This window comes from Telopea speciosissima, chromosome 11, assembly GCF_018873765.1.
Source record: "Telopea speciosissima isolate NSW1024214 ecotype Mountain lineage chromosome 11, Tspe_v1, whole genome shotgun sequence".
In the NCBI taxonomy this organism is placed as follows: domain Eukaryota; kingdom Viridiplantae; phylum Streptophyta; class Magnoliopsida; order Proteales; family Proteaceae; genus Telopea; species Telopea speciosissima.
The window spans coordinates 14,012,250-14,084,338 of NC_057926.1; the positions used below are offsets into that span (position 1 = coordinate 14,012,250).

Sequence of the window (72,089 nt, forward strand, 5' to 3'; positions counted from 1 at the left end):
TATATATATATATATATATATAACCAAATTTAGTTGTCAAATTGTTCAGATTCCTCCCTTGGAGGTAATTGTATCCTTCCCAACTCAGAATATCCACAACCACCATTACCAAACTTCCCAAACCAGATGATAAAAAAAAAAATAAAAAAAAATAAAAAAATGGAAAGAAAGTAAGAAAATAATGAAAAGCTAAAAGAAAAGAGTTCCAACAACATCCGATCTAAGGCAAGTAAAGAAAAGTTCAAATCAAAGACAACTTTAATCCTGAAGGAGAAGCGGGCTAGTCCTCCATGCCGTCACGGTCATCAGTCCTCTCACTGCCACCATAATAGAGGAAGGTGTTGATGTCGTTCAATTCCTTCTCCATTCTCTCGAGACGCTAATCCTGAGAAGTGAACTGCTTCTTAACATCTTCAAACCCCTCCATCATCCTCAGGTTCATCCTCCTGATGGCCAAAAGAACATCACATCCACCTCCCTCTCTAGCACTAGAAGCCACTGCAAAATGTAGCCTGGATCCCATGAACTCTATAGTCTCATCCTGATCATCAATCTCTTGGGGACCCCACCCTCCCCATATCTGACCGGCTCCCTGGAGCTGTAATAACCACAATACATCCCCATCCTCTGTATGACATTAAACCCAAAAGGCCCTTCGGAGCTTGTTTCCATGGGTTCGTGATCTAGATCTATCCCAAAGTATAGAAAAATCTGGGTGAGCAGTTTACCATATGGCAAGGTGTTCTTGTAGTGAGGATTGCCCACTGCATGGGCCATGTGTTGAATAATCACATAAGGGAGGCATGTCTGCTGACTAGTATAGAGAGAGTACGCCAATGCTATTGCCATTAAAGGAGGTTGGGTGCTGTGTCCTTTAGAGGGCGCCAAGTTGGTCTTGGCAATAAAAGTAAGAACTTGTTGAGAGGGGGAAACTTTCAAAGATCTTCATTTTCATCGGACTTGTTATTAGTGGGTGTCCTGTACAACTTCTGACTGTCTGCAGGGGACAGACATCTATTAGGATCACTGTCTGGGGCATAAAAGACCCTATCCCTTTCTGCAGAAATATCCAAGAGTATCCCTAACTCCACTTCATTGAAGGCAATAGTGATCCCCTTCACAAATGAGGTCACCTAATACCTTCTCCACCCTCTTTGACTAGCACCAAATTGGAATAAAACTCCCTAACCAATGTGGGATAGTAGAAGTCTGGATGAGTCAACATGCTGCTCCACTTCAGCTTGCCAAATCTAATGCCCACCTTGAAGGCAATCAATTCCTCCTCTACCATATCCCTCTCCACCAAAATCTTTCTGTTATGAAGATGCTCTCAGTAAATTCCCTCGGTCTCCGTTGATATAAACCTCCCCACATTGAAGGTGAGAGGGGGAGCTGGCACGACGGCTAAATCATTTCGCCTACGTGGAGCCATAGATAATTCCTACACACAAGAGACCACCAAAAAGGCAACAATAATTGAGCCAAACTAGAATAAATAAAATATGATTAACAAGTACAAATACAAATGCAAAGCCTACGTTGTATGGGAAATTATTGGATGAGAAGGATTACACAATGATTAGATAAGACATGATTATCATTTGGAAGTATGATTAACTTGGGAAAAAGAGATAAGATGTATATATATATATAAAATCCATACAAAATCCCTAGGGCATAGACATGATGGGATGAAATCGATAGGGACAATTTATACTCTTGACTACCCTATACCCCAATCAAATATCAAACAAGTAATTTGATTAAATGAAAAACCCCAACAAGAGACAAAGATTGATTATGATAGAGTAAAAGGGAAGGGGATGAATTTCAAAACTCATACTAACAAACCACACGAACAAGTAAACATGCTTGAGCATGTGTCAATGGAATTAATTTTTATGAAATTTTAGGGCATATAATGGATTTAGTCCTACCTTTGAGGTTTTTTCCAAAGTAGTGAGGATTTGAGAATTTTATCCCAACCAATACCCAAAAACAATTGAAATAGTTCAACTAGACATGGTAAACTTGGCAAATAGTTTCTAGAGTTCCTTGAAAGGAATTTTAAAATCAATCAAAACATTATGCACACAGTAATTAAAAAAAAAAAAAAAGTAGCATCAAACGGTTAGGGCTTGATTCAACTAGAAACCCTAGCCTCAATCGATTTTGGCATGATTCTAGTGTCTACATGGCTAAGAGAATGCGATTTAAGGTAACATATAAACTCAAACTTGAAATAGATATCCGTAATCGAGGGGAAGGAGGAAGAAGATGGAGAGGGCACAACCAAAAACCCTAGGAGAAAATGGGAGAGGAAATTAGAGTTGGAAGGGAGAAGCTGGGAGAGAGCCTTACCTTGAGACAACGGAGACGAGCTTTGGTGCCTTGAGTCTCAAAATCACCGAGGGGCAAGGAATGCTCGAACGAAGGTCTCTTGGAGAGCTTTTGTTCTATGGTTCCGTTCTTCCCTCTTGGAGCCAAATGAGTTTGAAAAACTCATAGCTCTATTTTTATAAAATTTTACGAACAGACGTACAAACGGATCCACCATCTTGATTCCGTCTGTGAATCCACCCAACACAAAATTGTAAATTTTTGGTCCTAGAACTGCACGAAACATCGAACGGATCCACCATCGTGAGTCCGTCCGTAGTTCCACTCATTTCGATAATTTTACCAAACCCAGCTTTCTGAGAACGGATTCATGTTACATAATTCGTCCGTTAATCCGTCCTGCCTATTTTACGATGGAGCCACGAACAGACTCACAGCAATGATTTTGTCCATGAGTCCGTCCGTTTTTCTTTAATAATTTGAGCCCAGATTTCTGAGACCTTTTAGCCACACCTATATGTGAGGATTATGTGATTATACCCTAGTTTTACACCCATGTTGTTTGGCCCATTCATGGTTATTGTTTAATTTAATTGGATGTTATGAGGTCAAAATGTTAGGGCCTATCCCAGCCGGGCTAGCCAGTAAGAAATGGCAAGCATTAGTATATGTTGTGGCTCCCATCTTATATGAGAGAAGAAGAGTTATCCTTGAGAATGAAAATCCTTAAGCCCCATGGTTGTTTGAACCTAAAGTAGTTAGCAGGACCAAACCTATATGGAGTGGAAACCTTAATAAGAGTACCAAATGCAAATTTGTCTCCAGACAAAACAAGAAGGGTAACGACTTAATGTCGAACTCGTATTTTAGATAACTTAGTTTAAACGACTAATGGAGACCCTATGCAAGTGAAAGTCATTCATGACATCTCACAGGCTAGTACAACCCTAATTGGAATTTTCTTGGTCCATCCAAATTTTAAATTAGATCTATAGATGTAGTTCCAAACAGCGTTTGGAATTTCCAATGACCTAGTATGTCATACTTAAGGATTTCCTACCTATGTGAGTTAACCTCAGTGCTGGATACATCTTAAGGATGCAGATATAATTATTGAGGTTATTTTGTACCTATGTATATTTGATGTCTTAAATGTTTAACTATGATGGCTTTCATGTAATTACTAATGTGACCTTGCCCCGACCTTGATCAAGTTATTGGGGGGTTAATGATCAATGAATTCGACAGTGATCGGATAGATCACGGGTAGGTTAATTATTAGGACCTGCTTAAAGGAAATGGGTTAGACTGAAACTGATAAGAGATTGTTTAGTTCTCAAAAGAGGACTAATATGGACTTACTTCTGTTGGAAGGGTAGATTGTGGACTTATGAGGTTGTAAAGGCTGAAACTAAAGGGTGCAACAAGATCTTCTCCAACAACAGATATGAATGGGGTAATGGGTCATCAAATGTGTTCCCTCTGTACTGGGAGTAAATAATAGGAGATTTCATCAATATTCCAAATCATTCTAACTTTGGGTTAGGTAATGAGATAACCCGAAGTGAAAGCATTCAGAATATGAACCCTGTGTTAAGGACTAGATGAAGTTAGACCCTATAACTCAATGATGACCAAAGTGTAACACTGACCTGATCTAGAAGATCAAGGGTACCTATTATTCTTTATAACTTAACCTAGTGTTTGAGGCCCTACGTTTCCTGGGATATTTTAATCATCGACTCTTAACCCGATTTGGGCCCTGGGTTACTGTGAACCGCACCCTTGTGGTAATGCAACTCTATAAGGAAGAGGAATTGTAAGTCCTGACTTGCTGTGCCATGTAGGCACTGCCCCACCATAGCCGGACCCCTGACTTAGCCCGTGTAGTGGGTGACTAGAGGTGTTGTTATTTAACAGTCCTCACCCATAGAGACCTTTAGACGCGTCAAATTTTGAGGATGAAATTTTTATAAGATTAGAAGAATGTTACACCCGCACCCGAAATATATCCTAATACCTCGAGTCAAATTAGACTTTAAGCAACGGGTAGTGCCATGATGGCAATGGTCAATAGCTGCGACCTTGAACTTTAAATTTTCATTATACGTATCCACTCGAAGCCCTGAAAGTACGGGTCAAAGCCCCTCAACTTTCCTTGAGGTTTCGGCCCTGATAGCAGGAACGGAGTCACGAACGGACTCACTAGATTGGTTCCGTTCATGGATCCGTTCGTACTATTTCTTACTCTTTTGAAGTATTTTCGTGTGGGACCCACGTCCCCGTGTCCCGGACACCATAACTAGACCTTTAGACAAGATGGACTGCCACCCTTACTTTCTTTAAGATAGTTGGGCCATGAAGGTGGGCCCAAAAGACTTAACTTAAATAAATAATGGATTCTTCTACTTAGCTTGAACCAAACAAGCCCTAGAACTAATGTGCCCTTTATAGGACCTTAGGTTGACCCAAATGTGTCCTAACTAAATGGACTAATTAGGGTTTGTGACCCTAGCTAAATAGGCCCTAAGGCCCATTTAGACCTAAAAGACCATCCTTAGTCTTAGGGACACTTAGGCAAACAAGCCCTAAGGCCTCTTTTGGTCCTTAAAAGATAGGGCTTAGCCCCATATTCTCTCATCTCTCCCCCTCCAAGCCAAAACTGTGGAGGAGAAGAGGAAAGAAAGAAGAAGAAGAAGTAAGGAAGAGGAATGGGAAGGGAAAGGAAGAAGATGGAAGGCATGCCAAAGGGGTTTGGCTGTCCTACCTTCCCTCTTCTTGCTGTCCGGACAAGGATTGAAGAAAAGAAGAAAAAGGGAAGAAGGAAGAAGGAGAAGGTGGATCTTCAAGGCTGGCTAGGGCTGGGATTGGGGCTCTACTCACCAAGGTATGCTCTAACTCTTGGTACCTCCCTCTTCTCCATTTACATTCCCGGTTTGAGTAGGTTTCTTGATTTAGAGCTAACCTAGGGTTCCATTTGGGACTCAAGGAGAGGCTTAGCCCTTAAATGAGGCTCTATTAATGAAGACCAAGCTCTAATGTAGGCTCCTATCAGCCACCTTACAGCTTTGTTGCTGATTGCCTGGTTTTAAACCACCAAACCCTATATTAGACCACAATAGGGCTAGATCCTTATGTGATCTTGGATCCATGAGGTAGGTCTACATTCTAGTAACTCTAGGAAGGCCCAAGACACCCCTCCATGACCCTGAGTGCCATGTGAACTCTAGGTTCCAAGATGGAAGGGAAAACCTTAAGGAATCTCGGAAGGAGCTCCGACGGACGCACGAATGGAGTCACCATCATGGTTTCGTCCAGTGTATTCTGGTAGCTGGTTCAAATGGATGCAGTTGCCTTCATCCGTGGTCCCGTTCTCTCTCTCGGGAATGTCTCATGGACCGAACGGATACAGGGATGGATTCATGAAGAGGTTCCATTCGCTCTCGGGTAGGTCTCAGGGTTTGAACGGATACAGGAATGGATCCATATGGAAGTTTCGTTCGTAGATCCGTTCCTCGTGTTTTGACCTTTTGGCCTGAACAGAATCAGGGACAGACTCACCCTGTTGCTTCCGTCCGTGAATCTGTCCGTGCTCTCTTGGTTGAAACTCAATTTTAACTTTGGGGGCATAACATAGGACCCCTCTATACATCTTTTGACATTTGCTCTTGCATTCTTAGGATACCCAACTCGATGGATAGAAGGTGCACTAGTGAGATTCATGTCAACCATTCCGGGTGATACCCGAGTTAGGTGAGTGGGTTTTGGGTGATTTGTTTGGGCTTGAATATCTATTAAATAATCATTTTCATGCTATTATATCAATTATAAGCATCTTGTGCACTGCATTACTTATCTTGATTGTGTACTGATTGAGCTGCATTTATATATGCATTTCTTATTTAATTTAGCAGCTCTTGTCCAATAATTATGGTTTATTGCACTAAAATATTTGAATTATTGGTTGTTACAGGAATATTGGAGTTTGCAGATATTTGATGCTAAAGGGGACAGCTTGGGAATACATTATAGAAGAGGGGCTTGATTATAATTTAGAAAGATGGAAGATTTAAAAATCCTTTTTATCTCTCCTAATTATCACTTCATGATTATTCTAACTCCATTATCTCTTTCTTTTTCTTAGTTTAAAACCCATCCCATTATCTATCCATCTCTATCCATCTCTCCATCTCTCATCCCCATCTCATACGTAAACCTCTCTCTTTCTCTCTCTTTTAGTTTCCTATTCCAAACCCTATTCTATCTCTTTCTTTATCTTTTTCTAATTTTAAAAAGCCATTCTCATCTCACACATTACCTCTCTCTCTTTTACTCTCCTATTCCAACCCGATTCCCCTTGATCCTTTTTTTTTTTCTAATTTTGAAAACCTACTTACCTCTTCACATTAAGATAAACGGATGCATTTAAAAGAGGGGGCAGAATACATAAGGGATATCCATCCACCCACCGAGAGAAAGAGAGGAAAGGATATATCATATTTGTGCGGTCAAGAGAGTGGAGAGGGTCTTAGGGTTTCTATTTGGAGATGTCGAGATCACCATCGCTGCCATTGCCGCCATGAAGATCGACTGTAGCTGTGCTCCCTCGATCGCCATGTGTAGCTAAATTCCCAACCTATTCTCAGGGAGATGAAACTCTGTGAAGTTAATTTATTTTATTTTCTTTGCACACTGACTATTTGATGTTAAGACTACTGTAATTCTTTGATCTGGTTTAATGATGACATCTAGTTAGGATCTTTTGTCTCTGTGATTCAATTGATTCGTTCAAATAGTGGTTTTCTTTTCCCATGTGGTTGTACCGAAGATAGGTTATAACTGAACGAACTAAGCATGCCAAGCCTTGTAGCGAAGGATGATAGTACTTGTCAAGATACTCTATATGTAGGAGAAACCCTATACTTTGTGGTGTCACTGGGCTTGTAGCCGCAGTGAACCGTAATGTGCGAGATAGTGAATTAAATCAATCTAACAGAGTGAATTCGACCTGAGGATAGCTCTTCTCATCTTATCATTCACATCATTCTTTGTTTATCATTGTTCTAGGTTCAGTTTAATTTCTGTTACCTTTAATTAGCTTAATTCATTCTTTGCAATATTTCTTCCACCACCCCGTAGATCAACCCCTTACTTGCTACTTGCTAGATAAATTTAGGGTTTATTTTTTACCGGTTAAGGACATGATCATGTACCGCTATGAATGTGATATGGTTATGTTTTCATTATTATATCGGGTCACGATACCGGATGTACCGGTACAGGAACCCCAGAATTAATTATGAAACTTGTTAACTGTCATCCTGATCTGTATGCGCCATGCTGTTCTGGTACCCAGGTACTAGATGGAATGGGACGTTGATGCACCCGGAATACCTCTCGGGATGATAGGACTTACATGTAGTATATCTGCGGCTAGGATTCTTGTTCCTTTATGCTACGACCCTTACCAACAGGGGTTTATGTGTCACGCCCCTATCCCGATGTAAGATATTTTACCACATAAGGGTATGACTGGGATAATCACACATCATCCCAACACCTACCAAGATCGCAGATACAATGTCCCGAGCCATAGTCCACCCTGTCATCATATTATGATGACAGAAAGGAACGTACCGAAAGGAATAAATAGTTCCAATGACAGAGTTAGCGGAAGCAAAATTAAATTCAAATATGTGAAATTATAGAGCATCGATTCTCTAATGATAACACATAATACAATATCAATGTTTGTATCCATTCAATCTCCCCTAATAATTAAACATACAGTTTATACATGGTTGTGGAATGAGTACAGAAATTAAGTAAATAAATAATTGCCCCAAGGGCACAAGTCCTTGGGTGTACATCTACATCCAAGCCACGGTCATCAACTCCACTTGATTCACATCCAACGGTGCTCGTCAAGAGGCTATCTGCATATAAACTAAAAAATGGTTGTACAACGGGGTTAGCTACACTAGCTAGTGAGGGAGTAAAGGGGAATGCGCACACATCACACAATCAATATCAAACAGAATGATGCATGCTAATGTTAGATTCATTTTCCACCTAACACATAATTCTATCGGTCAAGTATATGCTACTATGATAACTCGGGAGATACTGAGGGTCACTTATCCTATTGCCCCAGTGAAACCTCAATTATCACAAGGGGACTTACGCCGGTAGAAGCCATTATGACCACCCAGTGGCAAACCTCGATAGCCATCACTACCCCTATCCTGGCCTCTCCCACCTCCACATACCACAGGTGCTCGGATTATCCAACACATAAACCCCTGTTGGCAAGGGTCGTAGCATAAGGGAACAAGCATCCTAGCCGTAGATATACTATATGCAGGTCCTATCGTCCCGAGAGGTATTTCGGGTGCATCAACGTCCCATTCCATCTAGTACTTGGGTACCAGTACGGCACGGCACATACAGATCAGGATGACATATAGCATTTTTTATAATTAAATAAATTGGGGTTCCGGTATTGGCACACCCGGCACCGTAGCCCAATACATTGGTGAGCATACTATCACATTCTCAACAGTTCACAATTAAATAAAATACAATGCGCACCATGCTTATAAATATATTATAGCATGCTTAATATTATCAATTATATAATATTCAAACCCAACAAAGTCACCCAAAACCCACTCACCTAACTTGGGTGTCACTCAACGTGATTGACATGAATCTCCCTCAGCATCGGGCATCATCCGACGTGGTTCACATGAATCTCACCGGTGCACCAGCCTAGACATACAAAAGAAATCATTAAAATAGGTATAGAAGGGTCCCATACTAGGCCCGTAAAGTTAAAACCAAGTTTCAACCAAGACAGCACGAGCGGACTCACGGGCGGTCTCAACAGAGGTGAATCCGCCCCTGACTCCGTTCAGGCCAAATGGTAAAATCAGATCGAGAGGGCCCACGAGTGAAACTTCTTAGTTGAATCCGATCGTTGATCCGTTCGACACCTGAGGCAATCATAAAAGGGAGTGGATCCATGGGCGGATGTGCTTCTTGGGTCCGCCCCTGCATCCGTTTGATTACTGAGACAGACCCGAGAGTAACAAGCCCCGGGCGGAGGCAAACAGAGTGAATCTGTGCCTTTGTCTGCTCAGGCCAATTCGTAGGGTTTACACTGGGCGGACTGACGGTTGGTACCATGATAGATGGATCTGGTCATTTTGTCCACCGACAGTCTCTTCCGAGATTTCAAAGAGGTTTAGCTCCAGCTTGAAGCTTGGAGCTCCTTAGCACCTCAGGGTCATAAAGGGGCTATTTAAGCCCTGTTAGGGTCACTAGAACCTAGGCTCACCTCATGGATCCAAGATCCTACAAGGTTTGGTCTCAATTGGGGTCCAAGGATTAGGTTACAAGCTCAAACCAGTGATTCAACAGCCATGCCTGCAAGAGCAGCACCAAGGGGTCCAAACCAGATCTAGCTCAGCTCCATTAGAGCTCCATCTAGAGACCGAGCTTCACCTTGAGTCCCAAATAGAACTCCAGGTCAGTCCAAGCTCAAGGAATCTACCAAAATCAAATGGAAATGGGGAAGAGCTAGGTTTGGGGAGCTTACCTTGGTGAGGTTCTCCAATGGAGAGGTGGAATCCAAGGCTAGGTGAGTCCCCTTGGCCTCTTCCCTTCCTTTCCATCTCTTCTCCTTCACCTTCTTCTTCCTTCTTTGTCTGGTCAGTAAGAGAAGGAGATGTGGGGCAGCCAGCTATTTTGGCATAGCTCCCATCTTCTTCCCTTCCCCTCTCATTACTCTTCCACTTCTACTTCTTCCCTTTCCTTCCTCCTCCTCCTTCTTCTTCTCTTGTCTCTTCTCCTCCACGATTTGTTTGGGAGGGGGAGAGATAAGGGAATGAAGGGATTCTCTTAACTTTAAGGGGTAGAAGGGACTTTAGGGTGTGTTTGGTTAGGGGTCTTAGAATGTAGTTGGGTCCTTAGGCTTAAAATGGGTTTTGGGTTAGGCATTAGGCCATGTTTGGTCCAAGTCATGGCCCTTAGGTCCATATAGTTAGTTAGGGTCTATTTGGGTTGGGTCCAAGCCTCACTTAGACCTATTGGCCCTTAGGTCTAGTTTGGTTTTAGTTAGGTTATAAAAACCTATTATCTCCCTAAGTTAGGCTTTATGGGCCCCACTTAACCAATAAATGGTAGGGGTAGGGGTCCACAGGGTCCAAGAGTTAAATTAAGGTGTCCGGGACACGGGCATGTGGGCCCCACAGGAAAACTAACCAAAAAGATTGATGACAGCACAGGCGGATCCTCGAGCGGATTCAGTAAGAGTGAGTCCGTTCGTGACTCCGGTGCTACTATCAAAGCCCAAACTTCAAGGAAAGTGGTGGGGCTCTGGCCCACACTTCCAGGTCTTCGAGGGGGTTCTTATTATAATATTTTTAGTTCAAGGTCATCAGTGTTGACAATGGTCATAAGGCATTACCCATTGGGTAAGGTCTGGATTACCCCGGGGTATAAGAGGATAATTGGGGTGTGGGTGTAACATCACCCCAACCTTATTAAAAATTTTGTCCTCAAAATTTGAGGCGACTCGGGTTGCAAGGGTGAAGGCTTGCTGAATAACAATACCTCCAAATTCTCACTACTGGAACTAAGTCAAGGTCGGGTCAAGGTAAGGTAGTGTGTCTAGTTGGCACACAGGTCAGGTTCCACACTCCACTTCTTTACATGGTCGCATTACCATAGGGGTGTGGTTTGCAATACCTAGGCTCAATTTTAACTTTTAGAGCCGGTGGTCATAACATACCAGTAGGTCAAAGAGGTGTTACCTAGTCTGGAAAAGCTAGGAAACTTTCTGTTCCAGGTGGTTTAGTCTAGTGTGTGAGGCACTATTTTGGTCTTCACAACTCTGGTCACACTTGGGTTACAGGACTCAACCTGTCCAGTCCCCATTATAGGGTTCACGCTCTGAATGCTTTCACTTTTGGTTATCTCAGTAGCTCACCCAACTTTTGAATGACTTGGAATATTGATGGAATCTCCTATTGTTCACTCCCAACACAGATGGAACGCATTTGATGACCCATTACTCCATTCATATTTGTCGTTGGAGAAAGTCTTGTTACATCCTTCAGTTTTAGCTTTCAAGATCTTTAAACCAATCTCACAGTGACTCTACAGGAAAAAGTCCTTTATGATTCTCTTTCAAGAGCCAAACAATCTCCAATGGTAGGTCTAAGTCAACTACTACTATTTAATTTACCCAGTCATTATTAGGTTCATTTATTATTAACCCGTGATCAACATGACTAAGAGTCTAGGCTCAACTAAGTGATCATAGTAAGGCCAAGGTAAGGTTATACTTGTAGTACCAGAGAATCACTCTAGTCACACAAGTCAAAGGTCTTAAGGGACATACCTATATATACATACATATATACATATACCACACAAATCCATAGGCAAAATTTAAGAATTGCATTCATATCCCTAGGGATATATCTGTCATCTAGGTCAGTCCATAAGAACAAGAGTTCTAGGGTACGGTTTGCTAAGTCTTTTTGGAGGATCAACCCACGATGTAGGACTCCCTCTATGAGTCTAAACATGGTTTGGAGGAACCAAGTAAAGTACAAATAGAGTCTTCACTAACTCAAGGTGCCATGAATGACCTCCAAATACATATGGCCTCTGTGGCTCATTTCGAATGAACCAGTCCAAGCCAGCCCATTACTTTCCTTACTTAATATCTACCCACAGGGTTAGGCTTCCTATTCGTAACGTTTTGGGTCCACCAAATCACGGGGTCTAAGGGTCTTCATCCCCAAGAGTAACTCTCCTCCCTTTTAGGTAAGAGGGGAGTCACAACGCACACTGTTGCCTGTCATTCCTTATTGGCTAGTCTGGCTGATGTAGGTCCAAGGATGCAGACATTATGGTTTGTATCTAAGGCAAGCAATTAACCATGCATGGGCCAAGCAAAATGGGTGTCCACCCTAGGATATAGACATGAAATCATCACACAAGGGGTTGGTCGAAAGGTCTCCAAAGTCCAGGGGCTAAATTCTAAACGAACAGCGAGTGGTCTCACGAGTGGTATCAGTACTCTGGTTCCATTCGTGTTTCCCTCACAAGACAGCAAGAGCATACTAACGGGCGGATGCGGAATGTGAATCCGTTCATTCGTCCATTCTCAGAAGATCGAAAGACTAAGAAAAGATGAATTGATCGAATCGACGGGCGGACTCATGGCGGTGGATCCATTCATTGATCCGGCCAGTTATAAAATCATAAATTTTTAAATTTTGTGCGGGGTGGAATGGCGAGCAGAGTCACGATAACTGATTCCGTTAGTTCGTCTGTTTGAGGAATTTCCACAAAAATAGAACCGTGAGTTCCAAAACTCACTTTGGCTCCATAGAAGACATAACTGAAGGGAGCGGGAGATAGGCTCTACAACTTCCTTGAGGAGTTCTCTTGCAACTTTAAGCCTCAAAGATCACTTCCTACTTGATTAAGGTAAAATTTCTCTTCTCCATTTTCCTTTCAAGTCTCTATTCTTCTCATTGAGAGATTTTGCTTGTGTCTCTTCATCTTCTCCTCCATTTCTCCTTGGATTTGTAATAATCCATTCCAAGTATGATTCTTGTCTTGACTTTGTTTGCATTCTCATGGCCATATACACCAAGTTCATGCCAAAATCGGTCTAGGCTAAGGCATTTGGGTTGGGAATCATGCTCTAATGATCAATGCCACTATAGGGACGGCTTCTTACTTGTTCCTTATATCACTCAAGCATTTTAGAGATTGCTTAGCTTGCTTAGTTAGTTATCTTAGATTGGTCCTAGGCCTTGATTGGATAAACTCTTCGATTCCTTCATACTTCAGAAACCTTTCAAGTTCATGTTTAATCCATTTACATGTATCTAGACTTTGTCAAATCATTTCATTGATCTACCATCAAGTACATTTCTTAGACATTTGTATAACAGTAGATGAAATCCTTGGAGTCTATCTTCTTTTCTCAATAGTTCATCCTCTTAATGTATTCCCAATGCATCTATATTCTTGAGATTACTTGCACCAGTTTTGGGATATTCCATTCCATAACTTGCTTGTTTGACATGTAATAGGGTGTAAGAAAATCCACATATGCTCATTGCTTACATCAATCCCTTCCTTCACATCCACACACAAGGGATTACACGTGGGGCATTTTTGCATAATCTTTTTGTCTCTTCTCTTTTCTCTAAATAATACATCCCTAATGATTTCCACGTTCCCATTATATATTATCATTGCCTATATATACCTTTTTGATCATGTGAAATCTTCTCTTTCATTTCTTATTCACATCACTTAGGCATTTTACTTCTTTAAACTTATTTGCCAATCACATACATCATTATTCCAATTTGACTTACCTTCTGGCTATTCTACTTGTTGTTGCCTCATATGTGTAGGGGACCTCATGGCTCCAAAATAAAAAAGAGACATTGCCATTGTGCCTACCATTCCTACCACCCACCGTGTGCCTCAGTTTACCACTGAAGGAGCCGAGGGACATTCCCAGGGATACCTCTTTAACAAGAGGATCCTCGTGGAAAGGGACGTAACAGTGGAGGAAATGTTGGCATACCAGGTGGAGCCTAGATTTGAAAGGTTGGAGTGGACCAACATGCTAATTCTACCCGAGTTTTACTACCCTGCTCTGATTAGGGAGTTCTACTCAAACTTGCTGCTGTCCAAGGGGGACGATGGTGACCTTAGACTGACTACTCTAGTAAAGGGAGTCGCCATCAGCTTTACCATTGAAGAGTTGGGGATCACCCTTGATGTTTCAGTAGAAGGGAAAAAGGTTTACTATTCTTTGGGCAGCCACCCAGACTCAAGCCTGTACCCGGAAGAGAGGAAGGAGTTGTTCCAAGTTCTAATAAACAATAGATACAAGAAGAATAAAGACCTCTCCAAATTTCCTCCTTCTCAGCGGGTCCTTATCTTCATTGCCAAGACAAATCTGGTTCCCTCTAAAGCATGCAGCACACATCCTTCTTTGATGTCTGCAATATTAGCTCACTCCCTATACACTGGCCAACCTGTTTGCCTTCCTTATGTAATCATGAAGCACATGGCTCGCACTGTAATGGATCCCACTCAGAATCACGCATTGCCCTATGGTCGATTTCTCACCCGGGTTTTCCTATGCTTCGAGGTTGATCTGGACCAGGAACTTAAGAAGTCAAGCACTAAGGGGCCTATCGGGTTTGATGTGCTGTGAGAGATGAACCCATACCCTACTTATGACAGTGCAGGGGAACAGATTCAACATGGTAAGGGAAAAGGGATCAAAGATGGTGAGGAAAATGACAGTAATGCCAATTCTGAGTTCAGGGGTCCCAAACCATTCGCAGCAGGTACCTCAAGGGTCATAGGAAAAAGGTGATGACTTATCAATGGCCATCAAGCGGTTGGACGTGCGGGTGGCAGATGGCTTCAATAGGATCAGAAAACAACTCACTGCCCAAGCTTGGCATATGGCAACTATAGAGCGAGGAATAGACGACATCAATTTCTTCCTCGATTGCGGTGGTGGCGGCAGTGCCGACGACTAGTTCCGCTCTTCCTCCGAAGATTTTCAGAAATTATCTTATCAGTTCTCTTAGTCTCTTGCGGTCTTGTGTGATTGAAATTAGGTGTTTTGAGTCTGACAGATGAAATCTGATATTTGAACTGAAGAGGGCACAGGTATGCCTAAGAAGGAATTCGATGCTTTTAAGGTTGGATTCGCAAAATCTGGGTTAAACAAGATAGAATCACAGATGTCAAATGGTGAAGAACATTGGTTACCTCCAGGAAAGATTAAAATCTTTGGGATAGTTAAATTTAGCGTTATACATACATATATATATATATATATATAATTAATTCTCACTTTTAGATCATTGTGGATTATTATGGTTGGTTAAGTTAAATTCATTACTGATCATAAATTATATCATATATATAACCATCTAGTATCTATTTAAGACTCAACCAAGCAATTATACAATTGTAGCTTATCAGCCTATGTTTTCGAGTTCTAAATTCCAAGTTATCTATTATCATCTAGATTCATATTTCATCACAATCAGTCTTCTCCCTATGTCTACACACAACCATTTATGTTCTTGAGATTTTTAATTTAGAACCTAATTTATGGAGAGTAAATCAAGAGGTTACGTCTAGACTGTGGTCGGTGTAAAACATCATTGCTCTGATACCACTCTGTCACGCCCCTATCCCAATGTAAGATATTTTACCACATAGGGGTATGACTGGGACAATCACACATCATCCCAACACCTACCAGCATCGCAGATATAGTGTCCTGAGCCACAGTCCACTCTGTCATCACATTATGACGACAGAAAGGAACGTACCAAAAGGAATAAATCGTTCCAATCACAGAGTTAGCGGAAGCGAAATTAAATTCAAATATGTAAAATTATAGAGCATCGATTCTCTATTGATAACACATAATACAATATCAATGTTCATAACCATTCAATCTTCCCTAATAATTAAACATACAGTTTATACATGGTTGTGGAATGAGTACAGAAATTAAGTAAATAAATAATTGCCCCAAGGGCACAAGTCCTTGGGTATACATCTACATCCAAGCCACGGTCATCAACTCCACTTGATTCACATCCAACGGTGCTCATCAAGAGGCTATCAGCATATAAACTAAAAAGTGGTTGTACAACAGGGTTAGCTATACTAGCTAGTGAGGGAGCAAAGGGGAATGCAGACACATTACACAGTCAATATCAAATAGAATGATGCATGCTAATGTTAGATTCATTTTTCACCTAGCACACAATTCTATTGGTCAAGTATATGCTACTGTGATAATTCGGGAGACACTGAGGGTCACTTATCCTATCGCCTTAGTGAAACCTCAATTGTCACAAGGGGACCTGTGCCGATAGAAGCCATCATGACCACCCAGTGACAACCTTGATAGCCATCACTATCCCTATCCTGGCCTCTTCCACCTCCACAGACCACAGGTGCTCAGACTATCCAACACATAAACCCCTGTTGGCAAGGGTCGTAGCATAAGGGAATAAGCATCTTAGCTGCAGATATACTATATACAGGTCCTATCGTCCCGAGAGGTATTCTGGGTGTATCAACGTCCCATTTAATCTAGTACCCGGGTACTAGCATAGCACAGCACATACAGATCAAGATGACATATAGCATTTTTTATAATTAAAAAAATTGGGGTTCCGATACCGACACACCCGGCACCGTAGCCCGATACATTGGTGAGCATACTATCACATTCTCAATAGTTCATAATTGAATAAAATGCAATGCGCACCATGCTTATAAATATATCATAGCATGCTTAATATTATCAATTATATAATATTCAAACCCAACAAAGTCACCCATAATCCACTCACCTAACTTGGGTGTCACTCAGCGTGATTGACATGAATCTCCCCAAGCATTGGGTATCATCCGGCACGGTTCACATGAATCTCACCAGTGCACTAGCCTAGACATACAAAAGAAATCATTAAAATAGGTATAGAAGGGTCCCATGCTCGACCCTGAAAGTTAAAACCAAGTTTCAACCAAGACAGCACGAGCAGACTCATGGGCGGTCTCAGCAGAGGTGAAACCGCCCCTGACTCCATTCAGGCCAAATGGTAAAATCAGATCGAGTGGATCCACAAGCAGAACTTCTTAGTTGAATCTAGTCGTTGATCCATTTGACACCTAAGGCAATCATAAAAGGGAGCAGATCCACGGGTGGATGTGATTCTTGGGTCTGCTCCTGCATCTGTTCAATTAGTGAGACAGACCCGAGAGCAACAGGCCCGGGTGGAGGCAAACAGAGTAAATCCGTGTCTTTGTCTGCTCAGGCCAATTCACACTGGGAGGACTAACGGGCGGTACCACGATAGATGGATCCGATCGTTCATCCATCGGCAGTCTCTTCTGAGATTTCAAAGAGGTTCAGCTTCAGCTTGAAGCTTGGAGCTCCTTAGCATCTCAGGGTCATGGAGGGGGTATTTAAGCCCTCCTAGGCTCACTAGAACCTAGGCTCACCGGATGGATCCAAGATCCTACAAGGTTTGGTCTCAATTGGGGTCCAAGGATTAGGTTACAAGTTCAAACCAGTGATTCAACAACCATGGCTGCAAGAGCACCACCAAGGGGTCCAAACCAGGTCTAGGTCAGCTCCATTAGAGCTCCATTTAGGGACCGAGCTTCACCTTGAGTCCCAAATGGAACTCTAGGTCAGTCCAAGCTCAAGGAATCTACCAAAATCAAATGGAAATGGGGAAGAGATAGGTTTGGGGAGCTTACCTTGGTGAGGTTCTCCAATGGAGAGGTGGAATCCAAGGCTAGGTGAGCCCCCTTGGCCTCTTCCTTTCCTTTCCATCTCTTATCCTTCACCTTCTTCTTCCTTCTTTGTCCGGTCAGCAAGAGAAGGAGATGTGGGGCAGCCAGCCATTTTGGCATAGCTCCCATCTTCTTCCCTTCCCCTCTCATTCCTCTTCTACTTATACTTCTTCCCTTTCCTTCCTCCTCCTTCTTCTCTTGTCTCTTCTCCTCCACGATTTGTTTGGGAGGGGGAGAGAAAAGGGAATGAAGGGATTCTCTTAACTTTAAGGGGTAGAAGGGACTTTAGGGTGTGTTTGGTTAGGGGTCTTAGAATGTAGTTGGGTCCTTAGGCTTAAAATGGATTTTGGGTTAGGCATTAGGCCATGTTTGGTCCAAGTCATGGCCCTTAGGTCCATATAGTTAGTTAGGGTCTGTTTGGGTTGGGTCCAAGCCTCACTTAGACCTATTGGCCCTTAGGTCTAATTTGGTTTTAGTTAGGTTATAAAAATCCATTATCTCCCTAAGTTAGGCTTTATGGGCCCCACTTGACCAATAAATGGTAGGGGCAGGGGTCCATAGGGTCCAAGAGTTAAATTAAGGTATCCGGGACACGGGTATGTGGGTCCCACAAGAAAACTAGCCAAAAAGATTGATGACAGCACGGGCGGATCCTCGAGCGGATTTAGTAAGAGTGAGTCCATTCGTGACTCCGATGCTGCCGTCAAAGCCCAAACTTCAGGGAAAGTGGCGGGGCTTTGGCCCACACTTCCAGGTCTTCAAGGGGATTCTTATTATAATATTTTTTATTCAAGGTCATCAATGTTGACCATGGTTATAAGGCATTACCCATTGGGTAAGGTCTGGAGTGCCCCTGGGTATAAGAGGATAATTGGGGTGCAGGTGTAACATTATATATTGGATAGTCTGAGCACCTATTGCCTATGGGGGAGAGAGGCCAGGTCAAGGGTAGTGATGGCCATCGGGGTCTGCCATCGGGGTCTGCCACTGGGTGGTCTGATGGCTTCTACTAGCATAGGCTCCCTCGTGATAACAGAGGTTTCATTGTGGCGATAAGTTAAGTGACCCACAGTGTCTCCCGAGTTATCACAATAGTATATACTTGACTAAGAATTTATGTGCTAGGTGGAAAATGAATCTAACATTTACATGCATCATGAATTGTTTGAAATTGTATGTTGTGTGTATGTGCATTCCCCTTTCCTCTCTCACTAGCTTGTGGAGCTAACCTTGTTGCGCAACTTCTTTTAGTTGATATGCAGGTAATCTCTTGATGAGCACCTATGGATGTGAATCAAGTGGAGCCGGTGGCTAGGACTTGGATGTCGATGTGTACCTAAGAATGGTGTCCTTGTGGCGTGATTTAACTATTTATTTCTATATTCATCGTCATTCATGTAAGAATTTCATGTGTAAATATACGAAGATTAATGGATGGATACGGGGTATTGTATTTGTATTATGAGTTATCATTAGAGAACCGATGTTCTATATTTATATGATTTAAATGATTTACACTTCCACTAACTCTATAATTAGAACGATTTATTCCATTTGGATACGTCCTCTGATATTATCATGAATTGATAACCGGGTGAACTGTGGCTTGGGACACTGTATCTGTGATTCTAGAAGTATTGGGATGACACCTGTTGTCCTAGTCACCCCCTTTTCTTGTAAAATATCCTTTATTGGGATAGGGACGTTACATGGCCTCACCCATGTCCTTCATCTCAAAAGTAGAGGACAACCACTCTTTAGTGGTGACAATCAACTCATTATCATTCTCAGCCAGCAAGATGTCATCAACATATAAGGATAGGATAAGGAAACCTTCCTTGGACCGTTTAACATACACGTAGTGGTCCTCTTCAATCATTTTAAAACCTATAAAAAAGACACGGGTTAGACGATTGCTTAAGGCCATCGTCCAACCAGTGTCTAATGTACCACTGCTTGGACGATTGCTTAAGGTCATAGATGGAACGTTTGAGATGGCATACTTTACGCTTTTGTCCCTTCTTCTCAAAATCCACGGGTTGAGCCATAAAGATTTTCTCATCTAGCTCTCCATTGAGAAAAGCAGTTTTAATGTCCATTTGGTAGAATTTCGAATCCAACTTTGCCACAATGGCTAGAATGAGGTGTATAGAGGCCATTCTCATCGCAGGGGAGAACGTCTCATCGTAGTCTACACCCTCTCTTTAGGTATATCCCTTCGCCACAAGGCGTGCTTTATACTTGTCGATTGAACCATCTACCTTGCGTTTGACCTTTAGGATCCATTCGTTCCCGATGGCTTTGCGTCCAGGCAGAAGGTCAACTAACTCCCAGACTTGGTTCTTACTCATAGAACTCAACTCATCTTCCATAGCAGCTTGCCACATTTCCTTAGCTGGAGAGGAGAGTGCCTCACTTATTGAGGCCGGGTCATCCTCATCACTTGGAACACAAATAAGGACGTCCTCTTCAATCTCAAAATGATGACGTGGAACATGTCCATATGCGCTCCTATACGCAAAGGGATCTTATCCTTCGGGTTGTGCGCTTTCGCTTAGTGGTGCACTCCCACTAGGCTGATGATCAGTCTCACCCTCTCTGGAGATCTCATGATGAGTTATTCATTCCCCACCTTTTTTAAGAGTAGCTGAAATGTTTTCATCAGTCTCTATCTCAAAGAGATCAAGATCTCTGCCAACATCTCTAATACTAGGGAAATCGGTCTCAAGAAAATCAACATCGCGGGACTCAGTCTCAGTCATTCCTCTGTCTTGATGTCCATCGTACACTACATAGCCTTTTGAGCCATCAGAATATCTTATAAAGATATTCATTTTATCTCTAAGGCCAAGTTTTCCAAACTTATGGGAGGTACTATGAACATATCCCGCACATCCCCATGGTCGCATATGGCCTAAAGTGGGCTTTACAACTTTCTACAATTCATAGGGAGTGGAAGGAACTGACTGTGATGGCACATGGTTAAGGATGTAGGCAGCGATCAAAAGAGCATCCCCCCAGAAAGATATTGGGAGGTTGGCCTACGCCATCATCGATTTAACTATATCTAGAAGTGTCTTATTCCTTCACTCTGCTGCACCATTTTGCTACAGAGTGTAAGGAATAGTTAATTGTTTGGTGATTCCATTTTCCTCACACAATCCTTTGAACTGATCTGACAGATATTCGCGTCCTCAATCAGTGCATAGAGTTTTTAAGCTCTTGCTTTATTGATTCTCAACCTCTGCTACAAAGCATTTAAAGTAATCTAATTCTTCGTAGCGATGAGCGATAAAAAAGACATAACCATATCGTGAAAAGTCATCTATGAAGGTAAGGAAATAAGAAGCATCATGGTATGCCTTCACATTCATTGGTCCGCAGATGTCCAGATGGACAAGCTATAGGGTCTGGGTTGCCCGGAATGCCTTTCCTAAAGGCTTTCGGTGGGCCTTATCAGCTAAACAGGGCTCACATATCGGTAGGTTGATTTTAGTGAGTGGGCCAAGAAGGCCTTCTCTAACTAACCGTCCCTTCCTATCTTGACCTATATGTCCTAGTCTAGCATGCCATTGATTCTGAATTAATATCAGTATTAATGACAAAAGATGAAGAAGTAACCACAGGAGTTATTAAGTCTAATTTAATAAAATCATTCTCAAATTTGCATTGTCCAAAGAACTGCCATCCAAAAGTATCTCAAAAGTGTCACTGTAAAAAATAAATGAATAACCTGAAGTTAAAAGTGTAGTAACAGAAAGTAGATCATGTTGGATTTTTAGTGCGTATAACACATCATGAAGAAGCAAGATGTGCCCAATGCGCAAGGTGAGCTGATAGGTACCAACTCCTCGAACTGCTTCACTTGTGCCATTTCCCACATAGATGTTTTGGGCGCCATTCAAAATCTTTCTATAATCTGCAAACCCCCCTCAATCATGCGCTATGTGTCTTATTGCTCCTGTATCAACAACCCAGTCAATCGGATTTGGACAACCAAAACATGTGTATAGACAAAAGTATAGGGAGAGAGGGATAGAAATGGTACCTTCTTCACTTCAGTGCAATCACGAGCGAAGTGCCCCATCTTCTGGCAGTTATAGCACTTGACCTTGATAATATCTCTTTTTCCACCTCGCTTGCCACGTTTGCGCTTAGCAAATTTGCCTCCACTTGGTGTAGTATTCTGAGCCTGTCCCTGATTCCCTGTGTTCCTTTGTCTCTTGCGCTTAGACCCAGAAGTCTTGCATTGCCCTGCTTGGGGAATAAGGCATGTGATTTGGTCCCCTTTAGGCGCTCCGCTCTAGCTCTACATGAGCGGCAATGTCATTGAAAGTTTTGACACTGCCATTATGTGTGAGAACCACTTTCATTTGGGCCCAAAAATCAGATAACGTCCTAATGACAATTTGAACTTGCTGCTCATCGGTAAGGTGTACCCCAACATCATCTAACTTTCGTATCATATCTTTCACAATCCTAAGGTGTTCAACCATGTTGTGCTTGGGGTACTTACGGTACATCTCAAACTTCAAGGTCATGGCCCGCAGCCTTGTAGTTGATGTACTACCACATTCTAACTTAAACAGATCCCATATGGACTTGGTAGTTTCACACTTTTCATACTGGCCGATGAGATCATCGTGCATCGAGCTTAACATAATAAAGCGAGCACTACGGTCTCTTTTGAACCAATCCTCATAGGCTTCCTTTTCTTAATGATGACGGGCGGTAGTACCCTCATCGCGTTTAGCCATTTCAGAGGTCAGGTGTTCAAGGTAATCTTGTTCATTAAGTAAAAACTTCATCTTAAGATGCCACATGTCATAGTTGGTTCCATGCAACTTATTACCTTAGTTAAGGTCAGCAACAACATTCTTGGTAGCCATCACTACAATGTGCAAGGGAGAACATTTAGTAAATATTCATAAAATAATTTATTCAAGAAATCCTAATTAAAATTAATGGTTCCCTCTGCCACACGGTGAGACCAAAAATTTCCCTAAGCTCATAATCGCATCTCACAATATATGGGTTTAGGAACTTATAATTTTAATTGATTTCGAACAAAAAATTAGAGGAAAGAGCATCTCCACACCACTATTTAATGCACCATACATTGGATGTGCAAGGGACTCACACAAGAGACCCAGATTGATACTTAAAGTGATATGCCGAGTCGATACTAGGTTATGATACGCAGTGCAGTAGGCTCTCATTACACGACTTCTCAAAAATAAAATATTAAAAATTACAACCAGCTCTTTGCATTCAAGAATTCTATTACATCACTACTGGGGAGCACCACACTTTGTATCTTGTCCAAGTACCAACTCTATCGCACATACATCAAAACATATCCCTTACAGAAGCACCAATATTCCATCCCATGAAATACAAAAAATAAAATCATATGGATTGCATGGGATGGGGGTTTGACAGCATTACCCAGATGGTAGAGTCAAACAAGGTCAATACTGCCATGAGAGGGTAAAATTGATAATTTAAATTTGTAAACACATTAAAGCAAAAATAAAACACTCAAGGGAAATTAAAATCCAAAAAACTAGGGTCCATAAACATAATTATAAGCCAATTAGGGAAAAAGAAAGGGTGTGGGTGAAGGGATTCCCACTTCACCCATCTCCTTCCCAAAAACCCTAAAAATAAAAAAACAAATCTGTCCAATTTTTTTTTAATTATTAGTGGTTGTGCATGGCAGCAGCAATCGAGAGAGAAGAGAGAGGGGGAGCCTAGGCCAGCCCATGGCGGCGTGGCTAAGGCTGCAACAAAATTCCAACAAATCCAATTTTTTTTTTAAAGAAGCCCGGCAGTCAGCATTAAGCCTGCTGCCAAGGGTTTTAATGGCTGACAAGACAGCCCCTTAATGTAAATTTTCAAAAAAACTTGATTCAATACTGAAACCAAATTTTATTTCAAAAAAAAACAAAAATTTGATTTGAAAGCAGATTTTCAAAATGCTGCCAAGGCTTTAAAGGTCGACAAGACAGCCCCCCTTAAAGCAAATTTTTTTAAAAAACACTGATCCAATACTCGGAAGGGATCGTGGCAGCCATGCGCAAGGGAAAAAAGGGGCCTGTGGTTACGACAATGGTGAGCTTGCGCAAGGTCTAGCAGGCATGGCAACGGCAGTGCACATGCTATTCTCTGTGCAACGGTGGCAGCCAGCAGCGGTGCACGTGCACTACCATTGCAGCGTGCATCATCGCTGGTTGCGGCTCTCAAGAAACTCCATCAAAAAATAATTCTCTTCTCAAAACAAAAGTGAACCAAATCCTAAGGGCTCTGATACCAATGTAAATAAATCATCACCCGTTAGGGCGTAACCTAAACGGAGATGGGAGCGCAACGGAAGAGAATCTCATACAGGTTTGGTTACAAGCTTCACGAACTCGAATGATCTCCTTAATGAACTTTGAATACCTTGAAAGGTTTCTCCACGAAGAAGAACTCCACACCACAAATCCTTGGGAAGAGATGGAATCCCAAAGAGAACACAAAACACTAGAGAGAGAAAGAATTTGGTTTCTCAGATTTATTGGTCTTAGGGTTACAGGCTTTCTATTTATAAGCCAAAACCCTAAGACCCCTACCCCTATTTAAACGCTCACTGGGAATCGACCAAAGAGGGGGGAAGAGAACCAACCACTTAAGTGGTTGGTTCTCTCAATGCAAAGTGGGTCGGATCGGTTCCGGCTTGCCCCTTGTGGGCGGCTTGGACCCTGCCTGGTCCATGTTTAATTTACAAGCAGCAACTCCTATTGTAGCGTATTTGAAACCTTCTTAGTTAACGTGTTATTCAGCATTACAGATTTCAATGTTCTTGAACGTTTCTTGATTATCTTGACAATCAGCCAACTCAATGGTAGAAGATGCTCGCACTAGAATACTAGAGATTCAGCATCCTCTGACCACGAGGAAGATGAACAACAACATTTGTCGTCAGCTGCCGATCACCATCAAGATCCAACAGCCAATCATCCTCCCCAAAAACTTGCTCACGATCACCATTGGAAACCCTAATTTCCCCAGAGTTTCTCTCTCCTCTCTCCATCCCTCCTTTTCTTGATTCTCTTGACAATCAGCCAACTCAATGGAAGAAGATGCTCGCACTAGAATACTAGAGATTCAGCATCCTCTGACCACGAGGAAGATGAACAACAGCATTTGTCGTCAGCTGTCGATCACCATCAAGATCCAACAGCTGATCATCCTCCCCAAAAACCTGCTCACGATCACCATTGAAAACCCTAATTTCCCTAGAGTTTCTCTCTCCTCTCTCCATCCCTCCGTCCCTCCAAAAAATTCTTTCTTACACTCTTATGGTTGTTCTAAAAAGATGTTATTCACATGACACAAATTAAAATGTGGCACAAACCGATCGTGTGGTGGAAATTGCTTTGCACCATTTCATAAAGTCCAACCTGTTTTGGCAACCGGATCATTTAAACCAGAGTAGAATTTAAACCCTAAATAGAGGAAACAGAGGATTTTTATCTGGGATGGATTTCTCAGCCATGAAGAAGAAGCAAAGGTGATGAGAGAGGGAAGCTTCAAAGAAGAAGATGAGGAGATGAGGGCAAGAAGATTTATGTATGAAGACTAAAACAATAGACGAGTGTTCTTGAGGAGCTATCCTCTTCACTGGGCAGAAGACCAAGTCAATGATGACGACGACGATGAGGCCGTTGCAAATCAAGGGATGCTCGATGTCTCAAAGAGAGGGAAGATAACTGCAATTAAACAAAGAGTCCTCTATGTACTTCGATGGAGTGAAGGGAAGGTTTTGATCTTGAAGAAGTTCAAGGACAAGGTTGCGTTTTACCTCATCACTTGTCACCCTTTGGGTTGAAGCCCTCTAACTCCCTGCTTTCAATATAAACCCTATGGTGACCTTTCTCTTACAAAATTTCTGACTTTCCCTTTCCTCTTAATCCCTTATCAGTTTTTGTTGTTATGGTTTCAACTTTGAAGAAGTTACAGGACTATATGAATCAAATTTTCTTTATTTCCCCCTTAGTAATATAACTCTTCCATGTACTTAGCTCTCTACACTTTTGATGGGTTGATGACTATCTTCTTTAAATCGTTTCTAATTTGTTTGAAGCTTTGTAATAGCAAACATGGCTGATGGGTTTGATTCCGCTCTATGTTGATTTCTACCTTCTCCTGTCTCCTAATTGTTCTTCTATAGTTGTTCTCTCCTTTGCTCCAATTGATTGTTAGCTAGAAATGGGAGTATGAAGTTCCTTCCTTTTCTTTCCCACACCCTCATTTTTGTAAAAAAAAATTTTGGTCCGCCGCTTTATAGGATTTGGTTCAGAATTGCAGGTTTCATGATTTTTCTGTGATAAAATGACAATGTTGATAAATTTTCCTCAAAAAGGTTAACAAATTAAATCATTAAAAATTGATTCTGGAATCTAGAGAAACCAAAAATATTCGGTGTGAAAGTGGGAAACGATGCATTAGTGTATGGGTGTCATTCACTAAACAAGCCACGGATAAAAATCCTCTCCAATGATCTCAGACGTGGGTTCAGACATCTGAAGCACGGCAATGGAGGAAAGGAGATGAACCGAGAGAGAGGTCAAGTGTGATTTGAAAGTCTCTCCGAGTACCTGCGTTTTTTTCTTTGATTTGGGTTTACTTGCAAAGGAAACCACTATCGGTTTCAGGCCTTGAAGCTCTCCAATGGTGGGAAGGAGATGAAGAGAGAGGGAAAGTCGCAGTTTGAAAGCATTCTTGCGTTTTTTCCTCTGTTTAGGGTTTACATTCTACTCAAGTAGAGATGATTCAGTTGCCAAAACGGGTTGGGCTTCATGAAATGGTGCAAAAAAATCTCCACCACACAATCAGTTTGTGGCACGTCTCACAATGAAGGTAGCATTGCCAGATTAAAAATTTGGAGAGGATTTTTATTCGGGTTACACTAGCTTATACATATATATTTGATAGAAGGGGGGGGAGGATCGAACCGGGGAGGGGATAAGATACCAGCCAAGAGACTCAAACTCGAGACCTCTTGGTGAGCATGGGCATGAAGCGCGCCACGGCTCACCAACTGAGCTAAGTAGTTGTTGGTGGCCCTTATTTTTTCCATTGTTGAGTAAAGACACGAGGGGTTTCTCATCTTCCATGGGGCCAAAATTTTGAAAAACAGTTAATTCAACCATGTCTTCGACTGCCCACTTCCTCACCACCACCACACAAACTACTACGCACAATTGTTCCCTCCCATTTACGCCTACCACAGCCCCTAAACACCTACTCCGGACGGAACGAGCGGTAGTCCTGATCGACAAATCCAAAACCATTAACCAACTTCTACAGATCCACGCAGCACTTGTTCGCAATGGTCTGGAGCATCATCCAATTTTGAATTTCAAGCTCTTACGTTCTTACTCTTCTCTTGGTCACCTCGACTACTCTCGCACCCTCTTCCATCGAACCCATGACCCAAGTGTCTTCTTTTGGACTGCAATTATCCATGGCCACACCTTCCATGGCCTTCACCAACAGGCCCTCCTCCTGTATTCGCAGATGCTCACCCATGGTGTTGAGCCCAATGCCTTCACCTTCTCCTCCATCTTAAAGGCCTGCTCTATAGAACCAGGAAGAGCCCTTCACTCCCAAGCCCTCAAATTCAGACTTGATTCTGATGTATATGTTAGGACGGCACTCTTATGTGTATATGCAAAGGGTGGAGATGTTGTTTCCGCACGCCGTCTGTTTGATACAATGCCTGAAAAGACCTTGGTCTCTTTGACGGCCATGATCACTTGTTATACAAAGCACGGGGATGTTGATGGGGCTCGATTATTATTTGATGGATTGAAGGTGGGGGACGTTGTCTGTTGGAATGTGATGATTGATGGGTATACTCAGCATGGGCGGCCAAATGAGTCTATTGACCTCTTTAGACAGTTGATGTCCGCAAAGGTGAGGCCTGATGAAGTTACAATTCTATCTGTTCTCTCTGCTTGTGGACAGCTTGGTGCTCTAGGGTTGGGTAGATGGCTGCATTCTTACATTAAGAATAATGGAATACCGTTCAGTGTTAGTGTTGGGTCAGCATTGGTTGATATGTATAGCAAATGTGGCAGTTTGGAGGATGCTCGTTTGGTGTTTGATAGAATCATCAGTAAGGATGTTGTGGCTTGGAATACAATGATTGTTGGCTATTCAATGCATGGGTTAAGCCAAGTTGCTTTGGAGCTGTTCTCTAGAATGTGTGCACTGGCGATTCATCCCACAGATATAACTTTCATTGGCATTTTGAGGGCATGTAGTCATGGTGGTTTGGTAGTTGAGGGACGGGCTTTCTTCCATTCAATGAAGGATAAGTATGGAATTGAACCTAGGATTGAGCACTATGGGTGCATGGTTGATCTTTTAGGACGTGCTGGGTTCTTGGATGAGGCATATGAGCTTGTACAAAACATGGAGATTGAGCCGGACTCTATTATTTGGGGAACACTGCTTGGTGCTTGTAGGCTACATGGAAACAACACTTTAGGAGAGAATATAGCTGAATTTGTATTTGCAAATGGTCTTGCAAATGCAGGAACTTATATTCTCCTAGCAAATATCTATGCTGCAGCAGGAAATTGGAATGGGGTGGCAAAGATCCGGAGAATGATGAAAGATAGTGGGCTTCAGAAGGAGCCAGGGTGCAGCTCAATTGAAGTACATAACAAGGTGCATGAATTCTTTGCCGGGGACATGAAACACCCGAAGAGCAAAGAGATTTATTTGATGTTGAAGGAGATGAATGGATGCCTAAAAGCCCATGGTTACACCCCACAGACAGATATTGTGTTTCAAGATATTGGAGAGTCAGAGAAGGAAAAGATCCTAGGTGTTCATAGTGAAAAGCTTGCCATTGCTTTTGGGCTTATCACCACTCGACCAGGAACCCCAATAAAGATTATAAAAAACCTTCGTGTTTGTACAGACTGTCACACTGTAACCAAGTTGATTTCAAAGATCACAGGGCGCAAGATCATTGTAAGGGATCGAAACCGTTTCCATCACTTTGTTGATGGTTCATGTTCTTGTGGGGATTATTGGTGAATCTCATTATCAACCTGGATTTTAACTCTTTGAGCAGAACTATGGCCTCCTGCTGGCCTCCTTTTGGGTCTGTTAACTTTTTTTTTATTTTTTTATGTTGTACAGATAAAAGTGATTAAGTTTTCAAGAATGCCTAATGTAGTCTAAAGAGTTACTGTCCTTTGTTTTCTTATTTCCTTCTTTTTATATTATTTTTATTATTCTATGGCCTTTCACTAACAAAATCCAACTTTTTGGGGGAACTGCTGATCTCTGCTTTGCACACGGATGGTTCCATTAGCATCATGAAGCTGTGGACAGTAAGACTTGATTTTCCTGGTGAAAGATTCTTATAGATACTGTGAGAAACTATTGACATTATGAAAGATCACCAATGACTGTGAGTCATCCTCTCCAAAATGCACTGTTAAAAGCTGAGTAATTTCTGAGGTGATTCTATTGGCATCTTGAAACTTGTAAACCTATTTCTTTGGTGGCAGGATTCTCCAGTCATGCTTTTTTTTTTTTTTTGGGTAATTTACACATACCACACCTGAGGTTTGACGAAAGGATAATTTTACCCCCCAGTTTTGAAAAATTCTGCGTACCCCCCTGAGGTTTGCAAACAGTAACAAATAAGCCTATTCCGTCAGTTCATGACTAACAGTGTTAAAAATAAGAGGTGAACTGACAAAGTTACCCTTGCAAAAAAAGCAAAAAAAAAAAAAAAACCTGCAACTCATCTTCCCCAATCGATTTGGGGAAGATGAGTTGTGCAGGTTTCAAAACCCTTCCAACCCTTAAGGAATTTAGGGTTTCAAATTGGGGAGAAATCCCAAACATAGAATTTTTGGATTGATATAGATTCCTGTTGAATTTTTTCATTTTCCTAGGTTAGAAACTTGTAAAAATTGCTTTACACACTTGAAATGACATTTTTGTAGATTGTAGTGATTATATTAGTTGTATACCAAATGTGGATTCTGTTCTGAATGTAATCTGAAACCAATTCCAAAAACGTTTACCAAACTGTGATTTTGCTCTAAAAAATCATTGAATAAAAAATTTTAATTCCAGCCCGAATCAAAAAATTGAGAACAGAATTGTTACCAATTAAAGCCTTAATGCAGCAATGTTCTAATCTAAGGTGTCCTTGCATGAGAACAAAAATAGGGAACTAGCTAGTCAACTAGACATTCACAATATTCAATTTTTTCTTTTTTGGTAGGAAAAAGTTCAATTGAAAGCGTAGGAAAAGCACATGGAGTCTGTCTTACAAAGATTGGACAACCAAGGACTGGAAATTGGCTAGTCAGTCCTTCCTTCTAAGGAAACCGCCTTCCGGACCAAGTAGTCAGCCACGCTATTAATCTCCCTAGAAATATGAAAAAAATTACAAGTTCTAATGTGAGTGATTAGAAGTTTGATATCCAAGATAATAGGCAGGATATCTGGGGGAGAGAGAGCAGTGGTGGTAATGCATTTCACAGCTTCAGAGCTGTCGGATTCCACCTTAACACAATACATTCAACAATTCATTGAAGTAAGCCGCATCTGATTGCCAGTGTTTCTCCTTGAAGAACCGATGAGAAGAAACCTGGCTCAAAAGTACTTGTGATAGGGGTTCCTTTGAAATCTCCAATGACATAACCCAACCCACCTTTTCCATCCTTGAGGGCAACATCTGAGTTGAGAAGGAAAGTATTGGCAGAAGGTGGTATCCAGGGAGCAGTAGAAGTTAAGTTTTACCTTGAACAGTATACTGAGAATTTGCCTTGGATTTCCTTAGGCTTGCTCAAATTCCCCAAACTGAACTTCAGCTCTCCTATTAACCTCCATTGGAGACACAGCTATACCATTGAAAATGAAATCATTTCGAGCTTTCCAAAGCTGCCAGCAAATCGACGCCGCTAGAACTTCCAACTCCTGCCTTTGGTTCTTACATAAGCTGGGCCAGTCAATCCAACTCTGAATAAATGAATGTAGCTCTGGATTTATGAAGAGGGGAGAGATGCTGAGATGCTACCCAAATCAGGTAGCTTGAGCAAACTCACAATCCAACAGAATGTGGTCTATTGATTCTTGAACTTTGCCACATCGAGGACAAATAGGATCCACTCGAATTTGGTGTTTCCCCAGGTCAACTCCAGTTGCAAGGCCTCCTGCACATGATCTCCAAAGAAAGGATCGGACTTTGGAGAGGTGAAACTATTCCAAATCTTCTTCCAAACTAAAGAAGAAATGTGCTAAACCAAAGGTCTCTGAGGTGAAGTAGACTGTAGATCCTGATAATCCTCCAAATTACTCAAAAGATGGTATGCAGATTTGGCTGAATAAAATCCATTACGATTACCTTCCCAAATCAGCTGATCATTCATAAGAAGAATACTAAATGGAATAGCAAGAATAGCAGCAATCTCCTCTGTGTGAAATATCCCTCAAATCAAATCAGCTTTCCAAATCTTATTAGCCTCATCAATCAAGTCAACCATGATATCTTGTTGATTTGTTGTCAAAGAGTGGCGAAGTTTGAAGTCTGGAGACGATAGATCCAGCGATCCTCATGAATCTTTATAGAAGAACCATTGCCAACAATCCATAATAGACCTGCCGTTAAGACCTTCCGACCTTCGATAATCCCTCTTTAAGCCTAGGATGGACTAGAACCAATTGGAGCCTAAAGGAAAAACACATGCGGATAGTAAATCTGCTTCACAAAGGTAACCCAAGAGGAGTTGGGTTCCTTCCAAAGTCTCCAAGCAAGTTTACCCATCAAAGCTTTATTTTGGATTGTAGGATCCCTAAACTCAAGGCCTCCTTTCTCCTTCAACTTACACATACGCCACCATGAAACCCAGCAAATGTGATTTTTTCCTCCTTATCCGTCCAATAAAAGTGTGTTGCTACCTTTCGAATCTTCGCGTGATGAAAAGCTGGGAGCTTGAAATGGGATGCTGCGAGTGTTCATCAATAGAGCCACTGATTTAATCATCACTTCCTTTCCCATTTTGGATAATAAATGTTGCTCCCAACCTTGAAACTTCCTACTAGTACAACAACAACCATAACCTTATCCCAACTAAATGGTGTTGGCTACATGGATCCGATAGAAGCTATGACAATAAAACAAATAAGAGGAGTAAAAAGAAGTAAAAGGAAGAACAATAGAAAATAAGTAAAGGAAAAAGTGAGAACTGCGGATCTGTCGATCCAATCGGAACGTGGAGGATCACTGATTCATAGATCAGTAGAACCTAATCAGGATGGTTCGATCAAAAGATTGGTATTCCAGGGGCAACTAGGACGAAGTCGCACACTAAGACCGAGTCGGACATATCGCGAAGAAAGTCCCTCATGTTCACGTCAAGGTTTGTCACGTCGCGACCACTCGTCATCACATCAAAATTCACCGCGGGAGGAGATGTCCAGGAGGGGTCGAGAGCGGGTTTGCAATGAACATGTAACCAGGCGCGACGGACGCTCACATGATGAGGAGCTAGATAAAAGACTTCGTGAATTGGACGAGAAGTTGGAAGGATTGAAGAAGCAGACGAAAGGTGAAACACACTCCATACCAGGCTAACATCTGTTCTCGGCAGAAATCATGAGCGCATCTCACCCCTCCCGATTAAGGTTACCCACTTTCGAGCTCTATAGTGGAACCACGGACCTCAATAATCACATTAACTACTTCAATGGGATGATGACCCTGTATGGTGGATCGGAGGTCATCTCTTGCCTAGCTTTCCTGGCATCCCTCAAAGGCACGGCCACTTAGTGGTTCTCAAGGCTTAAGCTTCTATCAATAAACTCCTTCGCAGGACTCACCCGCTTCCAAAGTAGTGTCAAGCATAAGAGAACCATCGTCAACTTATTGAACATGGTGCGGAATCTAGGGGAGTTCCTCAGGGAATATGTCACAAGATTTACAAAGGAATCCCTGGAGGTTAGAGATCTGGATGACCAGACTCAATATATAGCCCTAACCGGGGGCATAAGAGACCTGGACCTCATCAAGGACCTGGTACGACACGAGATCAGAACAATGAGAGAACTATTGGAGCGGTGCAATGAGTTCACCAACATGGTCGACGTACTACAAGCTTAGAAGAAAGTGATCGAGGCCAAACCACAGGAGAATAAAAGATCGGCGCCTGATGATCGCGGAGAAAGCAAATGGACTAGAACAAAGCGTCGACAAGAGAAGTGTGACTAACCCGAGAAAACTGAGCGTCGCCCAGAGAGAACTAATTGAGCTGGAAGCCCCGACTACACTCCCCTGAATACCACAAGGTCACAAATCCTTATGTAGATCCAAGATCGCAGCTTGCTCAATTGGCCTCGACCCATGCTTGCAGGACCCAAGTAGTGAAATCCAAACAAGTACTGTCTCTTCCATAAGGACACTGGACATGACACAGAAGAGTGCATTCAACTAAAGCGAGAGATAGAACAACTCATCATGGCAAGGAACCTGAACAAGTACGTAAGGGGAGGTCGTTCGGGTAAAGGAGGTCGAGACCATGATCGGGGAAGAGAGGAGCTGCGACGAGAGGAGAGGAGAATAGATCGTGACGGGGACAAAAGCCGCTATGAAGAAAGAAGAAATGCTCCAAGACCGAGCAATACCAAGGGAGCCTCAATCCTTATTATAATGGGAGGACCAAGGCAAGAGTCTACAAGAAAGGTAAAAGCACATGCTCGGTTCGTAGGGGTAACAGAGATGCCGAACAAGGTAGCCAAGACAGAAACAGTCATCTCCTTCTTGGACGTTGACCTGGAAGGAGTGAGCCTACTGCATGAAGATGCCCTCGTGGTACAGGTGGAGATAGCCATTCGGGTCGTGCATAGGATGCTGGTTGATACCGGAGTGTCCGTAGACATAATCTCACTAGAGGCCTACAGACAGTTCGGGTTCAGTGATGATAAGCTCAAACCAGAAGTAACCTACCTCCACGAGTTCTCAAGAGCCTCCTCTTCCATTAGAGGAACAATTGAACTGTTGGTCACCTTCAGAGACCACCCTCGATAAGTTACGATCATGATCACCTTCATGGTAGTAAGGTCGGTCATATCCTTCAATGACATCTTAGGACGACCAGCCCTAACTACACTCAAGGGAATTATACCACCGATACACCTGAAGATGAAGTTCCCAACAGAGAATGGCGTTGGCGAGTTCAAGGGAGACCAGAAGAAGGCTAGGGAGTGTTATGCATTGTTTGTCAAGAAGAATTACGGTAACACTCGGGGGATGGCTCTGTGCATAGAGAATCTCATTATCGATCAGAGGGATGAGCTCACAGAACGGAGAGGAAAGCTGATGGAAGACCTCGTCCCATTCCCTATTAGTGAGGACGAACTAACCAAGATAGTGCAGGTCAGATCATTGCTGGACGAGGAACAGAAAGGTAAGTTGGGGTGACTCTTAAAGGAGAACTCGGATGTGTTATGCATTGTTTGTCAAGAAGAATTATGGTAACACTCGGGGGATGGCTCTGTGCATAAAGAATCTCATTAGCGATCAGAGGGATAAGCTCACAGAACGGAGAGGAAAGCTGATGGAAGACCTCGTCCCATTCCCTTTTAGTGAGGACGAACCAACCAAGATAGTGCAGGTCAGATCGTTGCTGGACGAGGAATAGAAAGGTAAGTTAGGGTGACTCTTGAAGGAGAACTCAGATGTCTTCATATGGTCGGCCTCCGACATGCCAGGCATACCTCAGCACATTACCGAACATAGGCTCCACGTGGATCCATCTAAGAAGCCAGTCCAACAGAAGCGGAGGAGCTATGCCCTCGATAGACAAGCTGCAATCAAGGAAAAGGTCAAGAAACTGAGTTGTTCGGGGTTCATCAAGAGTGAGAAATTCCTTGCTTGGCTCACAAACTTCGTGATGGTTCCCAAACCAAATGGCAAGTGGAGAATGTGCGTAGACTACACCGACCTAAACAAGGCATGTCCCAAGGATGAATACCCCCTACCCAGGATTGACCTATTAATTGACGCGACTGCAGGTCATGAGATGCTGAGCTTCATGGACGCATACTCAGGCTACAATCAAATCCTTATGAATGAGGAGGATGAGACCTACACAACGCTCAGGACTGATTAGGAGAACTACTATTACCGCATCATGCCGTTCGGATTAAAGAATGTAGGAGCGACCTATTAGAGGATGGTCAACAAGATGTTTGAGGCACAAATCAAAAGCAATATGGAGGTGTATATGGACGATATGCTCGTGAAAAGCATCAAGGCCGAGGACCATTTGGTCGATCTCAAGAAAGTGTTCGAGATATTGAGGAAGAACCAAATGAAGTTGAATCCGACGAAGTGCGCCTTCGGCATAACATCAAGAAAGTTTCTAGGCTTCATGGTTTCGGGCCAAGGCATAGAAGATAACTCGATGAAGATCAAGGCTGTCCAAGAGATGTCGCCACCCCGAACAGTAAGAGAGGTGCAAAGGCTGAATGGAAGATAGCGGCCTTGACGAGGTTCATGTCACGAGTTGGGGACAAGTGCTTGGCGTTCTTCAAAACCTTGAAGAACCTAAGAAGCCCTAAAGACTTCACATGGATGGAAGAATGCTAGAGAGCCTTCAAGGAATTAAAGAAATATCTGGAGAGTCCACCGTTGCTGGGGCGACCAAAACCTAACGAGGAATTGCAACTCTACTTGGCAGCAATCCCGGTAGCCGTAAGTATGGTATTACTGAAGGAAGAAGGCAAACAATAGAAGCCCATCTACTACGTCATCCATGTGTTGATCAATGCAGAGACTAGGTATAGCAAGATAGAGAAGATAGCCTATGCGCTTGTGCTTGTGGCAAGGAAGTTAAGGCCATACTTCCAAGCCCACACAATTGTCGTATACACAGACCTACCGTTGAAGAAGGTATTACACAAGCCAGACATATCAGGGCGATTGATCACCTGGGCGGTAGAGTTAAGCGAGTATGACATCAAGTTCCAAACTCGAATGATAATTAAAGGTCAGGCCCTAGCAGACTTCATAGTCGAATGCACTTTCTCGGAGACTGAGCTAAAAGAGGTAGGACCTGAGGAGTATGATCGAGGATCGTGGGAGATGTTCGTGGATGGGTCGAGTAATGCGGTAGGGAGCGGGGCTGGGTTCATAATTATCAGTCCAGAAGGTTTTTGGATTCAATACGCACTCCGATTCACCTTCCGAGTCTCAAACAATGAGGTAGAGTATGAGGAATTGCTTGCTGGACTATGAGTCGCAAGTGCAATCCTGATCACACACTTAGTCGTTCGAAGCGATTCCTAACTCGTGGTAAACTAAGTAAACAAACAATACGAGGCCAAGGCTGAGAGCATGGCAGCCTACTTAACGCGAGCTCGTGATTTAGTGGCAGAGTTTGAGAAGTTCGAGATGGTTCGAGTCCCATGGATCGAGAACGCTGCAGCAGATGCCCTATCAAGGCTCGCAAATAATGAGCTCTAGAACTTGGCCAGCATGGTATACATCGAGGCGATCCATGAACCGGCATACAAGGGGAAGCAAGTCAATATGGATCCCATCGTGAACTATCTATAGAATGATGTATTGCCTGAGGATAGGTTCGAGGCCAGAAAAGTGAAAATCCGGGCAGCCAAGTACACATTGATCGATGGAGTGCTATACAAGAGAGTTGTCACGGCACTGCTACTTAGGTGCCTAGGACCCGAGGGAGCTAAGTATGCCTTAGCAGAAGTGTATGAAGGAATATGCGGCAGCCACATGGGAGGGCGAAACCTAGCCTATAAAGTCCTATGTCAAGGATTTTATTGGCCGAAGATGCAAGAAGAGGCCATAAACTATGTTAAGGTCTGTGAGAAATGTCAGTTGTTCACCCTGGTACCTCATCAGCTGGCGACACAATTGACTTCCATCCTTAGTCCTATACCGTTCACCATGTGGGGGATGGACATTCTGGGTGACTTCACACCGGCGTCTGGGAATAGGAAATACTTGGTGGTGGTGATCGGCTATTTCACCAAGTACGTCAAAGCTAAGCCATTGGCGAAGATAACAGAGAAAGAGATGGAAAAATTTGTTCGCGACAAAGTGATCTACCTGTTCGGAGTACCCTGAATTCTCGTCAGGGATAATGGGACGCAGTTCAAGAATCCTATATTTAAGAACTTCTGTCAGACATACCACATCGACTTCCAACCTATCTCCGTAGCTTACCCGTAGGCCAACGGTCAGGTGGAGGTAACAAATAGAACACAGCTCGAGGGGATCAAGAGAAGACTAGATGAAGCAAAGGAGAGACGAGTAGAAGAGCTTCTCAGTGTCCTATGGGCATACTGGACAACGATAATGACACCCACCAGAGAGAACCCATTCTGACTAGCATACAGAACTGAAGCTCTAGCTCCGCTCGAGGTCCTCGCCTTGTCCCATAGAGTTTTGCACTGCAACAAGCAAACATACGACGATGGAATTCGAGCGAATTTGGATTTCTTGGATGAGGTTCGTGAGAAAGCATTACTCTGGAACATGGCATACCAGCAGCGAACGGCCATGTATTATAATTCAAGAGTCAATGAAAGGTTGTTCCATCAGGGAGACCTAGTTCTAAAGAAAGCTCAAGCATCGCAACCAAGGAAGGAAGGAATGCTGCAGCAAATTGGGAAGGGCCCTACATAGTTTCCAAGCAGATACGACCAGGAACATATCACTTGAAAACTCCGAGGGCCAAGAGGATAGATCAACTGTGGAACTCCAAACATCTGAAAAAGTTCTACCAATAAAGGATCAGCTGCAGTTAGTTTAGTTATTTTCTTATTTCAAGAATTTTTAAGTTTTTTCAAGTAGGATTTTTCGAAGTTTTTCCAAGTTGAAGATTAACAAGAAACGAAAGCTATTAGCTTCACTTCCCCATTGCTGATCACTTCTCCATCGCCGATCGAGTTTGCACAAGCACCAAGGCCATCAGTCACGAGGCTCTATGCCAACCAAGGCCATCGGCCACGAGGCTTTGTGCCAACCAAGGTCATCCGCCACGAGGCTCTATGCCAACCAAGGCCATCGGCCACAAGGCTCTATACCAACCAAGGTCATCGGCCGCGAGGCTCTATGCCAACCAAGGCCATCGGCCACAAGGCTCTATGCCAACCAAGGCCATCGGCCACAAGGCTCTATGCCAACCAAGGCCATCGGCCACGAGGCTCTATGCCACAAAGGCCCTTCAGCCACGAGACAACAGGCAAAGGAAAATTCTAATACGTACAAGAAAAAGTCAAGCACAAAGATTCAAAGAAAAGATAGTAAGATTATGAAAGCTACTACAAGCATATGCCAAAAAAGTATTCAACAACATGAAGAAAGAAATAAAATCATGGCTCAAGAGGAGCAATGGTAACATCACGCTCAGGAGACGACACCCTCAAGGATGAAGGAGATGGAGCCTTGGAAAGCTGAGGGGAACTATGCTCGGGGGCTGAATCACCTCAATTCCCTCCTCCGGACAAGGGTCATCTGCTGCCATCTCGCCAGTATCCACAACAACGGAAGAGGATGAAGGAGAGGGAACCCTGGAAAGCTGCACGGGAACTAGGTTCGGAGACTGAACCACCTCAACACCCTCCTCCGGACAAGGGTTATCTACCACTATCTCATTGATGTCTGTGTCAGCAGGCGGGACATATCTCTGAAACTCGGAGAATTCATAACTAGGATCCCTCTCAAGGACAAAACTCACAGTGTCATTCACTCCTATAGCGGCTAAGGTCGAGCTCTCGTCAAAATGGACAAGGCTAATGGCTCCCTCCCCGTCGTCACTAAGTATAGGCCTAGGGGAAGGCAATGGGGGAAGGATGTCCACATTCAACTTGGACGAGGACGGGCCTAATGTAGCTCCGTCGATGTCATGTCCCTCATGAGAAGAGCTACTCGACATAGCAATGAGAAGAGAAGAGAAGACTTACTCAGATGAAGCTCCCTAACACCAAGCTGCCTCGAGAACAAGCTACTACACACACAAACAAAACATCCAAGAGAAGAGTTCAAAATATTAAAACATGAGGGTATTCGTAAAGGATCCTAATGACAAACCAAATGAAGGGAACGTGCTAGACCAGCGAGCAAAGTGAGGAAATCAAGTGGAAGGTGCGGCACAAACCAAGAAGATCGAATTACACCTGTGAGAAAGAGCAATTCAAGTCAATATCCAAAAAAAATAAAGGAGAAGAAGAGGAAGAAAAGAAAAGAAGGAGATGATTGCTAAACCTGAAGGAAAGACATGGGCAAGACCAAGGATCGAGGCCGACACCGAAGATCATGGGCGAGACCAAAGATGTGGGCGAGACCAAGGATCATGTCTGAGACCGAAGATCGTGGGCGAGACCAAAGACGTGGGCGAGACCAAGGATCGTGGCTGAGACCAAAGATCGCAGCCGAGAGCAAAGATCGTGGGCTAGACCAAAGACATGGGCGAGACCAAGGATCGTGGCTGAGACCAAAGATTGTGGGCGAGACCAAAGACGTGGGCGAGACCAAGGATCATGGCCGAGACCAAAGATCGTGAGAGAGACCAAAGACGTGGGTGAGACCAAGGATCACGATCGAGACCAAAGATCGTGGGTTTGACCAAAGATGTGGGCAAGACCAAGGATCGTGGCCGAGACCGAAGATCGTGGGAGAGACCAAAGACGTGGGTGAGACCAAGAATCGTGGATGAGACCAAAGGTGTGAGCAAGACCGAGACCGTGGGCTGGGACCCTAAGGGTGAGGAGCCAAGGGTGATTGGTCGAGACCGAAGACGAGTGGGCGAGACCAAAGAAAAAGAGATGGGAGAGACCAAAAAAGAGATGGAGGAGACCAAAAAGAAGATGGAAGAGACCAAAAAAGAAATGGGAGAGACCAAAAAGGGATGGGAAAGAGCAAAAAGAGATGGGAGAGACCAAAAAGGGATGGGAGCAAGAAAAATGGACTTAGCAAAAGGAGGGGACATGGGTAGAGCTCTAAGAAAGAGAGAGAGTGAGGAAAAAGTGAAAAGCAAGAAAGTGAAGGGAGAAAATGAGGAGAAAGTGAAAAGTAAAAAGTGAAGAGAAGAAATAGAAAAAGTGGATCAAAAAAAAAAAAAAAAAAAAAAAAAAAGGAAAGAAAAAGAGACTAAAAAGTGTAGTGGGGGGATTTGAACCCCTCACCTCTCCCACTTACTAAATAGGGAAGAAGCCATCTACTCCAAAAAACAAAGTTCATCCAACGGTCACAGATGCTCATCACAAAGCTCCCTCCAAGAAGCCTTATTTGCAATAGGCCCCTCGCCAGATTAAAGACTACAACACAGATGCTACTCTCTTGAGCACTCCGTTCCAAAAGAATGGGGGGCAAGTAATAAAACAAAACATATACGGGCCAATCCCGAGAGGCCACGTGTCTTGACCTGAAGAGGAGGCCAGCTCAAGCCCGGCCACAACAGAACCAGTTCGGTAGCCCAAGAGGAATAGGACCCAAGAGGCCACCCCAAAGGCCAAGTCTACTATGCAAGCCACAGAGTCCAACCATGACATCATTGCAAGATCTACATTATCCTATCACTAAAAGATATACCAAAGGGAGAACTATTCCCAAAGAGGTACAAACCTAATCAAACTCAACACGAGAGGACATTTAGGGAACCTCTTCTCTACTAGGACTCTACATCTCACAAGGAGTTATTCCAAGTACAACTCTACTACGAGATGATTCTTCCACGAAAAATACTTATCATCAACTGGGACTTTCCACACCGCCATACACAACTATAAATACTCAGGTATTCCAACCCATTATTCATCTTGAATTCCAGTAATTCATCTGTTGCACAGAGAGATCTAACTTAAGCATCGGAGAGTCCTAGGCCGGAACCACACCGGTTCTCGCTTGTCCCTGATATCCTTTTGCAGGTTACGACACCCGAAGAACCTATCGGGGATTTTCCGACGCAACAAGTTGCCATATCACCATACTCATTATGTGAAAACTACAACCTCGAATTTGAAGGGGCAAGCTCTAGTGGGTTTAGCTCCTCCCGTATCAAGCAGCACTGGCAAATGTTAAAAAGAGGGTGAGCTATTTGAGGGCCGGACATTATAGGTAAAGAGACCTTGGACAGGCCCAGACTGGTCCAGCCCAAAAATCTGGTCGAAAGTTAATGTGTTAACCCATGAGAGAACCAAAATTTCATCCTCCATCAGGTACTGATTAATGAATTTGTTTTTTTTTTTTGGGTACAGCAACTTGATGAATTTCTGTGCCTGCACAATTGCTGAATCGGTTTCTTTAAATCTGGCTTTTATCAACAAATGCTCCTGCCGTTCTTCCGATTCGTTTCTGCTTTCCTTCCCATATCTCACCTAGAATCTTATTGTCAATCGCTCCATCATCACTGATAAGGAGAAAAACTCATTTGAGAATTTAACTCACCAAATGGTGCCTCACGCCCAATGTCTGACTCCTCGGTCTTGTTTCCCCGCTCCTTGCTTCTGCAGAACAATTTCTCTCTCAGCTGCTTTCCCTGCAACCCAACAAATAAAAAGAACCCACTTGAGTCTTACGAAGAAAAACCCAGATGTTAGCTTCTCATTTCAGCCAGTGAGATGCTCAGTTTCTGTATTGTCAGAGCCAACCCTAAAGGAATTGCTGAAGAAACCCTCTCCAGCTGAAATTTCCAGGACAATTATGGAGTTATCATCCGTAGGTAGCCTTTGTACGCCTACCCAACAAGGTTTGCCACTGTGTATTGGTGTTCGCTTTGCTGTTGACCCTGAAGGGATGCCCATCCTGTGCTTGAATGCTGAAGATAGTCAATTCACTGTTGGCAGCGGCTATTGTCTCAATGTCCTGGTAATTCTCTCATAACACTTCTTATAGCGCATTCTAAGGCTAAAATTTTCTGAAAAAATGATTCAATTAAGGTCTGTTCATGGTAGCCGTTTAATAGCACAACGTTTCACAAAAGGAAGAAGACACTTATTGTTATTGCTTTGGGCTCTATTTATGTGCTTTAAACCAACCAGTTAGAGCAGTGTGGAGCTCGAATTTCGCAATGTTCGCTCCAGGGAAGCCTCACCAAACCCGAAGACAAATTGGTTTTGAAGGTAGATCTAATCTGTACACCATCTTTCACATTTATTATTATATTTTCCTTCAGTATAATTGCCATAATTTGGACTGAATTGTTTGCAATTTATAAATATTATGGCCTTAAGAATTGCCGGTTTGATATAATTGTTGTCTCATCTAAATAGAAAATCTGGTTCTTTATTAGCTACTAATATACAATGCTCAAAATAAAAGGGAAAATCGGCTTATGGGGGTTGATTTTTCGGTTATAAATAATTTAAGATTGGGAGGGGGTGGGGGAGGGGGAGGGGGTTGATGTCCTATTGTGTTGCCGGTGCTCTCGTAAGTAGCGATGTCAGTTCTTCCCATGTTGGCAGATCAACCTTTACCTTTTTCTGTTCAGGTTCTTTGTTGGATACCCTATCCTGCTATGTTTTCCATTGCTATTGGTTCTTTCTTTCTTGTCCTTGTCTCATATGAAATTGAGTATTTGGTTATTTTGGTTGCTGGGTTTATGTCCAGTTTTCCACAACCAGCCGACGGATGAGTTGGGATTCGAAAAGTTTTTTCATGTTCATTTGTTTTTGGATTTTCTCAACCTACCGTTCAATTCTCCCTTTTTCAGTTTCTGGTTTGGTTTCTCCTTTCTTGATTTGAACAGATCTTAGTGTGGTCTTCATGGTAGGATATTTACCAAATTTAATGCCTTTACATCTTGTTTGAAACATTTTCTGATTGCTCTCCCTTTCCATTGACATTCTGTTAACTGCACAAATTATTGATTAGACCACAGCATTTTACCACTGGAAGAGAATCCCTTTTACAAAATTATATTTTGTATCATTGCCCAAGTGGCTTGGCCAGTTGTAAAGCTTATCCTTAAGACTCGAGAACCGTTAGTCCGAGAAGTCTCAGATCCCATCAAATGTGGAGGCTAATAACAAAACTTTTGATTGTGTTGTCCTTTGTCAATTGAGCATGTTAGTCATTGTTAATTTTTTTTTCTTCCACATTTCGTGTTTCATAAAAGGTTTGCTAGACACACGGCATTTTTTCTACTCTTTGTTGTGTTGTTAAAACATTACATCTTTGATTAGCTTCTGCTTCATGGTCTAAAGAAATTATCTTCTATTCTTGCAGAAACTCCAGTCAACATGGAAAAAGAGGTTTGAGGAGGAAGTGGATGATGATCTTATGTATGTGGTTGCTGTAGAACGGGTGCTGCAGATGCAAAATTTCATGGAGGTTTGTGGGTCTCCTGATATCTTTATTTTACAACATTGATCCTAACAATATGCTTTACAACCATTTCCAGTCAATTTCTGTACGTAAACTTTGAAACATGATATTTTATTCTGCCTAAAATATGAAAGTTGCTTTCTTTGGACTTGTATTTCAGGCTGGGGAATGGGTGACCTTGATGGAGTACAAAAATGCAATCCCTGATCCACTTAGAAACTTTGCAGAAAAAATTGTGAATGAATTCAACACCAATTTTGTTGAAGAGATCCTTCGCTTTTGCAATATTTATGTGGATTTGGAATTCCAGGTTTGCACCAGCTACTATTTTAGTACTTGCATGGAAAATTTTTCGTTTGCTAGCTTTTCATTGAAGAAGGATTGAATCTCAAGGAATCAATTTCATACACTACAAGAACAGCCGCTGGCATCATTGTACAGGAAGAACAATGCAACTTGGAAGAACTAACCATTCTAAGATCTCACCTCAGATTTCATAAGCTAGGATTGAACTGTAAGAAGATGGTTCTCACTTGTCATCCTAGTAATCATCTTTTGCATTCTGTAGGGTGGTCAGAATAAACTTGGTGAATTTTTCTTGAGAATTGTTGATTGCTTCATCAATTAATAATGACAGGACCATCTGCAGTACCTGTTCTCTGCCTAAGACAGACCTATATATGGCCCTTATCCACAGGACATCTTGCCCATACTAAATTGATTATCCAATACTTATTTCAAACTTCAAGCCCGATATTTCCTTTCTAAAGTGTCCGTTTACCCCACAAGAGAGATAAGCAACTACTCATCATCTCCACCATTAAATGGTTAAGACTTATGATGCAGAGGAGCAAAAAGAAGTACCTGATAAGAGCTTGAACTGTTCTACAATGAATTGGAAGGCACTTAACCCTTCCGTCACTCAGTTCATCATAATTTTATTATCTTAGAATAAGGTTTTCAATCGTCTACTTTTAAATGACCACCAACATGAAAACTCCAATGTCTAAGAGGAGTTTAATGTCTGCCAAGTGCCAACAATTGGAAAAAGCAGTAGACTAGAGGGTCTATTCCACACCATCAAATTCCTGTAAAGAATTTGGCATAAAAGTAGTAGAACAAGGTTCCCAATTCGATACTCTGAAACAGTTTGTGAACATCAAAATCTACAAAAAATGTTGTAAACAACCTTCTCACCTTCTGTTCGAGATTACATGATTCATTTCAAACTTAATCTGCATCTTTTGAATTCCTTCAGTTGAAGTTTATAATATCCCCTTCGAAAAGTTTTTCACTCAAACCCAGCAGTTACAGAAAAGCTTAATCAATTTCTAAAACACTGGCTTGGCCCTGTCTGCAAAGGATATTATCATGCTATTAAGCCCTTTTACGAGCTCCAATGTCAGGAAAACTATTTCCAGACCACACACCTTGTGACCACATATCATCTCCCCACCAGTCAACACTTAATCCAACCTGACTAGTTCAAAGTGCCACCAACTTCTGTAAGAAACTCTCCTCTAACCCGAACTACTTAAAACCATTCTTGGTGATTCATTCCTCTACTCTGTAAGTTTTTCATTTTCCCAGACCTACTGCATTTTCCCTTTACTTGTGGATGACCATAAAGTTCAAAAAGTTTTTTGCCCTTATCTGTCTCCTTCCCCATCTCCACCAGATCTTTCATATGCTGTTTTTGGATGCAGGGTCAGCCAGCACTTATCCACTTTTTGCTGGCTGAAACCTTGGTTTGATGTGGGTCACTGTTGTTTAGAAGTTCCTGTCGAAAGAGCTTTCTGCTTTTGCAACTTTATAAATTAGCTGACCAACTGCTCACATAGTTCTCAAGGCGTCGCCTAGGCACCATCAAGGCGTCCAGGCGGTTTTGTTGGGGTCTAGGGGACTTTCGCCTTGGTGCAAGACACCTTGCACTGGTTTTATTGGTATCGAACCTAGTTTTGACACTTGTTTATGACAAATATCATTTAAGTGAATGTTTTCATTTACTTAAGATTTTATTCATAAATAAGCAAATACCCCCCTATTTGAATCCAATAAAAATAGTTAAAAAATCAAATTCTAAAAGGATAAAAAATCAACTCTCCAGTTCAAGAATAAGAACTAGACTTTTGGCTGTTGGTGGAATTTTCAATAGGAAAATTTACTATGGTAAAACATTGCTAGAAACCTAAAGAGCGGTAAAATATTCATTTGTTTTGATATCTAAAAAAATATTTTCATTCAGAGCGATTTTGACAGCATTTGCAAGCCAAATAAGGTTTGACCGAAATATAACTCCTTTAATATAAATCAGATTTAAGCAATCTTGGATTTGTTGGAAAGTTGATTTTGTGCTCTACTTAATACAATAAGTCTTATGTAAAAATAAAGTCATTTGACCAGTCAAGCTTCTTAGAGAAAAAGAACATTTCTCTAAATCGAGATCAGTTTAATTATTTATAGATAAGATCATATTTTTTAAGAACAATATAAACCAAATGTGCGACTATGTGTACCAGGACAATTACCTATTCCAAGAATAGTATAAACCAAATGTATGTTTTGATTGTTTCAAACTTCCAATAGCTTGCTTTTTAGTTTTGTTGTCTTCTAATTCTATGCTGATTTTTGATGACTGGATGTGAATTACTGTTGACTTTTGATTACTTGATGTGGCTTAATGTTATACCAAACAAAAAAAGATGTCGCTTAATGTTGATTTTTGATAATTTGATATGGCCTAATGTTGATTTTTGATGAAATAAGGTATATATTGTAGCATACTATATAATGTTAGAAAATTAGGGAAATAAAAAACAACACTCGAGCGCCTTAGACTCCTAGGCGGGGGCGCCTTGCCGCCTAAGCAGGTGCCTTGTAGCTTATGCGCTTAATCTACCCTCTACCACCTTGGGTCGCCTTACCGCCTTGACAACTATGACTGCTCAAAAGAAGCTGTGCTCATCGACTTGTCGATGCCAAGCTGCTTTTGTCTTCTCTAACCGCAAAAGTGAGGTAGATAATAGTTTTCATAATCCCTCAAACCATTGCTGCCATAATTCTAGGGAGGGACATGCCATGCGATACAATAATAGAAAGTTTGTTCTTAGTTGATTCAATCCTCTGCACTACAGATAGAGATATTCTCTTTTCAACAACACAGAAAACAAAATAGGGGACATAAGGAGGTGTTGAATATGGGTAGGAGAACAACAGGAAGAAGGAAATAAAAGGTGCCTCCACAATGCAAATAGAAGAAAAGCAGGAGAGAGGGAGAAGTGTTCAAGCAATCTTACTAGATGTATTTATTTTCAAGTGAAATGTACGCTTGAAGAGGACATCTTTCACAGCAGAGATGAAAACTTAGTCCTAAGAAAGATGTTCTCTCGAGAAGATGCAGATGTTTTGACTTAATTAAATAGACTTTCACTTTTACACTGTTTCCTTTAAATGAATTGGACCACTTCTCTGATTAGAGATGTGCGTTTTTACCTATTTTTTCAGTCTTCTTCCCTCTGAAATTATTTCTGGACATGTTCTGGTACTGGCAGGTGATGGAGGCAAAATTGATATGGGTTGACCGGCTAGGTTTTGATGTGCATTTGTTGTCACCTGAAGGAGACACTTTTGAGGTCCGGGTTCCTTTCCCTAGAGAAGTTACAGATGAGAAGAGCACAAAGTCATCATTTAATTGTATGTCCCAATTTGCATGGGAAGTAGAGAAAAACTACTCCACGCCAATGTTTGAGAAAGTGAAGCATTTGAAACAGATTAGCTGTAGTAGACACAAGTGATCATAGTGATTTTCTCAGTGGCTTTACAGTCTTTGTAGAGTTTTTGCTGGAACCATCAATGATCTATCGAAGTGGCTCCAGTTGCAAGTATTTTTAATCAGTTCAATCGCCATTGATTACTGCATAACTTCACATTTTGATTGTAATGGAAAGTAACAGTAGCTATATATGAAATTTCATCCTTTTGTTTGTGAGAGGTGTGAAAAGGAATTTCAGGTGCCACATTTCATTCTGGGTCATCACAAGAACATCCTCCATAATTTTGTTAATCTGGGCTTTTTTATTTTTGTTGTCCCTCATTTTGTCAGTGAATCTCATTGATCTGGGTGTCAGCTCATGCACAGCTACGATTCAATTTTAAAGTGAGAACTCCTCTATGGCTACTTGCCCTATGCAGCACTCCTCTCGTCTTTGAACTCGTAGCAATCAATCCAGATTAACTATGCATTAATCATTAATTAAATACTTACACATGCCACAAATTTCAACTCCAAGGAGCCACAGCCCATGAGAATTACATAACAGTTGTGAAGGTACCAGCTAGCACTGTTGTCACGCCTTTAGAATAAATCATATCCTGCATTTACCTGGGGAATTTTCCTTCTAATACCACCGATGTTGATTCCTTTTCATTTTGTTAATTTACTTTTTATTTTTCATCCAAAAAAAAAAGCAACAAACATTATAGTACCCAAATAAAAAAGTTAAAAAAAAGAAGGAAAAAGTCTGGGCACGCTGGAGGGGTGCCAAGAGCCAAGACCTGTGTCTCCCCCCTCCCCCTCCCCCAATGGAAATCATGGTTTCGATGTCTGCATCTCTCATCAATGATTTATTGTAAATTCTTCCTATCAACTAAGGTTTCATCAATCACTATGGGTGACCATACACTCTTAATATTATCTTCAAGTCTCCTCATCATATATACAGTTCTTTATCCAAAAGTTGGACAAACTAATAATAATCTAGTTACTTTTTTGTTCCTGTTACACAAAGATTTCTATTGGAGGAAAAACCCTCAGGCGATGCAACTTACAGGCTAGCCTTGGGCTAGGACAGAATTAGGGAAAAACGAAAAATAACACTGCGAAGTCTTTTGATTTCTTTATTGATTAATCGAATTGAATTACATGAGCGTTAGGGCTCTTATTTATACAAGTTTGGGTCTAACCTCTTTCCCTTTTGGTAAGATCATCCCTATGTGCTCGGATTAGGAAACTATGGTGGCGAATCTGAGATTCTCTTACTAAATCCACGTGGGTCACGGTTAGCAGCATGTTTCCACTTGGAAGTTTCATAACTATTTCCGCTGATGTGTCCTGGTTGGCATAACCATTTCAAGCGTGGCTCTCTGGATCTGGGTTTGGGAACTGGTTTGCTTGTGGCCCAAGGGAGACCACGTGTAAGGCAGAGATTGATCACATAAAAAGTGGTGTATCATTTGCCCCCTACTCCCTTTACCTGAGGTGCGGTATGGGGAGTATATCTCTTCGGTATCCCGTGCTGAGTTGTGCGCAGCTCGGGTCATGTGTTCGGCGATGCTGGTGGTTGGTGAACCAACCCTTTTTGTCCTTTGGGCCATATTTCTTCTCTGGACAACTTTACCCTCCGTGAGTCTTTTATAATCGCGTTGCCATTTGCCGATGTTTGCACGTGGGTGTGAAATATCTTCCGATTTTCACGCCTTTTGAGAGAAACTTGATGGGATGTCATAAAGTTTAAATTTAAACTTCCTTGCTTTCCCGATGTTTTGTAAAGGTAGTTTTTCTCATCCTCGACATTCGTGTCCTTTCTTCTTCTCTATCCTGACCGTTCAAGTAGAATGGAAGGCTGGATTTGGGGGCTTTGTTCTACTGCTCCCAAGAGTATAAAACATTCTAGCTTTCCCTGTTTTTCCTTCTCCACTGTCTTCAAGCTTCCTGGCTAAAAACTCTTGGGTTCCTAAGTTCCTGAAGTCGTTTCGCTCAGTGCCTTTTCTTCAGCTGTACCCTTTCTTCCCCAAGTAAGTTTTTTCCTTTGCCTTTCTCTTTAATCATTTTGCTTTTCTGTTCATTCGGGGAGATGGGGAAATCTAAGAAAAACTCCAATCCTGAATCCAATCGAGGTGGACTCTCTGTTAGATGAGGGAGAGAGGTTGTTCCATGGAGAGGTTTCGAGAGATAATCGAAGGGTTTCCCTCCGTTCGTCAGTGGAGGGGGTTACAGGTTCCAAGATCCCCATACTAATTCCTCAAAGTTCATCTGGCGCTTCTGCCAGTACTTCCAGCCGCGATTCCAAGAAATCATCGGCCAAAAGGGGCTATCGTGTTCGTCAACCCCAGCAGGATCCCACCATCGGGAAAGGGGTGGATGAGATTCCATCCAAACTGACGGATTATAATCTGTTGGAGATCCGAAACGGCTATGCGATCACGGAGTCTGTCAATCTCAGGGTTCCATCTCCCGAGGATAGGTTAAACCAACCGCAACCCAATGAGGTTGGTCTCATTCTAGATGCCTTTGAGGCGGGACTCCGCTATCCTCTTCGTACCTTTATTTCTTTTCTCCTTAGGCATTATAGGGTTGCCCCTAGCCAACTGGTCCCCAACAATTGGAGGTGTGTGGGAGCCTTCATTGTTAGATGTTCTCGGTTGGGTAGACGTCCTTCTCCTGCTCTGTTCATCAAATGCTTCACTCTGAACCAAAATAGCGGTCATCCGGGGTGGTACTATCTCCATCAACGTGACGTTCCGATTGTGGGTACGCTCCCGTCAACCATTCATGGCTGGAAACAGAAGTTCTTCTGAGCTGCGTACAAAGGGCCCAAGTGTTCCACTGTGTGGGGTTACCCCGATACCATTGCTCGGAATAGGATCCCTTTCCTTGACCTTGAAGATCGGTCCACTCTGGAAAAGACAATGATCGACGGGGAGCGTGTGGGGGTAGATGCTACTGATGCTCTGGATATGAATGAAGTGGAGAGGGGTGAGCACCTCGGGGATTTACCTTTTCCCATCTCCTTCCTATACACATTTGCGCTGTACTAACTTTCTCTCATTTTTTTTTTATGTTGGTTGTACTGGAGTTTGCTTTGGATTCCCTTACTGCGTTTATGGAGACCGAGGATCTCCAAGTAGCTGGGGATGTTATTCTTCCTCCCCCTGATAAGAGTAAGAAAAGAAAAGTGCCTCCAACCGAGCATGACAAGGGTCTCCCTAAGAAGGGTTTAAGAAACCTCCTCCTTCACGTTCTCGGGGTATCAAAATTTGAGAGCAACCTTCTGATAAGGGAAAGACAACTTCCTCTTCTGGTGTGGCCACACAGGAGGAGGCGTCCCTCGCAATTTTCAAGGATCCCCTGCCCTCGGATACGACCAAGAAGAATAAGGGGAAGGAGAAAGTAAGCTTGGATTTGTTTGTCCCTAAGTGGTCGATCAATATCAACCAGAAGGTGATTGGCAACATCGCTGCTGTCGAGAATTTGGCCCTGAACTGCATTCCTCCAGCTGACCAAGACTGACTCTCCAAGATGGATGATGACACGCTGGAGAGATCTACCCTTGCATGGACTTATGAGGTAATACTCCTTTCTTTTCCTGAAGCTCGATTTTCAACAAATCCTTGCTAACCTTTTCTTGTTCCAGGCTTTGGCTTTTGTCTCCAGGTTGGTGGAGCGCAAGAGAAAAATTGCATCCATGTATACTGATCTGGAGAAGGAGAGCCATGAATTGAAGAGGGCTAACCGTGAGAGCGGTGATTGGATTTATCTTCTGGAGACCAAGGTGAAGGACCGGAAGGCAGGGAAGAAGACTACGGAGAAAGCTCGAACCGAGGCAGAGACGAAACTCACGGCAGCGGAGAAATAAGTTAAGTCTCTTTCTTCTTCCTATGAGAAGACCAAGGAGAAGCTACGAGAGAAGGAGCAATTGCCTAAGGATCAAAAGAATGAAATTGCTACTTTGAAGTCCCAGCTTAAGGATCCTTGCGCCAAAGCTGTAGAAGAATATATCGGCTCAGAGGCTAATACCAAAGGGCATCTGAAGACGGCCTCGAAGGTTTTTCTGAAAATGGCCTATTCCATTTGGGGACATATCTGAGGTGCAGTCCATGCTTGCACGGTTAGAGTCGGGTGCTTATGTCCCTACCTCATCAAAGGGCCAATTGGAGATTCCCCGGCCGCATCCTTCTTCTGTGATTCCTTCTGCAGCTAGCACTGAGGTTGGGGGGTCAACTTCAGCTGGTATGGTGGAGACCGGGACTCTGGCTCCCGAGCAAGCTGAGGCAATCGTCTCCATTTCTGAGCAAGTCATAGAGCAGAATATGGAGTAGAGTATTGAGTTGGGAGAGGAAAATCCTCCGTTAACACCTGCAGAGGGCGTGGTTCCTGCCCAGGATGCTCCTATAGTTTAGCTCTCCCATTCTTTCTGAGTCTTTGTCTTGTGTCGCTATCTTCTTTTCTTTCTTTCTGAGTCTTTTTTTTTTATGAGAGATGTAACTTTGCCTCTAGGTTCTTAATGAAGAATTGTCATATTCTCTTTACTTTCTACGCTTCCATGTTGATTTCTTCGATTTTGTATATCTGACCATAATCTTTCTCTTTTCTATAGGATAATCCCCCGCTGCCCGGTATCACACAATCTGTCACTGTGGAACGAGAGAAGGAACTAGAAGCTTGGGTAACAACATATGCAAACACAAATGTTGTGCTAAGAAAGCGCTATTCTCGTCTAGAGAGTGAATTAGATTACTATAGGTCTCTTGAGAGCTGGGAGAATGATTTGTCGGCAAGATTGGAATTTGCTCGGGATGTGGCAGATAATGTTGCCGACTATCTCTGGGCCAAAAAGTATGCTGCTGCCAACCTTACTATAGAGCATGTGGTGACGTCAGCGGCCTTTCGACGCTTCAGCGAGGATAAGGCGTTAGAAGGTGCCCAACGTTTATATGATAAAATAAATGAAGCTGTTCCCCATTTCAAATGGGGGAAGATTAAATTAGGTTTTAATCCCCGGATTCCTGTATGGGAGGTGGTATTAGATCCGTCTTCCCTTTCAATACCATTCTTCCTTCTTCTAAATATTTCAGGACCTTTGGCTCCCTAATCCTCCACGTCCTGAGCTTAGATATTTGTAAAAATTTGATTATACCTCGGGCAGCGATGGCTGTCGCACTTTATCTATGAAATTGCAAACTTGCTCGGTATTTGTCTGGCTCATGCTGTTCAGTTTCTTTATCTTAGCCAACAATTTTCTTCGTTTTTGTGATGCTTGCCCATCATTTTGGCAAGAATTGCCTTTATGATGAAGATCTTTTTCCAGGAGATTTTGTTTGTATTTCCCAACGTAAACATTTATTGCTTTTACCTTAGTTAATGCTTCGTTTATTGTGCCAAACTTAAGTTGGAGCCGAATTGCTGCCTCTGCAATTGAATCCTTTTACCATTCTTGAAGGGTACTGGTGTAATGAGGGTTGGCCACGTGGCTCTGGTAGTTATTTCCCTTAATTTTGGTGGTTGCCTTTTGATATTTTCCTTTGGGATTGAACCGTCACTTTGCCCTTTAAATAGCGCCTCTACTCTCTACTTCTGCTATTCATAGCCAAGCCATGAGTCCCCTCTATATATGTTCTCCTTGTAATTCTGTTGAAGCTCTTATTCTTCTCTGGCAATTTGGGTGCCGCTGCCTTTATGGCTATACAGGGTGCATGTTTTTGAAGGCTTATCCTTCTCTAGATGTTACTATTTTTGGCTCCGATCTTCAATTGACATTGGCCCTTACAACTTTGATCCTCAATCGACATGCAGTGTCCTTTGGTTTTCCAGGCTTTTGGGCCATCTCTCTGCGAAGTGTGCCCTTGCCGATGCTTGGAGGGGTTACACTATCGCAGAGAGAATGAGAGTCTTGAGGGGGTTGTTTCCTACCGACCCTAACCTGTAGGATTTGAGGCATGGAGGTTTTGTACAAGCAGTGCGCTGGAGAACCTAAATTGGTGGCACGCTTGTCATCTTTAACCTCCTCATCTCTTGGAGATGTAGGGTACTGGTAATGGGGGCCTATTTTAGGCTTTGGAGGAGCCTCCAGAAGTCCTGATGGTGATTCCCATTTGGCAAAGAGGTCCCCCCATAGCTTCTCGGTGTCGTTTTGGAATGGGTCGTATTGCATCATGAATGTCGGGGTTGGTCATGCACTACCCAATGTTCTTCTTATGGCTATGCCGTTTCATGTTTCTCGACCCTTGGTTCATGCGTTCTTCAATGCTCTCCTTTGGAGGATCAAGACAAGGCACATCGGGCTTGTGGGTTAGGCACATCTCGATCTTGCCTGGCTTTCATCTTCCAGGAAAAGAATTCACTTGGAATCGAGCTCAGTTTAACCTTTGTATTTGCCACACTATTGGTTATTTGTAACAATCTCATGTATTTGTACTAGCATTTTGAAATGTCAATAAAGAATTTTGTTGTTTCTGACTAGCTTCTACTTGTATTCTCTGTTGAGCTTTGCTTTTTATGCTCGGTCTTTTAGCTCCATAGTAATGAAATAAACTCTGGGCCTTTTCTATAGCTCATGGTGCAATTCTTTTTCATGTTCAATTCTCTATTTTCTTCATTGAGAAAATGCCCCTATGGTGCAATTCGCCATTATGGTTGGATGACCATTGTCTTCATTGGGGAAACGTCCCTATGGTGCAACTCACCATTATGGTCGGATGACCATTGTCTTCATTAGGGAAACGCCCCTATGGTGCAACTCACCATTATGGTCGGATGACCATTGTCTTCATTGGGGAAACACCCCTATGGTGCAACTCACCATTATGGTCGGATGACCATGATTTTTATTGGCACATCATTAATAACGGCATACGAAATTCACTTAAGTGAATGATTCCAAAGTTTTATTGGAAGAATAAACCATTGCTATGATTTGTTGAACAAGTATTGATATCTTTATTGGCCGTAGCCACATGAAATCAAATAGGAACAATTTCTATTTTGATTCAAAACTAATGGAAACTGACCTCAAACAAATGAGAAAACTAACCATATTGATTGAATTTTCGTAAATTTTCTGCATTCCAAGATCATGGTATGGGTACTCCCTCCAAAGTCTCCAAATGAAAAGCTCCTAGTGCCACTTGTTTGGAGATTCTGTATGGTCCTTCCCAGTTAGGTGCTAGCTTTCCCATGGATCTCGGATCAGAGGCTTCTACCTTACGTAGAACCAATTCTTCTTGGAGAAATTTTTTGAGCTTCAGCTTTGAGTTATAATGGTGTGCCGTTTGCTGTTGATGAGCAGCATTCCTTGTTGTCGTTCGGTATGCCTATAAAATACAAGACAATTCCTCTACCCATAATCCTTTGGCTGTCTCCAACTTCTTTTTGATTCCATCTAGTAGGATTTTATTCATTGCCTCTCCTAGGCCATTGGATTGTGGTTGCGCCATCAAGGTCTTTCTCAGTGGGATTTCATATTGAAAGCTAAATGCTTTGAACTTTTGCTCAAATTGCTTTCCATTGTCAGTGATGAGAGTTCTTGGAATTCCGTATCTATAGATGACAGAGTGAAGGAAGAATTTCTATACTTTCACCGTTGAAATTACTGTCAAAGCTTCTGCCTTTACCAATTTAGTAAAGTAGTCTACGACCATGACCAGGAACTGCCTACCTCTTGATGGCTTTGGGAAAGGTTCCAGGATATCCATGCCCCATTGTACAAAAGGTAACGGGCTTGAAATTGAAGTGAGCTCCATGGCTGGTTGCCACGTGATTGGCGCAAACATTTGGCACTTGAGGCATTTGTGCACAAAACTCATTGCCTCCTTATGTAGGTATGGCCAGAAGTATCCTTGCCTAATGGCCTTGTGGGCAAGTGCTATGCCCCCCAAGTGTTGTCCGCAAATGCCTGCATGACTTTCTCGTAGAACATATTCTGCTTTAGATGGCCGGAGACATTTCAGGTAGGGCATGACATATGCCTTCTTGTAAAGTACTCCCCCAATCATCGTGTATCGCGCCACTCTCATCCTTATCTTTTTGGCTTCTTCCTTGTTTGTTGGGAGTAAGCCCTTTTGGAGATATGCTATCAGGGGGTCCATCTAGAAAGGTTCAAACTCAATAGGTAACACATCCCTGGTTTCTTCTATGCTCGGTGCCCCGAGCATGTCTATGTACATGGTTCTGCCGACGTCTTGAAATTTCGAGTTGGCCAGTCTAGAAAGTGTGTCTGCTAAGGCATTCTGTGCTTGGGGTACTTGTAGTATTTGAAAGCTGGCGAACTCCTTAATTAAGTTACGCACTTTGCTCAGGTATTGTGCCATACGCAGTTCCTTTGCCTCATATTCTCCCTTGACTTGGTTGACCACCAATTGGGAGTCGCTATGCACAGTAATATTCCTTATTACTAAACTCTTGGCCAGATTCAGACCTGCAATTAGGGCTTCATATTCTGCTTTGTTGTTTATGGTTTGAAATTCAAACCTCGGTGCATACTACACCAAGAATCCCCCTGGACTCGTCAGTATCAGACCTGAGCCACACCTATTTGCGTTGGATGACCCATCCACAAACAGGGTCCAGGTCTCTGTTGCCTCCCTTGCTTCAGTATCTGGGGCTTTTTATCACCTCCAATTTGCTACCCGCTCCAATTCCCTCCAATTCCTCACATAGGAGCTGAAATGACCACCCTACCCCACCTTGGGTAGTGTGTTCGGGCAGGGGGTAGGGTGGTCAGTTCTTCTCCTATGTGAGGAATTAGAGGGAATTGGAGTGGGCAGGAATTGGAGGTGATAACAATTCAGGGTATCTCTTCCTCGAGTAGGATGCACTTGACGAAGAAATCTGCAAGGGCTTGAGCTTTAATGGCTGCGGGGCTTATACTGAATGTCGAATTCCCCCAACTCTATCGACCATGTAATGAGCCTTCCAAAATGATCGTGCTTGGCTAGGATTTTCTTCAGAGGCTGATTTGTTATTACTTCTATGGTGTAGGCTTGAAAATAAGGTCTCAATTTCCCAGTGGCTGTTATCAGGGCATCGGTATATTTCTCCACCTTGCTATATCTGGTTTCTGCATCTAGGAGTACCTTACTAACATAATAGATGGGTCTTTGTATCCGTCCGTCTCCTCGGACCAGCACCACACTTACTGCCACTGTGGTAATGGCTAAATAGAGCTGAAGTGTGTCCCTCGGCTCTGGCTTGGTTAGGAGTGGTGGACGGGCCAAATATCTCTTCAACTCTCTGAATGCTTGTTGGCATTCATCCGTCCATTCGAAGGTGAACTTGGTCCCCTTCGTTTCTCTCTCCCACGCTTGATTTTTTAAAGCCTTGAAGAAGGGTAGGCAGCGGTCACCTGAGGCCAAGATGAACCTCCCTAGCGTTGCTACTCTTCCTATTAGCTCCTACAATTCTTAGACTCTTCCGGGCGGATGCATTTCTAGTATGGCTTTGATCTTTGTGGGGTTAGCCTCTATTCCCCTTTCAGAGACCATAAAACCAAGGAACTTCCCTGAGATAACGCCGAAAGTGCATTTTGCTGGGTTCAACTTCATCTTGCTTTTTCTTAAGACTTGAAACGCCTCATCCAGGTTGGAGATATGGTTTTCTGCCTTTAAGCTCTTTATCAACATGTCGTCCACATACACTTCCATATTACGCCCTATTTGATTTTTGAAGATATAATTCACCAGACGTTGATACGTGGCTCTGACGTTTTTCAATCCGAAGGGCATACGAGTATGATAATATGTATCTCTTCTAGCAATAAAAGAAGTTTTTAGAATATTAGGTTCATACATCCTGATCTGATTATATCCTAAATAGGCGTCCATGAAACTCAACATTTCATGGCCAGCCATTGCATCTATCAACAAATCAATACGAGGCAGAGGGTAATAGTCTTTAGGGCATGCTTTATTCAGATCGGTAAAATCAATACACATTTTCACCACTTGCCGTTAGGCTTTGGCACCATTACAACGTTGGAAAGCCATTCTGGATAGATGGCCTCCTCTATAAAAGCTGCATCTAACAGCTTGGTTACCTCTTCGATCACTTTTTCCTGTCGCTCTGGGGTGAAATTCTTCTTCTGGAAAATTGGTTTAGAGGTTGGGTATACATTGAGTCTATGCTCGGCTAACTGTCGATCCACTCCCGGCATGTCGGTTACTGACCACACAAATATGTCTGCGTTGTCCCTTAAGAAATTGATGAGGGCAACCCTTCGCTCGCCACTCAAGCCCACCCCAATCTATGTGGTACACTTGGCATCTCGTTCAACAATCTCAAAATCAGTGGTGTCACGGTTATCATCCAGGTAGATCAAGAGCATCTATGGTTCCTTTCCCTTAGCCCTCAGATACCCCTCGTAGCATCTTCTGGCAGTTATTTGGCTTCCTCAGCATTCTCCTATTCCCTGGTCAGTTGGGAATTTCATCACCAGATGTGGGGTGGATACCACAGCTTGCAAAGCGTAAAGCCCTGATCGTCCCAGTATTTCGTTGTGGGTAGAGTACACTTTCACCACCAGGAAGTTCATTCTTACTGTAGCGAGTCTGGGCTCCATCCCCACTGTCACCAATAGTTCAATTGATCCCTCAACATGTACCGGGGATCCATTGAATCCATATAGGAGAGATTCAACTCTTTTCAGCATCTCAGGTTTCAAGAGCATTTTTTCAAAGGCATCATAGTATAGGATGTCCACCGAGCTCCCATTGTCCACAAGTATCCTCCCCACCGAACAATTGGCGATAGTCATCTTGATCACCAGAGCATCGTCGTGGGGAGACTGGATATCAGATAAATCTTCATCCAAGAAGGTAATTTGATGCTCGGTTCTCCTCTTTTTCCCTGGCACTTCAGTTTGGAATACTCTCCGAGCATGGTTTTTCTTTAAATTGGAGATTTCACCTCCCAACCCCGGCCTCCATAGATCGTGGCTATTTCCCTTACGGGGGCATTCTTAGCATGCTGCTTTCCTTGAGAGTGGTCCTCCCTATCCGATCGAGCAGGTGATCGGGGCTTCAGCTCGGGTTCTCGAGTGCGATAGTCTTGTCTCCTATCACCGCTATCCTTCTTGACAAACCGGCCTGGACAGCCCCTCTGGATGAGTGCTTCTATCTCATCTTTCAGCTGTCTACAATCCTCAGTGTCGTGGTCATGGTCTTGGTGAACGTGACAGTATTTATTGTTATTGCACTCGTGCACGGGTTTCACTATTTTAGCTAGCCAACGTAGAGTCACCTGATCCTTTATTTCGTTCAAGATGTACGCTCGGTTATGGGTGAGGGCCGTGTAAACAGGCTTCGATTCCACGTCACTCTTGGAAACCCATGCCTTCTTGTCTTCTCTCTTTCTCCTTCCATCCTTCTCGTCTCTACCACGCTTGGCACCACTTTCTCCCCCTTGGTATCTTTCTTTTCTTGACCTTTCTTCTCGGGTTTACCCTCCTTTTCTTGCTCAACGGCTAGAACTTCAGCCAGGTTGATATACTTCTCAGAGCGTGAGAAAAGCTCGTACATATCTCCTGGTTCGTCCATGATTAAGGACTTCTTCAGCTCGACCTCTCGGATGCCACTTCACAACGCCTGAAACTTCACCATCTGATCCAGGTTTCGCACTTCTAGGGCTTCCTTGTTGAATCTTGTAAGAAAGCTTTGGATGGACTCATCGACGCGCTGCTTTATGGCTAGAAGATTGGCGGCAGTTTTCTTATGGACTCTGCTGCTCACAAAGTTAGCCAGGAAGGCTCACCCCAAGCCCATGAAGTTGGAGAGGGAGCGCGGCTGGAGATGTGAGAACCATTGCCTCACCGCCCCTTTCAGGGTGGAGGGAAAGGCTCTGCACATTATGGCGTCCGAGGCGCCTTGGAAGAACATCAAGGACTTGAAGGTTTTCAAATGGTCTTCCAGATCCGTGGTGCCCGCGTAGTGCTCTATGGTTGGCATCTTGAACCCCTTCGGTAGTGGTTTTAGCCAGACTTCATCTGCAAACGCTAGGTCAACAGTGGTGAAGTGGAAGTCATGACTAGGGGCTAGGTTCTTTCAACCTTGATTCTTAGCGTTCCCCGGTACTTCTCTGTTCCTCCGCCTGGTGTACTATGGTTCTCGCTATGTCCTAGGGAAGGGGATCTTTCTCTATCTTGCGGTGGAGGCGGGGGTATTTGGATCCCCTGCAAGAAATCACGCTGCATCTCCATCATTTGCTCCATCTTGTCCTGCCAGCGAGTTTGCAGCGCGTTGAATTGTTCCACCGTCACGTACAGTGGTGGGTCTCTGATGAGATTCCTCCTACTATGATTCATTAACCTCGAGGATAGGATCTTCCGCCACCTGACGGGAGCCGGCAGGTTGACCCAAGGTTCCTTCCTGGGCGATGGTGGGAGGAACAGTGGGAGCAGTGGCTGCTGCCAGCAGTGGCGGCTCTGGTGACTTTGGACTGATTTCTAGTGTTAGTCATGGTGGGAACTTCGCGGGTCTCTGTTCTCCGTTTCCCACAGACGACGCCAAAATGTTACACAAAGATTTCTATCAGAGGAAAAACCCTCAGGCGATGCAACTTACAGGCTAGCCTTGGGCTAGGAAAGAATTAGGGAAAAACAAAAAATAACACTGCAATGTCTTTTGATTTCTTTATTGATGAATCGAATTGAATTACATGAGCGTTAGGGCTCTTATTTATACATGTTTGGGCGTAACCTCTTTCCCTTTTGGTAAGATCATCCCTACGTGCTCGGATTAGGAAACTATGGTGGCGAATCTGAGATTCTCTTACTAAATCTTGGGACCCTTCCATATGTGGCACCTGGGTTACAGTTAACAGCATGTTCCCTCTTGAAAGTTTCATAACCGTCTCCGCTGACGTGTCCTGGTTGGCGTAATCGTTTCAAGCGTGGCTCTCTAGATCCGGGTTTGGGAACTGGTTTACTTGTGGCCCAAGAGAGACCACGTGTAAGACAGAGATTGATCACATAAAAAGTGGTGTATCAAGTACAACTGATTTTAGTTACTCATGATATGTTAGTAGCTTCAGTCTTCTGTTCCATTGTAGTTATTTTGTCGTAATCTGTTTGGACTGAATCTCTATTTTCAATTTTTTTAATAAACCAGTATTTTTAATAGGAAAAAAATGCTCTTTCACGGTCTTGCCTTTTTTTTGTTTTGGTAAATCTTTCACGGTCTTGCCAAGTTGAGCTTTTCAGCTTTCCTTCTTAACCAACAAAAAAACAAAAGATGAGCTTTCCTAAATGCCTCCTAGAAAATTTGAACACTTGTCAAATTGTATAATCAAATTCAACAACAAATATTTTATGTATATCCATGAATGCTTATGGTATTAAGACAGCAACTTATGTGCACTTTCCAATAGTCCTGGAATTTTAAAGCTCTATTTTACCACTTTGGTAAATTCTATATAGACTGAAACTTGACATTTTTTAGCAAGGAACCTTAGAGTTCCCTACTTATCCATAAAATTTGAACCCCAAACAAGACATCTATTCGGGTCGATGAAATTTACTTTGCCCTTTAAATAAAATTATTTGTCAAAAGAAAAAAAAAGAGTAACACTAATGTAAGAAAAAATATCTCTACTTGGTGGTGTTTCCTATGCCCTCTCATAGGGCATTGTGAGATGATTTATTTTTTATTTTTTATTTATTGTTTTTTATAATAAATCGTAAGATAACGCCTCTGCCTCCTGAATAGATACTCAGGGCGTGTTCATCCATTGACCCCAATGCTTGTGTAGAGACCATGCGACCATGTAGAGATCTCTTGCCCCTAATGTAATGTTGCTACCTTCACTATTTTGTTAGAAAGAAAAAGAAAAATGAAGGGTTACATTCGGTCTGTAATCGGGAGGGGATGTCTCACCAAATGGAATAAAGAAAGGAAGAATACAAACAGTTGGGCATTTTATATTTGTAACTTAGTTTGAGCTACTTTCATTTAATCACTCTTTCTTTTATTATTATTATTTAGGGATGAGATCGCTACTTGGGTTGCATGTTCTCTACACCATTGTTTGGGCTAACGGGTGAGCATGCCTGGGTATCCACCCATGGAACAGAGACGTCATTTCATGACACCCTGTGAGGGAAAATTATCTCCTCAATTTGCCTGCTCATCAATTTCCTCAATTCTCTCTAACAGAGGGAGGTGGACCCCACCCAGACAGTGTGTTCGGATAAGGGTAGGGTGGTCATTTCCACCTCCCTATTAGATGGAATTGAGGAAATTGATAGGCAGGCAAATTGAGGGGATAAAGATCCCCCTCTGAGAGGGAATAGGGGGTGCCACCAACCAAGGATCTTTTTCCCTATTATTTATTTAAAATGAAGTCAACTTACTGTTGAGTGTGCTGTGTGAGAACTGGGTTGTGTGTGGTATAGGTATTATAGCATACAAATTCTAGAGAAAGATAAGGTCATGATACATCTCAGATAATATAAACACATAATTAAGAAATTAACATTTTAATAGGACTATTTCTCTAATAAAAAAAAAAAGAACTAATAGAATAGAAGAACACTACATGGATCTAGTGGAAATTATACAGCAAAGTTGCAAGGCTAAATCATCAAAATCTTTATATTTCCCCCACTGGTACAGAATCTCTTATAGAAGGCATTCTTCAAGCCAGAGACTTAGGATAACCCTTAAATTTTTTCATTTTCTTATGCCAATTTTGTGATCTGGACTCAATTTGAATTGAAATTTTACCAATGTACTGCCATATTGCAGGGTTGATGCCTAATGAAGTGTAACTTTTAAATAATTCTTTTTTGGTGAAGAACTTTTAAATATTTATTTACTTTACGTTTAAAAGGTTGTATTATACGATAATAAGAAAAATATTATCTAGGAAAAAAGGTTCCTACCCGTCATCGGAATTCATTCCTCAATGCCCATTACTTTTTGGCATTTGACTGTTTAATAGATGGAGAATTCCTTGCATACACCACAAATTACATTTGGTGATGCCAAAGAGACAAATTTGGATCCTCTATGGCCGGGCAGCGTAGAGGCCATTGTGCGGCCTCACACAGGCAGGGTGTGGACCCCAACCGGGTAGGGTGCTTGGGCAGTGGGTAGGGTGGTCATTTCACCCCTGCCTGTGTGTGGCCACACATATAATGGCCTCTACGATGCCCGATCGTAGAGGATCAAAATCCTCACCTAGTGGAAAAGGGTAAACCCTGACTTCAGATAAAGAGAGAAAGAAGTGGGATGTAGAGAACCTCTCACCAACATGGTGAATGAAAAGATAAAAGCAAGGTGTTATGATGAGAACTGCATGAGCTCTTCTGGAACCGAACTGTCATGCACAGAATAGCAAACTTGGCTGAGGAATGCCGGTCTAAGCCGGCGAAGTTAGCTCCGATGCCTAAATTAGACCTCGCACAATAGATAATCTCAAAGTAGAGAAGATGAGAAATGAATTGCCTCCCATATCTGTGCGATGCTTGGCAATTTATAGAATGGAGTTTGTTTGGTGCTAGACCATTGTTCTGGTCTCTAATTTGCATAGGTAGAGCTCCTCTAGCGCAGACACCTGTCACAGAGAGTCATGTGGAAGGCATGACCTTAAGTCACGCAGGATGCATGTTGTGGGTGAAGTGATTCTGATCCTTGACTTGTTAGCTGATCTGGAGGTGTGATATGATCGGCTCGGTTATGGTATGACCAATCCGAGCATAAGTATCGAATCTTCGTAGGTTTCTTCTTGTGTCGCTCAATTCCGACCTGCGCTTTGTGATTTTAACTCGGCTCAGCCTTAACAGACCTTCAAGGATGACATGTGGCCAAACATGATTGGTTGTACCATATTATAACAAATGCCCCCCATTCATTCAGTTCGGTGAGGAGCCGAGTGAGTAGGGATTTTTTGATGTTCATTTCTTCATGCGCATGCTGAATTGTTCTTCCTTGGGAGTGCATGCATGATTTGTTCTTGGGCAGAGTGCCGCTGCCCTGCCACATGTTGGAGTGTCATCATTATGCCTGGGGTAGTCGAAGTGTTTTGCAATCGTATCCGTCCATCATGTTGAATCTTGTTCGTTGGATTGCCGCTTCTCTTGACTATAAGTTGGAGAGCCCTAACCTCCATTTTTCTCAGTTGTCGTTCGTTCTTTAAGCTCGAAGATCACGTAGTTAAGAGTTTGGGATAGTGTTAAGATCAGCAAACATCATCTTGCTTCAAGAAAATATTTAATTGGATCAGCAAAAGTAAGTATTTCTTCCATGGCTTATAGCGGTAGTGATTATAAGTTGCCCGACTAGGAGGTTCCATATCTGGCTTCAGCCAAGGTTCTGACCCTGGTCCAACAAGTAGTCTTCATCTCGAGGATATCCTTAGTGAGTCCTTTAGATAGGTTCAAATAAGAGATCGGGCAGCCAATTGTGACTTGGCGAATGTCCATCCTGACCAGGATGAGGCAGTAGGACCCGATCGAGAGATCCACAATCCTTTAGTTGCCCATCCAAACATGGGAGGGCAAATTCAAATTGCTTGCCCTACTGTTGAGGCGGATGAGGCTAATGTTGAGGTTGTAGAGAGTCAGGACTCAGCTGATCACAGGGACCAAGCTCAAGTCGGTTAGGAAGATCAGGTCGAGAATGATGATGATGGTAGTGAAGAGTCTGGGTCAGACGAACAACAAGAGAGTGTCAATTTTGTTTCCAATGTCCTGGTGGAGTCCGATCTGGTCCAAATAAGGAAGAAATATGAGATTCCGGATCAGGTCACCCTAAAGGTACTATCCGAGGATGAGATGATATGCCATATGCAAAAGCCCTAGGTTAGTCTTTACGAGATGGCCTTCTATAATGGGCTTAGGCTTCCTGTCATGGCCTTTGTCAAGGAGATACTAGATCACTGGCTTTTTGACTCCATGTCAACTTGTGCCGAACTCCTGGAGAATCATGCTTGGTTTTCACATCATTTTTCAGAAGAGTTCAGTGTGAGTCAACCTTATCGCTATTTTCTTGTTATTTTATGTTAAAAAAGTGTAATAAAGATGGGTGGTATTACTTCACCTGTCATAATTTATGTAAGAATAGGAAAGGGCATAAGCTTTTTGTACAAATGCATAACTTAATCAAGAAGTTGAAGGATCGGTTCTTCTATATCGACATCCCCGAATCACCCTTTAGATCGAAGTGGCTGGAGATCAGGTTAAAATGTGTGAACCGATCTCTTCCCTTGAATGCTGACAAAGAGAAGTCCATTGCTCGGGCTGCTAAGGAAAAGAAGTTAGACGTCAAAAAGCTGAACTCTGAGGAGTTTTTAAAAGAATGGAATCTGGGTGAGTTAAATTGACCCGGCTTAGCTTTTAGGTTTTGAAATTGATTCTAACTCTTTGGCTCTATTTTTGTTCGCAGTGACATTCAAGTTGGACAAGGAGAGTCTTGCCCGAGACACTCTCAAGAAGAATGAGACATGCTCGAGAAGAAAAGGAAGGCGGTCGAGGAGAAGAGTATTGCTGAGAAGAATTGGAAAGGTGACTCAAGTCGTGCTGCAGTACACACGTCGAGTCATCTGGACAAGGGTAGAGCAATTGAGGCATGTCTCTCCAAATCCAACAAAAGTGGTTTGAGTGTACCTCCCCGCGCCTTGGCCATCAATATTAGGGATAAAGATGATTAGGTCGGCAAGGATGGTTAGATCGGTAAGGACCAAAAATGGAAAAGGGAAGAAGCTACTCTGCCTCTTTGCAAGAGATCCGAGTGAGAAAAGGCTATCATATCTCTCGGTGATAAGGGAAAGAATTTGATGCAGGCAAAACCCTAGCTGAAGAATCCTGACAAGCCGCGTTATACCATTCGTTGGAATCATAAAGTGGGCGACTCAGTGATGGATGATGCTTCTGCAGCTCAGGAATGGACCCTCAAGAGTCGACTTCTATGGGATCGGGATGAGTTCGAAGGTCTCTCAGATAGGGCTTTTTCCCATGAATTTTATAAGCATTTTTCCACAGTATGGTTATTGTATCTTGTCTCCTATTTTGGACATATATTTTCATTTTTTAAGTCGAGGTAATGTTGAGACGTGCTCTTTGCCTTTTATTTTTATAGGGTTTTGCCTATTCTACCGAGGCCGGCCTTCGCTTAGAGCGAGTCATCCAAAAGATTTGGGAGAATCGCCTCAATCTGAGCACTGCCCTAGGGGAAAAGAAACAGCTTGAGAAAAAAGAGGCGGCGCCTCAAGCCACCATAATCAAACTATGAAATGAGCTCGCCAAATTGTTAAAGCAGACCACCCCACTTACCAAGGAAAGGGATCGGTTTCATGTGAGAACAAGGAATTGGTGCACTGGTTGGCTAATGTGGGAGAGAAAGCTCAGGAGACACTGCAGATAGCTGACGAAGATCGGCTCTCGTTTCATATGTCGGTGATCGAGGAATTTAAAGCTTCCATAAAGTTTGGTAAACTGGTTACTTCCTACAATGTCAAGGCCATTGACATGGGCACGAACGATGCATGCTAATAAGTCTTGGGGAAGCTTCCGACCTTCAGCTTTGTGAACTACCCATACTATACTCCACCCAGAGCAACGACCGTGGTTGAAGGTGGAGATGGTTGGGTGTAAGAGGGCTTGAAAGTAGATCAGATCGATGTAACTGAGCCGAAGAAGAAAGAAGACGGGGAAATATGATCTTTTGCTATATTTTTTATTGTAAAGAGGATGATTTGTCGCATTGTGAAATTTTGTTCAGGTCGGTCTTTTAATTGCCGACCATGCAAAGTTACTTAATCTTCTTCTCTTCCTTTCTTTACTGTTGTGAGCGATCTATGATCTTCTCTCTTTCCAACCCATAGGTCGGCCTTGTCCACTCACGGATGAGGACGATCTTCATCATTACCTCAAGATTGAGGTCTTTACCAACCCGGAGGTCGGCCTCATCTATTAAGGATGAGGGTGATCTTCGTCGTTGCCTCAAGATTGAGGTCTTTACCAACCAGGAGGTTGGCCTCGTCTACTCCCGGATGGGAATGATCTTCATTGTTGCCTCAATATTGTGGTCTTTACCAACCCAAAAGTCGGCCTCGTCTGCTCATGGATGAGGACGATCTTCATCGTTACCTCAAGATTGAGGTCTTTACCAACCCTGAGGTTGGCCTCATCTACTCATGGATGAGAATGATCTTCGTTGTTGCCTCAAGATTGAGGGCTTTACCAACTTGGAGGTCGGCCTCATCTACTCATGGATGAGGACGATCTTCATAGTTGCCTCAAGATTGAGGTCTTTACCAAACCTTAGGTCAGCCTCGTCTACTCATTGATGAGGAGGATCTTTGTCGTTGCCTCAAGATAGAGGTCTTCTCCAACCCAGAGGTTGGACTCGTTTACTCACGGATGAGGACGATCTTCATCGTTGCCTTAAGATTGAGGTCTTTATCAACTCGGAGGTCAGCCTTGTCTACTCATGGATGAGGACGATATTCGTCGTTACCTTAAGATTGAGGTCTTTACCAACTCGGAGGTCAGCCTTGTCTACTCACAGATGAGGACGATCTTCGCCATTGCCTCAAGACTAAGGTCTTTACCAACTCGGAGGTCAGAATTGTCTACTCACGGATGACGATGATCTTCATCGTTGCCCCAAGATTGAGGTCTTTACTAACTCGGAGGTCAGCCTCGTCTACTCACGGATGAGGGCAATCTTCGTCATTGCCTCAAGACTTAGGTCTTTACCAACCCAAAGTTTGGCCTTGTTTACTCAAGGACGAGGATGATCTTTGTCATTGCCTCAAGATTTATGTCTTTACCAACCCGGATGTTGGCCTCATCTACTCACAGATGAGGACCATCTTCATCGTTTCCTCAAGATTGAGGTCTTTACCAACCCAGAGGTTGGCCTTGTCTACTCACAGATGAGGAGGATCTTCATTGTTGTCTCAAGATTGAGGTCTTTACCAACCTAGAGGTTGGCTTCGTCTACTCATAGATGAAGATAATCTTCATCATTGCCTCAAGATTGAGGTCTTTACCAACCTGGAGGTCGGCCTCGTCTACTTGAGGACGTTCTTCTTCTATTTCAACAAAGTTATCAAGTCGTGATGAGAAAGATATTTTCAAATATTTCTTGAATATATCATGAACAAGTATGCATATCTTTTTACATATGTTGTGCTTAACAGGTGAACTGTTGTGGTTGTACTAAGAAAATGACTTTAGTTCATTGATAATATTTCTTTAAATTCTCTGCATTCTACAACCGAGATATTTCTTCTCCCCCTAGAGTTACGGGGTGATACGTTCCTGGTCGTATCATCTTGAAATTATGTACGGCCCTTCCCAATTGGGGGATAAACTTGTTGATATTCCTCTGATGGGAATCACTGGCTTTTCGTAAGAGGAGGTCTCCTGACTGAAAAGTTTGAGGTCGGACCCTGCTATTGTAATACCGAGCCTTTCATTGTTGATATTCGACATTCCTCATCAGTGTATCCTCGCGTATTTCCCCTAAGAAATCTTGGTTTGCTCGGAGCCCATCCTCGTTCATCCTTTTATCAAATGTCACGGCCCGATGGAAGTTGCTACAACTTCGACCCGGGCCAGTGCCTCAATTTTGTAAGCTAGCCCGAAAGGAGTTTCTCAGTTGGTGTCCAAACTGTGGTTCTGTAGGACCATAACACGCTGGCCAGCTCATCAACCCACTTTGCCTTTGCTTCAAGTAGACGTTTCTTGATGCCATTGAGAATAGTGCGGTTCATCACTTCTACTTGGCCATTGCACTGGGGATATGAGACCGAGGTGTTATAAAATTTAATGTGGTACATGTCACAAAAAGTTCGGACCACCTTATTGCCGAATTGTTTTCCATTATTTGTGAGGACAACTCCGGTAGGCCAAACCAATAAATGATCTTGTCACGAAAAAACTTCTCAAATTTTTTTTTCCGGTAATTGATGCTAGGGATTCACCCTCGACCCATTTTATGAAGTAGTCGATTGCTACGACCAGAAATTTTTAATTCCCCGATGCAGGAGTGAAATTACCGAGAAAATCCATTCTCCACGTTACAAAAGGGATGGGACTGAGGACCGAGGTTAATGGTGCTGCAGGTCGGTGCTACACCGAGCTGTGCAATTGGCATTGTTACATCTTCTGGCATATTCCTTTGCATCACGCTGCATTTTTGGCTAGTAAAAACCCTACCGAAGTATTTTATATGTTAGGGCTCATCCACCCATATGATTTCCACAAATACCCTCTTGCACTTTAGCCAGTGCGTATTGAGCTTCGTTAGGGCCTAAACATCTTAGTAGTGGGCTTGAGATCGACCTCTTGTATAGTATGCCCGCCGTCGAATCTTTCTCGCCTCGGTCCGATCTGTTGGTAAGAAATCAGCCCTCAAATAACTGACATTCGGGTTAGGGTACATCTAGCTCGGCCCTTCTTCTACAACATTAATCTTCTCGTGTTGGTAGGTAGGTTAGCTCAACTCCTCAATGTACACTGTTCTCTCCAAGGTGGAATACTTCTCTATGGCTAGCCTTAGTTGGGCATTAGCCGAACTATTCTCCTTCTTGGGGATTTGCAGTATTTTAAAGCTTTTGAACTGGGCAACCAATTCCCTTACTCTTGCTAGGTATGTCATCATCCATTCTTCTTTGGCTTCGTAGGTTCCTTGTACTTGGTTCACGATCAACTATGAATCACTGTGGACCAATATAAGCGACGCAAGGATGGCTTGGGCAACCCTTAGTCTAGCTAAAAGTGCCTCATACTTTGCCTCATTGTTCGATGCAAGGAACTTGAAGCGTAGTGCATATTGAATCTTGAACCCTTCTGGCCTGGTAAGGATCAATCTGGCTCTGCTCCTAATAGTGTTGCTCTAGCCATCAATGTATAGGACCCAAATCCCTTCTTCTGGTAAGCTCAATCCAGCTTTTAGATCTTCTTCTGAAAGAGTGCACTCTACTATGAAATCTTCTAGTACTTGAACCTTGATGGCCGTCCGAGGTTGGAGTTTGATCTGGTGCTCCCTTAGCTCTACCGCCCATTCGACGAGCCAACCAGAGAGGTCTGGCTTATGCAAGATCTTCGTCATGGGGTGGTTTGTCAAACCCATGATTGTATGAGCTTGAAAATAAGGTCGCAACCTTCTTGCCACGATGACCAATACAAAGGTGAGCTTCTCAATCTGAGAATACCTAATCTCGACATTCACTAGGACTTGGCTGATGTAATAGACCGGCTTTTAGAGTTTTGACTCTTGTTCTTCCTTCAGTAAAATAACACTTACAGCAACAGTGGATGTGACTAGATATAACAATAATGGTTTGTCGGGGTCGGGTCAGACCAAGAGAGGCGGGCTCTCCAGGTACTTCTTCAACGCCTCAAGGGCCTACTAGCATTCCTCAGTCTAGCTAAAGTCTCCTGGACTCCTTAATCCCTTCATCGCTCTAAAGAATGGATGGCATCTATACCCGACTTGGGACATAAATCTGTTCAATGTGATAACTCTGCTTGTTAGATGCTGTACTTCTCTTATAATTCTGGGTAGCTGCATTTCTCTTATTGCTTTAATCTTGGAGGGATTGGTCTCAATACCTCGCTTTGACACCATGAAGTTGAGGAATTTGCCCGAGCTGACCCCGAATGCACATTTTATGGGATTCAGTCTCATCCGATTCTTTGTTAACACCTGGAATACCTCGTCCAGATAGGCAATATGTTGTTTAGTCCTTTTGCTCTTAGCTAGCATGTCATCAACATACACTTCCATATTTCTGCCCATCTGTTCTGTAAACACTACATTTACCATTCTTTGATAGGTTGCTCCTGCATTCTTCAGCCCAAAGGGCATGACCAAGTAACAAAAATCCTTGTTTGGTTCAGAAGGTGGTGTACTACTCGTCCTCTACATTCATCTGGATCTGAAAATAGCCAGAATAGGCATCCATAAAAGATAGCATCTCATCACCTACTGTGGCATCAATCAGTTGGTCGATCTGAAGCAATGGATAATTGTCTTTTGGACAGACCTTATTGCGGCCGGTGTAATCCATGCACATCCTCCATTTTTTGTTTGCTTTGGGGACCATGATTATATTAGCCAGCCAGGTCGAAAATTCTATCGGTCGGATGAAACCCGACTTCTTCAGCTTTTCCACCTCTTCTTCAATAGCAGCAAGTCTCTCTGAAGAAAATTTTCTTCGCTTCTGGTTGATGGATCTTTTACTCGGATCAATCCACAGTTTGTGTTCGACAATGTTATGAGGAATTCCCCACATGTTGGCGGCTGACCATGTAAAAACATCCGCATTATCCATCAAGAAGTCCACCAATCCCTTCTTCTATCGCAAACTTAACTTGCTTCCGATCTGAACGATTGTATCACTTTCTTCTTCTAGCTGCACCAAGACGAGCTCTTCAACTATCTCTCCCTAGTATGTGGTTTGTTCATCTCTCTGATCCGTAACTTCAATATTATAGGCCATAGCTTGGCAATTTCCCTTCGTGTACTTCACAAAGGCAGCATAGCATTCTCTGGACTTCTTTTGGTTGGCTCGGCATTCTTCAACGCTGTTCTCTATCAGGAACTTCATCTTCAGGTGCTTGGTGGATACAATAGCTCCGAGGACATTCAATGAAGGTCAGCCCAGTATGACGTTGAAAGCCGACATCACCTTTACTACCATGAAATTTACCTGGACAGTCTTCTCATTAGGATAAGTTCCTACTATTTAGGTCATCTCAATGGTCCCTTCAATTGTTGTCGACGCTCCTAAAAAAGCCATATAAGTTCGTCCCATCAAGTTTCAGGCTATCATTCCCAAATCCGAACTGTTAAAAGGCGTCGTACAACATCATATCCATCGATGCTCTCGTATTGGCCAGAATTCTATGAACATGTCGATTAGCAATCACAGCTTGTATCACCATTGCATCATCATGGGGCCAACTAGCATTCTCCATGTCAGCCTCGGTGAAATATGTGACCGCTTCCTTGTTTGAGACTTCAGTGACCCCCACGAACCTGGCGTGACCCTTGCCTTTTCTCACCGATTCCTACCCTGATCCTCCTTGGATTTTAAGAATGGGGGCTCCTGGGGTAGCTCGGCTCAGTTCATGTTCCCAACTTTCTTTGGCATGTTTTTCACCGATCCGAACTGTTTCCCGATCTGTCCTTCTTTCTTCTATTTGGTCCTCCCTTTGATCGCCTCTTCTATCATTTCTTCGATCTCTTCTTTCTTCTTTTGGCTCAGGGTGGCTGGTTCTTTGGTCCATCTTCCCCTTATCCACATAACAACCAAGACGGCCTTCATTGATCAGTTTTTCAATCTTTCTCTTCAATTGTATGTAGTCATCGGTGTCATGCCCAGTGTTCTTGTGGAACTTGTAGTACTTGTTCGAATTTCTATCTTTTACTTTGAGTAAATGGGGTCGGGCTAGTGGAGCAGGTCGCGATTCGGGATTTGCATTAGAATTTTCGATCTTCTTGTATTGAATGGGGTATAGTCCAAACTCTGAGCTCTTTCTCACCAATCCGACCTTGATCTCTTATCATCCTTCCTGTCGTCATGCCAATCCTTCCAATCTTCTCTGACATGGCTTCTTTTCTTGTCCTGGCCCCCATAGGTCTCCCTTCGAGCTGCAAGTACCTCGGCCATGTTAGCATACTGGTTGCATCGCTCCATCAACTCGGGCATCGTAGATACTTGGTTCAGCACTAGCAACTTGACCAATTCTATCTCAGTTATTCCACTGTGTAATGCATTCAACGCCATTGACTCATTGAGAACCTCGATGTCCAACGATTCATTCATGAACCGTGTTAGTAAATCATGGATTGGCTCATCCTTCGTTTGCTTGAGTGCAAAAAGATTAGCCATGGTGTTATTCTACCATATACTGCTCTGAAACCTGGTGATAAAGGCTTCGGCGAGTTCAGTAAAGCTATTGATCGACTTTGGCTTCAACTTCGAGAACCAAAGAGTTGTCGCTCCCTTCAAGGATGCTGAAGATGCTCAGCATAGAACAACGCCCGTTCCTCCATGGATCATCATGACAGAGTTATAGTAGCTAATGTGATCAATCGGATCGGTCTTCCCCTCATACATTATGAAATGGGGCAATTTAAAGCTTTTGGGAAGATCGGCGTTCATGATCTCTTTAGTGTAGGGATGATGCCTAGATAGTGAGAGAGTGCTAAACGTCTTCTTGTTGAGGTTTTTAATTCGATCATCTAGCTCTTC

At 42.8% G+C, this 72,089-nt stretch overlaps 2 protein-coding genes across 2 annotated transcripts; both read left to right on the forward strand.

Annotated features, from left to right (window-relative positions):
• Positions 1 to 26,862: 26,862 nt before the first annotated feature.
• Positions 26,863 to 28,989, forward strand: LOC122646844 (pentatricopeptide repeat-containing protein ELI1, chloroplastic). Its single transcript, XM_043840453.1, has one exon. The coding sequence runs from the start codon at positions 26,929 to 26,931 to the stop codon at positions 28,828 to 28,830; it is 1,902 nt and encodes a 633-aa protein (XP_043696388.1). The 5' UTR covers positions 26,863 to 26,928; the 3' UTR covers positions 28,831 to 28,989.
• Positions 28,990 to 41,181: 12,192 nt separating this feature from the next.
• Positions 41,182 to 52,683, forward strand: LOC122646801 (glutamyl-tRNA reductase-binding protein, chloroplastic-like). Its single transcript, XM_043840401.1, has 6 exons — positions 41,182 to 41,653; positions 41,827 to 41,907; positions 43,013 to 43,117; positions 43,272 to 43,421; positions 46,663 to 46,966; positions 52,678 to 52,683. Exons 1-5 carry the CDS (start codon positions 41,237 to 41,239, stop codon positions 46,903 to 46,905), a joined length of 996 nt encoding a protein of 331 aa, XP_043696336.1. The 5' UTR covers positions 41,182 to 41,236; the 3' UTR covers positions 46,906 to 46,966; positions 52,678 to 52,683.
• The last annotated feature ends 19,406 nt before the right edge of the window (positions 52,684 to 72,089 follow it).

Excerpts from the sequence above, each read along its gene's own strand:
- LOC122646801 (XM_043840401.1), top strand. The coding sequence starts at position 41,237 with ATGGTGCCTCACGCCCAATGTCTGACTCCTCGGTCTTGTTTCCCCGCT. Across the intron at positions 43,118-43,271 it reads AGATGCAAAATTTCATGGAG|GCTGGGGAATGGGTGACCTT; the intron begins GTTTGTGGGTCT and ends CTTGTATTTCAG. Across the intron at positions 43,422-46,662 it reads ATGTGGATTTGGAATTCCAG|GTGATGGAGGCAAAATTGAT; the intron begins GTTTGCACCAGC and ends TGGTACTGGCAG.
- LOC122646844 (XM_043840453.1), top strand. The coding sequence starts at position 26,929 with ATGTCTTCGACTGCCCACTTCCTCACCACCACCACACAAACTACTACG.